The 72089-nt window shown below is 37.9% G+C and overlaps 2 pseudogenes; one reads left to right on the top strand and one right to left on the bottom strand.

The window, feature by feature from the left end:
* The first annotated feature begins 8488 nt into the window (after positions 1 to 8488).
* On the top strand, positions 8489 to 18265 carry LOC122147635 (annotated as a pseudogene).
* A 13984-nt stretch (positions 18266 to 32249) lies between these two features.
* On the bottom strand, positions 32250 to 53951 carry LOC109091184 (annotated as a pseudogene).
* Between the last annotated feature and the right edge of the window lie 18138 nt (positions 53952 to 72089).

Genomic DNA, 72089 nt, shown 5'->3' with positions numbered 1-72089 from the left:
ATACTTTATAAAACTCATCTATTCCTTGTAACACCTTTAGGAAGTATACTGCAGCACACAACAAACAAACCTTAATATATTATAATGCATTTTAACTTTGGTTAAAATTATTTATTGAAAAATGCAATGCATTACAGCATACATTATGAATACATTTCTAATGCATTATACAATACATGGCTTTAAGTAAAGCATTACCAAATTTTGTCACAAAAATGTTTGTTTACTGAGAAGGTCAACTGAATAAAATACGCTAATTTCTGTATAGAAATCAGAGAGGTGAAAAACAACATATTAAAACAAAAATCATATTAAGTGCATTACATTGCTTTAAAAAGCTAACTGATTGCTTTATTAAACAATTATCTTCAAATTTATTTAAAATTTGTTGTCTGTGTATCAGTACTACAACAAAGCAGGCTATTTGGAGGCTTTTATAAGATGTCTAATTATTTTGCGGATAACAGTAAAGTTTAGACCATAAACAACAGGGTTTACAAAGGGTGGTTTGTAAGAATAAACAGTGAAAGGATAACATCCAGCTCTATAGGAAGTCCCCCAACAACTCAAAATTCCAAATCTGAGAATCGCGATTGAGCCAGTGACGTAACAATCAAATTATGGCAATGGAGATAATGAATATCCGAAAACGTTTCATGTTTCCAGTGTAAATATAAGTACGTGGCCTAAGGTGGGAGAGGTAGGACTCGCGCCATTCGAAGGGTTGTGAGTTTCGACTAACGGCAGGAATTTGTGGTTCAGTGGGGGGACAAAGTACAGTTCTCTCTCCACCTTGCAAAACCAAGACATTATGGATGCCCTGAGCCAATTGAGCACCGAACCCCCAAATGCAACCCCGGACGCCGCAGCATAAAATGGGCTTATGCCCACCATGCGCCCGTGGTGTGTGTGTTTCACAGTGTGTGTGTGTGTCAGGCTGCATCTGTGTGTGGGTTGCACTTCGGATGGGTTAAATGCAAGCCCAAAATTTCTGAGTTATGGGTCACCCATACTTGGTCCATGAATGTCAAGTCCACTTCACTTTCACTATAGTGGACAACCTAACTATTTATTAGCTCAGTAACAAGATTAGCAGTTTAAACTAACTTGTAAGCACAAAACACAAAATACTTCTCTTTTCAATATCAAAAAGACTGTATTGTATAAATCTCAGACAATATAAACTAGTCTGACACATAAACAACATGCACTCACACATTCACACAAGTTGCTAAGGAAGAGAGAAAGTGAGGAAAAAATGAGGTTTAAGAGAAGTGAAAATGTGAAATCCCAAGTTTACAGCAAATGTGCAATTGCATAGACCTGGACAGCCATCAATCACTTAATTAACCCTCGAAATTGAAGTAACAAAACTAGATGGTTTTCTTCTCATCGTGGCTAAAAAAATAGCAGCAGGCATTCAGGGCCGAAGCACACTGGAACGTGGCGCGTTCGAACGAATTCAGTGGCAAAAAAAAGCATGGCTAAAAACGATGACTAAACGTATAGCTAAAAAGCTAATAATTAAAAAGCATAATTTAATGGTGTCCCTGAGTATTTAAACCGGCTCTTGGACACATCCCAAATGTTGTCTGACCAATTAGATATTGTCTTTGCTCGTGGGTGTTTGGATGTTTCTCTCCCAATACATAAATCAAGTTATCCTTTCCGAGAGTCACATGGTCCAAATGTTTCCCGCTCTTGCAGAGAAACATTTTGGACATGATTTCTATAACAAGAATGAAACTACATTTGACAAATGTATTGATTGAGGTAGAAACATTTAAAGCATGAATTTTTTTTAAAACTACTACATACTCCAACATGAATAGAATCCTAGTAAACTAGCAAGAGTTATTCAAAATACATAACAGATACTGATTAGAATATGATGTGTCAAATTTGTGGGTTACATACAGAATATGGAGTTATACATAGAAATGAGTAGTTGCTCATTAAGATCATTTTAGCATCATTTAGGTGCATGTAACATTGGAAAGCAGTTTTCTGTGCCATTCTGTGGATGTAAGGACATGCCTTGCAAGGGACAAGAGAGGTTAAAAGCCCCCAAAACTGACAATCTCCTTCCTGGAGTTGCATGATCAATGTGTTCTTTTTGTATTTATGTTGAAAGCTGCTCTGTGAAAGAAGAGTTGGTTGGCTAAGTTTGCTTCCAGACTCATTGGTGCTAGGATCCTGATTTACGAACATCCTGTTGTATTGTACCTTTCTGCGGAATTCTGCTGCTGCAATGAACTTTCAACCATGTTCTTAATATATACAGGTGCATCACAATAAATTAGAATGTCATGGAAAAGTTCATTTATTTCAGTAATTTAACTCAAATTGTGAAACTGCATTAATTGATAAATAAATTAGTGCACAAAGACTGGAAATGGTTTCCGTCTTTTTGTTTCTTTTGAAATTGTAATGTTTTGGCTCCCATTTAACAAAAACCCACTAATTCACTCTCAACACATCAGAATACTTTCAGGAGACAATAAAAATAAAACCATTTTTTAGTGAATTGTTGCCTTCTGAAAAGTATGGTTTCAAGTTTCCTGTACAGTACTCAATACCGTGTTGGGCTCCTTGTGCTTTAATTACTCGCCTCAGGTATCGGGCGTGGCATGGGGTGATCATTTTGTGGCACTGCTGATGTGGTATGGGAAGCCCAGGTTTTCTTTGACAGTGTGCCTTCAGCGCATCTGCTTTTTTTTTGGTCTTTGTTTTCGTAATTTTCCCCGGTTGGCAAATACCACCATAGATTATCTATGGGATTCAGGCCTGGCTTTGCAGTTTGCTGGCCGTCAAGCCCACCAACACCATGGTCATTAAACCACTTTTGGTGCTTTTGGTAGTGTGGGCAGGTGCACAAATCCTCTGGAAAATGAATCAGCATCTTCACTGCAAAAGCTGTCAGACAGAAGGAAGCATGAAGTATTCCAAAATGTTTCTTGGTAACGGGGTGCAGTGACTTCTGGTTTTCAAAAACCACAATGGACCAGCACCAAGGAGAGGACATTTTTGCACCCCAATGCCATCCAAGACTGTGGAAACTTCATCATTGGACTTTCAAGCAACTTGGGCTATATGAGCTTCTCCACCCTCCTCCAAACTCTAGGACCTTTGGTTTTCCAAAAAAATGACAATACAAGAACTTGCTCTCATCTGAAAAGATGACCGTGGGACCAATGGGCACAGACCAGTTCTTCTTCTCCTTAGCCCAGGTAAGACACCTCTGGCGTTGTCTGTGGTTCAGAAGTAGTGCTTAACAAGAGGAAAATGACAACTGGAGCCAATTCCCCTTGGACATTCCTGTGTGTGGTGGATCTTGATACCTTTACCCCCAGCCTCAGTCCATTTCCTTGTGAAGTTCCTCAATTCTTGATATCGAGTTTGCTTGACAATCCTAGTCTAAATTGCGGTTCTCATTGGTTGGTTGTGCATCTTTTTCTTCCACCCACTTTCCTTCCACTCAAGTTTTGCTGCGTTACCATGCTTGAATACAGCAATCTGTGAACAGCCAGCTCTTTGGAATGAATGTGTGTGGCTTGTACTTTTCCTTGTGCAGGGTGTCAATGATTGTTCTTCTGGACAACTGTCCGATTCAAGCAGTCTTTCCCATAATTGTGTAGCCCAGTGAACCAAACTGAGAGACCATGTTGAAGGCTAAGGTAAACCTTTGCAGGTGATTTGGAGTTGATTTACTGATTGGCATGTCACCATATCCTAATTTGTCCTTGAGATATTGAATTGGTGGGTTTTTGTTCAATTTGAGCCAGAAATCATCACAATTCAAAGTACCAAAGACTTTAAACTATCATTCGTAAAGCATTGATCAGAATAAGTCCATCTGCCATCAGTGGTTCAACCATAACGTTTGACCGCGACACGAATAACTTTTTTCTCACGAAGGAACAAAAATAATCAACTTTATTCAGCTCATATTCTCCAAAATGGCACTACAGTGATGCAGAGAGACACAAAGGAGACAAATTATTGAATAAAGTTGTTATTTGTGTTTCCTTCACGTACAAAAAGTATTCTTGCTGCTTCATAACGTGATGATGCTTTTCATACTTTTCTGGACCTTGACAGTGTAATTTACTTGTTGTTATCCTAGGGACAAGTCAAAGAGCCTCCCAGTTTTCATCCAAAAGATCTTACATTTGTGTTCTGAAGACAAACAAGGCTTTGTACGGGTTTGAATGACATGGGCGTAGTTGACATTGACAAATTTTTAATTCTGGGGTGGAGTATCCTTTTACTACAGAGTTCAGTATCTTTCCACCACTGTAACCAGTAATTCCTGTTAGGCTCAAGAGAGGTTTCCCTAATCGCAGAGTTGTTTTATACATAATTGTTTTACTTTGGGAGTTAATGATAAATGTAGCTTCTCAAAGAGACCTACTTTGTGTCAACTAATATTTTTTTGTTGTTGTTGTTTTTGCTTTCAAATGATATGTTGTTGAAGTGTAGAAAGAATTTGTTACACAACATTTACATTCTATAAATTTATCCAAATGGACAGAATAGCTTTGATCAGAGCTAATCCTTCAGGTCTAACGATTGTAACCTCTTAGTTCAGTCTAACTGACTAATGGTGGCTATAACTGTTTAGCCATACCATTCAGTTGAGTATGTAAATTCTGTATGTGTGTTCCGTTAGTGGGGTTTAAGTATTGTGTGTGTGAGTGGTGTTCTGTTTTAACACTCTTGATGTTTAGAGTGTAAAACACCTTCCTTGCTGTCCACTTTCTTCTTTTTACTGCATTGAGTCAATTATTGTTTTTTTGTCACGTAGTTTGCAGTGTTCAGTCACACCAGTCATAGTTGTGTGGGTACACCATTTTTGTGTGTCTGCGCGGTGGTGCGTTTGGTGTTTTGAGTTTGCCCTAGTTGTTTTAGAGTTTCACCCATCCATCGCTGTGCCGAATAATTTTCTGCATTGTGGGGATTTGTAGATTGTACACACACACCACACACCACACACACACCCACACACAACATACACTCACCATATAAATAAAGCAAATAAATAAAAATCTGTATTTTTTTGCCATTTCCCATTCATTTCCTATGGTGTGGTCATTTTTGATCAGAAGACCAATGAGGGTAGCATATAATTTTTATTTTATTGTTTATGACCCACTTCGCTACTTTTGTTTTTTTTCAAATCATGTACCACGTCCTCGAATTTAGTTTATGTTTTTTGTGTTTTCACGATGCTAATAAAAGTCACCAAGTTTCATACCCATTCTGGGTGAAGCTAAGATTTTTAAAATTTTATAATGTTAAAATTCACGGGTCAGAGGTGACCGAAGACCGCACAAGGGGTTTTTAAGGGATGCGTTAAATTCAAAACAAGTGGTTTAATAAAGGATGTTTTGATGTCTTGTGAATTAGCAAATTTTACTATACCAGTATTTTTTAAGTGGCCCGTTAACCGTTTTATGTGGGGAATATTGCACAACAAACTGATCCTTTAAACACTGTACTGGCGCAAAAATGCACATCTTTTAAAATCGATTTTGCAGCATGATTTCTTGACTGTCACAAATCCTGCCTTAGAAATACTCATTTTGTGCCTTTTACTGTACCAACAAACTGTAAAAACCGTTAGAGGACATCAAACGTTTTTTCAGGGCAAAGGACCCCTCAGGCGATAGAGACATAGAGCAGGGATCCCGCATTACAAAAATGTGTCAAAACAGAGCATCTGATATTAATAGAAACCAGTCATATTACCATAGTAATATTATGTTGAGTCAATCTAGATTAGACACTATGTGCTGTACACTGTCTATAAGCAGGGAAGGATAGGCCAACTCCGGTCCTGGAGGGCCACTATCCTGCAGAGCTTTAGCTTCAGCCCCCATAAAAACTCACCTGCCTGTATCTATCTATAATCCCGAAAACACTGATTTGCCTTGTTCAGGTGTGTTTTAATTAGGGTTGGAGCTAAACTCTGCAGAAACAGTGGCCCTCCAGGACCGAAGTTGCCTATCTCCTGGTCTATAGGCTATATTTTCATTGTTAAATGATTTATGCAGCATCAACAAACATGTTGCAATTAAAAATCACAATTTATTAGTTCACCAGTTGTCTTAATCACAATATTTAATAGATTTGCAGTTTCATACATTTAAAATTGTCTTGTCAGGTGGCAATTATACACTTATCTGAACTTCATCTTTAAGTTTAAACAGAACTTCACACATTTTAATTTTACTGTCAGGTGGACAATCATACATTTTACCTGAACTTCAGCTTTAGGTTTTAGACTTTTCTTTAATGAGATGAACTGACACTAGCTGTAATTGCACAAAGGCTGTCTGTTTTCTGGGGGAGATTGAAGGTTGTTAGACCAGAGCATCATGTTCATACTGAGCTGGAGTTTTGCACAGTATTTGCTTTTTCAGGTAATGAGAAGAGAAGCCACTTTCAAAAAGATAGTTGTGGCAAGGGTAAAGGCTTATCACGGTCCTTTGTTGCCAGGTTGTGTGGAATTTCTTTTTGGCAAGAGATCCGAACTGGGTGAGAGGTCTTGTCTTGTATATATGTTTCGGTGTGTAATGTCAGTGCTTAAGTCAATCAGTTGATGCCTGCTCTGTCGCTGTCAAGTTTGATCCATCCGATGCATGGGTTCTTTAAATGGAACTGTATAAGCCAAGGCTCATCTTTTTCTTTAAGTCTATAAGTTCTCTTTGAGAACTGCGCTGATTATTTCCTGCTTTTATAAAAGCCCTCCCTCAGAAATAGGCGATAGGCTCTGATTGCCCTGTTAGCTAGCGCAGTGTGTTGTTATTGGCTAAACCACCACTAGTGCACGTCAAACGTCGTGCCTCACCACCTCATGGGCATGTGCTCCAGTTGTATTGTAAACAACTGAGTCATTAAATATTGTTTATCAGTTTGAGCCTGATTGAGAAACAGAGGATATATTGAAGAGGATCGTTTGCAGAACCTGTGCAAGCACTGCTTTTAATTTAGGCCTATGTTTTTTGTTTGTTGTTGTCTCATACTTTTAGATATGCTGTTATTTGTAAATGATACTGCATATGTTAGCAGTTAAAAAAAAATAATAATAATTAATATATGGTTTTATCCTGATTAAAGCTTTTATACAGTACAGCAACTGCACGTGCATACATGTTTAACGCATCTCATTGCTATGTGAAAATAAGTGTATAATTGGAACAGTTTTCATTGTTGGGAGATGATCTGGATCGAGAGAGAAGAGAGAGAGAGAGAGATGCAGGGGGAGTGTGCAGAGCAGGGGGACGTGAGGAGCAGTATTAAGAAACGCTGCTTTAGAACATTGATTTTGAAACCTTTGAATCCATTAGAATCGTTAGAAGACAGAATTGTGATTCATATATGAATATATTTTTACATGCACATCTAGTTTTCTCTTCCTCTTCTCTCTAAGCAGCGCACCCATGCCCCCCCCAACCCACTTGCTGCCTATGGCCCTAAGGGCGGGTTTTATCTGTCACAAAACCCGGGAAGCAACTTGTTGTAGTCCCTACCAGCCGTTTCGTAGGCATTAAACTGCCAGCAAATTTAAAAGACGATATCTCAGTTTGCATTGAACTTTCAGCTTCGTTAACTTTTCAGAAAATGTTTATGCTCATACAGCAAACATTACACACTAACTTACATTGAAAAAGTTAATTGTCAATCACCCCCACCCCCTTTAAGGACAGTGTCGAAATGCTAAATCAAATCATTCACTTATAATCAGTGTTTAATGGGAGCAGCATCATCACATAGAGGGAAATAAGTAGCTGGATTTCTGATACCTTTTATGTGGACACTCAAGCTTTTTTTTATGTTTGGGGTAACAACGGTGTTCACCTAGGGCATCAAAATGGTTAGAAATGGCCCTGTCTGAGTGAAATCTCCTGAGAACTTATCATTCCACTCTTGAAAACACTTGCGTGAATGCATTTACCTTGATAAATCTTTTTACAGATCACTGACAAAATTTGGTTTTTAGATTGCATGTGCAGCTGAGCAAGGGCAGTTTTTTTTTTTTTTTTGTATGCTGCGGGGTTTATGCACAGCAGCAGGCCTCCTGAGGTACATGTTGGATACTATAAAAACCCACACTGCACTGGTGGGCAGAAAACAAAACGAGACTCATTACCTGCATTTTATTGAAGATGACATGGCGGTCATTTCACTATATATATCAGAGGGTATTTCTTACATTGTTTGCAATCCTTGTAAAGCTGTGTTTCTGAGACTGTTAAATTATTGCAGCTGCTAGCCATTTAATTAATTATTAAAATCCCTAATCCACTGTCTTTCTAAAATCTAAAGACTTTACATTCCTTCACATTGCACTCTACATGTAAAACAATGTGGCTTAACATATTCCAAGGTGATGATCCTTTTTTTGTGTGTGTGTGTGTGAAAATTAAATTATATTGTTTTATCTCTTTTTCAGGTCAGTAAAAGTATCCCTTGTGTAAGGAAAATGGGAAATGGCACATATTTTTATTTCATGTTGTTTGAAAATCTTGGGTGCATAAAATATGTTTTTTTCAGTTTGGGGTTTATTTTTTACTGTGTTGTCATATATTTCAATGTTCTTATTATTCTTGCTATATTTCTGGAAAAGACATTGCACCAACCCATGTACATTTTGATTTCATGTTTGTCCATCAACTCTGTATATGGTACAACTGGTTTTTTCCCAAGGTTACTGACAGAACCTGCTGTATGATACACACAGAATCTCATATGAAGCTTGCCTCATACAGAGGTTTTGGATTTACTCATATGCAGCTTTTGAGCTTGCGATATTAATGCTAAGGGCATTTGATAGGCTTGTTGCAATAAATAAACCTTTTGCATTACAACAACATAATTACCACACGTTTTCTAACTCTTTAATAGTTATAGCATGGACTTATCCAATGATTTTCTATTGTTTTGCTGGTCTTTTGACTGACAGGCTGAAAATGTGTGAATACACAATTTGTTTAGGTATACTGCCACAACTACGAAATTGTCAAACTATCTTGTGTGAACCATAATATTAATAATATTTATGGACTGATTTGTAACATTGACAATATCTTTATCCCTTTGGTTTTATAATTATATTTCCCTTATTGTCAAAATTATTGTAATTTGTCAAAGAAGCTCAAAAGAGTTTAGGAGCAAAGCTATCAAACTTGTATTCCACACATGTGGATATCTTAAATTTATCAGTTGCTCTTTTTTGTGAGCTTACTTTGAGTCGGTTTGTGAATGGGGAAATTCCTATAGAGCTGGCTGTTATCCTTTCACTGGAATTTATTGTTATACCACCCTTTGTAAACCCTGTTGTTTATGGTCTAAACTTTCCTGGTATCCGCAAAAAAATTAGACATCTTATAAAAAGCCTGCCAAATAGCCTGCTTGTTGTAATACTGTAGGTACACAGACAACAAAAGTTTAAATAAATTTGAAGACAATTGTTTAATCACTTCAATCACTCTTTTAAAGCAATGTAATGCCACTAGTATGGTTGTTTTAATATGTTGTTTTTCACCTCCTCTGACTTCTGTACAGAAATTAGCATATTTTATTCAGTTGTCCTTCTCAATAAATAAACATATTTGTGACAAAGTTTGGTAATACTTACTTAAAGCCATGAGATTGTTAATGCATTAATAAAAGTATTACATAATTTATGCTGTAACGGCATTGCATTTTTCATAAATAATTTTAACCAAAGTTAAAATGCATTATAAAATATGAAGGTTTGTTTGTTGTGTGCTGAAGTGTGCTGTTTGCTGAAGTGTGTCTGAATTCCTATAGGTGTTACCAGGAATATATCAGTTTTTTAGAATGTACTGAAACTGTGGTTACAATTATTCATGAGGTCATACAGTACATTAGAAAAAACTTTTATAATACATTCCTATATGAAGGCCTTTAAGTAAAGTGTTTTATTGAATTCCTAGTTACTAGTTAGTAGCAATTATTTTAACTGTATTATATATTCAAATAACTTAAAAAAATAATTGTCTTTTTTTTACTGGTGTAATTGTAATCTTTAGCATGTTCTCTCTCTCCTCTCTCGTTCTCTCTCTCTCTCTCTCTAAGGATTTCAGTTTTTAGAGGCTGCAAAAAGGCTGTCTGTAAACACACTTTATAACAAATAAATGCAAATCCTGATGTTGTGTAGTATAATTTCTTGTCAATTGACAAAAAAAAGTGAGTACTAAATTAATACTAAGAATATTTAGAATACTAAGGTTTATTCTGTTTTGATCAGCTTGCAGACAAAAAAGTAAAAAAAAAAAAAATTACTTCAAGCACTACACATTTTTGTGCTGTGCTGTGTCAAAATAAGAACAGATGGCACTATTGTACCTGTTGATCCTTGTTCTCTTTGTTTGGACAAAAGAAAAACAAATCTTTGCAAGATGTAATGAATGACCACACTTTGCAGTCTTTACACATAATGAAACATTTATCCTCAACATCCTCAAGCTTTTATGGTGGGCTCTTACATGTCCAAGGTAAAGAAAGAGAAAATATCATTGCTATTGATCATCAGTGGATGACCTGAGTGATTCTGCAGTGCTTTCACCTCAAGTGACGCATTTAATTGTTGCGCACTTAGAGGCACTCGATTGGCAATTTAGAAAGTACATTTCTGAAACTGAGTCCTTGTGAAAAGACAAGACATGGCTACAGTTTCCATTTAAAGACAATGCATCAGATGGATCAAATTTGACAGTGACAGAGCAGGATCAACTGATTGATTTAAGCACTGACAGTACATACAAAAACATATACGAGACAAGCCCTCTCGCCCAGTTTTGGATCTCCTGCCAGAAAGACTTTCCTGTGACAGAGCAGAAGGGCCATGATGAGGCCTTCTGCCTTTTGCCACAGCATATCTTTTTAAAAGTGCATTCTCTAAAAGTGCATCTGTGTGTGTGTGTGTGTGTGTGTGTAGTGTGTATTTTAATTATGTATATATAAATGCACACACATACAGTATATATTTATATTTTTTACTGTATATATTGAAAATATTTACATGTATTTACATTTATATATTTATATTCTTATATTTTATATATAAATATATTTAATATATAAACATAACTTATTTTTCTTAAATATATACATGCATGTGTTTGTATATACATTTACATTTAGTCATTTAGCAGACGCGTTTATCCAAAGCGACTTCAAAACTAACAAAAGAGCAATGATATAAGTGCTATAACAAGTCTCAGTTAGCTTAACGCAGAATATGTAGCACTTTTTTTATATATATATATATATAATAAAAAGAAACCGGTAGAATAGAAAAAGAATAGAGCAATAGTGTTAGAGGTCTTTTTGCTTTTGTTAATTGTATAATAAATAAAAAGAAAATAGATAGAATACAAAAAGAACAGAGCAGCTAGTGTTTTTTGTTTATTTATTTTGAGAAAACAAGCAGTTAGTAAATGAATAGAGTGCAAGTCTAAAAGGGGCACTTTTTTTTTTTAGAACAGAATTAGAATAGAGAGTGCTAGAGTTAGATGGTCAAATAAAGATGAAAGAGATGTGTTTTAAGTCGTTTTTGAAGATGGTTAAGGACTCAGCTGTTGGGATTGAGTTGGGCAGGTTATTCCACCAAGAGGGAACAGTTAATTTTAAAGTCAGTGAAAGTGATTTTGTGCCTCTTTGAGATGGCACAATAAAGTGATGTTCACTTCCAGAACAGAAGCTTCTAGAGGCACATAAGTCTAAAGTAATGAATTTAGGTAAAGGGGTACAGAGTCAGTGGTGGTTTTGTAGACAAACATCAATGACTTGTCAAGTCAAGTCAAGTCACCTTTTATGTATATAGCGATTTAAACAAAAAGATTGTGTCAAAAAGCAACTGAACAACATTAATTAGTAGGAAAACAGTGTGTCAATAATGCAAAAAAAAAAAAATGTTATATTAAAAATGTTAAACAAAAATATTTTATGTGAGCAGCTATTGGTAGCCTGTGCAAATTGATGAACATATATACATAATAAATATACACAGTGCACACATATATATTATGTAAAAAACTTTTATTTTGGATGCGATTAATCGTGATTGATCATTTAAAAACACTAATATAGGCCTATACATATATATATACAAACACGATTCCAAAAAAATTGGGACACTGTATTGTGAGTAAAAGAGGAACAGAATAATTTACAAATCTCATAAACTTATATTTTATTCACAACAGAATATAGATAACATATCAAATGTTGAAAGTGAGGCATTTTGAAATGTCATGCCAAATATTGGCTCATTTTGGATTTCATGAGAGATACACATTCCAAAAAAGTTGGGACAGGTAGCAATAAGAGGCAGGAAAAGTTAAATGTACATATAAGGAGCAGCTGGAGGCCCAATTTGCAACTTATTAGGTCAATTGGCAACATGATTGGGTATAAAAAGAGCCTCTCAGAGTGGCAGTGTCTCTCAGAAGTCAAGATGGGCAGAGGATCACCAATTCCCTCAATGCTGTGGCGAAAAATAGTGGCACAATATCAGAAAGGAGTTTCTCAGAGAAAAATTGCAAAGAGTTTGAAGTTATCATCATCTACAGTGCATAATATCATCCAAAGATTCAGAGAATCTGGAACAATCTCTGTGCGTAAGGGTCAAGGCTGGAAAACCATACTGGATGCCCGTGATCTTCAGGCACTACATCACATACAGGAATGCTACTGTAATGGAAATCACAACATGGGCTCAGGAATACTTCCAGAAAACATTGTCGTTGAACACAATCCACCATGCCATTCACCGTTGCCGGCTAAAACCGTATAGGCAAAAAAAGAAGCCATATCTAAACATGATTCAGAAGCGCAGGCATTTTCTGTGGGCCAAGGCTCATTTAAAATGGACTGTGGCAAAGTGGAAAACTGTTCTGTGGTCAGACGAATCAAAAATTTGAAGTTCTTTTTGGAAATACTGGGATGCCATGTCATCCGGACTAAAGAGGACAAGGACAACCCAAGTTGTTATCAGCACTCAGTTCAGAAGCCTGCATCTCTGATGGTATGGGGTTGCATGAGTGCGTGTGGCATGGGCAGCATACACATCTGGAAAGGCACCATCAATGCTGAAAGGTATATCCAAGTTCTAGAACAACATATGCTCCCATCCAGACGTCGTCTCTTTCAGGGAAGACCTTGCATTTTCCAACATGACAACAACACATACCAGACCACATACTGCATCAATTAAAAACATCATGGCTGCGTAGAAGAAGGATCCGGGTACTGAAATGGCCAGACTGCAGTCCAGATCTTTCACACCATAGAAAACATTTGGCGCATTATAAAGAGGAAGATGCAACAAAGAAGACCTAAGACAGTTAAGCAACTAGAAGCCTGTATTAGACAAGAATGGGACAACATTCCTATTCCTAAAATTAAGCAACTTGTCTCCTCAGTCCCCAGACGTTTGCAGACTGGTACAGAAGAGGAGGTGATGCCACACAGTGGTAAACATGGCCTTGTCCCAACTTTTTTGAGATGTGTTGATGCCATGAAATTTAAAATCAACTTTTTTCCATTAAAATGATACATTTTTCTCAGTTTAAACAATTGATATGTCATCTATGTTGTATTCTGAATAAAATATTGAAATGTGAAACTTCCACATCATTGCACTCCATTTTTATTCACAGTTTGTACAGTGTCCCAACTTTTTTGGAATCGGGTTTGTGTATGTATATATATATGTGTATTATATATATATATATATATATATATATATATATATATTATATATATATATACACACACACGTAATGAATGGGTTAATTGTCACTGCATTTAAATTATGTAATATACATAAAATTATAATAGTATACATTGTTTTTGTTGTTATATCTTGTAGGCCATTATTAAATAACATTAATTTATTTGACAAAAAAAAAAACATGTGAATAAATAGATCATTGACTGATTTGTTAATTTATTCATTGTTATTGCTGGTATTGGACATTGTTGTAATAATTTATTCAATATTTCTGAAAGGTGAAAAGTAAAAAATTATATTTAATAATATAATACATTAAATTGAGCATCAGCCACTGAAAAAGAGAACATATATCGTATGAGTCATATATAGATCAGTGGTGTCAGCTCTTTAGCACATGATTAATTCTAGCCAATGAGAGCTGAAACTGCTGGAACTCTGCATCGTTAATGAGCTGTCATTCCGGCTTCAACTGATAACGCTCAGCTCTGCTCAACCGAGTAAGGTCTTTAAATTTCTCAGTTAATTTCTGAATTTTCCATTACAATTTGTAAAATTCATCAAAATAGTTGTGAATAAATTAATTAATAGGAAATAAATTACACATTTTATTTTGACTATTAGTGTTGCTTGTGGCGTTTTTAAATGACCAACAGTTTCAACGGTCGACTAACTTAGCCCCTTCAGATCGTTTTCTGAGGTAATCTCTGGTAATATATCCTTTCAAATTGCACATGAATTCATTCAATTAACAATTTTTATGTCCATTTCGGTGTTAATTAAGTCTATTTTCCTTTGCTGTCTTGTTGTTGTTTTAATTACTCAACAGAGAGCAGTAATGTTAGGCCTAACTTACATAGCCTAACATTAATGGAGCTAAGTCCGTATAATGTCTCTGTTATAAAGTCCTAAATAGCAACATAAATGAGGATTTATATAGCATAATACAATACCTCGGCTACACATGCTTATTAAATCTCGTTATCATTAATGTATGGCTGTTCATAACTGATAGACTTCGGTAAACTCCGCCCTGACAGGTTACGTAACGTTACGACCGATTCGCAAACAATATAACGTTACATTTACTTTAAGATTATTACAAAGATACAGTCATTTTACTGTCATGTTAATGTTACTTAAAAAATAATAGATTATAAATATCTTTGTAGGAAGAGTTGCACATCCCACACACGAGCTGGCGCGAGCACAGAAAGAGAGAGAGTCATTACAATAGCCTACTGTATGTACCCATAAAGATGATCACTGTCAGATGTAATCAGCCATCAATAATTTAACAATCAATTATGAAAATATATTGTGAATGTAAAAATATAGCCCATAAAATATTAAGGTAACTTATTTGTGTAATTATGATTTCTCTTGACTGTATAGTTAATTTACATGTTCATTCATACAAACCTATGTAATATTTGAAGTAATTTTCAGATGCAATACAAAAAAAAAAAAAAAAAAAAAAAAAAACTGGATGGATGAACTGGATACACGAAACTTGTAAATAGTTAACAACAAAGCCTAGATTGGGCCCAGACTCTGTTGCTAAGTATACTATAATGTAAATGTGTTAACCCACAGTAACAAATTTTAATTTTTATTATAATTATAATTTTTTAGTTCCCTTCACTTTACAACAAATAGGCTACTTTAAATTTAACTATCAGAACAGAACAAGATTTAAAAAAATATCTAATGGATAAATATCATTCCTGTATATAATAATATAGGCTTAGCTATAAAAAATAGTAATAATTTAAAGTGAAACATAAGGTAAGGTTGGACTTTCCTCTCTCGGGACAAGTCCAAATGTTTTCATATTCGTGATGTTGCCCATTTGAAGCTTAATTATTATTCATTAGGTAAAATAGGCTTTGTAGTTCACATGTGTTTCAGTATTGACGGAAAAAAATCATAATGAGCAAAAATATGCCAGTGGACTGTTTCTCACGCCGAATGGCACGGTGAACGGCTGCACTTTTTCCAGTGAATATGTGCATGTGAGGCACCAGCGTGATCAAACAGCTGAAACAGAAAATACTAAATTTTTGGTCACACAGTAAAGGCATAATTTGAAAAATCAAGAATAATAGCGGAGTTAATAAGAATTATTTCTAAATTTGCAGTCTGTTTAATAACAATAGCATGCAGTAAGAGCCTTAGTGTAAAGGTCTTACTATAAATTTTTGATGCATAGACTGTAGCCTAAGACTATCCCATGTTTTGAAATTAACTCACTGTAAATTTTCTAATGGTTTTTAAGAATGTTACAACGTTATATTATAATGTTATTGTTGTTTTACTTTGTCCTTTAATCTCCGTTTACAAACCAGCATTTTACAAATACAGTCATTTTGGAATCCATCCCTGGCGGTAGTTTCGCGAATGATTTTAACACGTGACTGACTTGCAGTTAACGCTGCGGCCCTGCGGTGGCGGTACATGCAGTGGTATTAACTGGGTAATGGCTAATGGTATTACCCATTCTGGTTGTCCACCTACTGTATAACAGCGGTCGACTTGTAAAAAAAATTCAGGGGGGGATGTTGTGGTCAATTTCTTTTTTTTTTTTTGGGGGGGGGGGGGGGTGGGGGGTCATTGTCCTGTTTTCCTGTAGCTAATTTTACACAATGATTACAAAATTTGTATAAAAAGGTTTTTATTTAATGAAAAATTAACTACTATTTTTAAGCCTTATTTTCCTTCTGGGGTCTGAAATTGAGGAATTTGGTTCAATACTGCTAATTAAACAATGTTTTGCATATTTGAATTTTATTTGTTTTTTTTTTGCTTTTTTTTGCTTGTTTAGGTTAGTTAAAGATGACAATAAAATTGATTTATTAAATCATTCAAATCAAATGATTAATTCAAAATGGCTGAAACAAGTGAATGGACCGTTGAATCACTGGCTCAAATGATTAATTCAAAAACAGATTAATTCAAGGAATGAAACACCGTGTTGCTATACACTGTTGTATAAAATTATTAACATATTTATGTGCTGATATTCAGAAAACTACATTGCTTGTGCAATGAATATAAAAACATAAAAACTCATGGGTATTTTTTTTTCTTTCATTGCTTGAATTATAAGGGCATTCTAACTGCATTCTAATGGGCTTCATCACGCAGTGAATGCTTCTGGATCTCAAGATGTGTTTTTGTTTGTTTACTCGTCACACTTTTTTTTTGTTGACATACTCGTCAGTTCTCCTATCCTCTCTCAGTCCCTCACAGTCACACATACAGCACAATGACATTATGTCAGGGGAATGTCTTAAAAAATTCTAATCACGGAAAAATCATACCTTCTGTTGTCTTCTTTTTAAAGAACTTAAAATGTTGAGCTTGAACTATTTTGCATGAAAATGATGGAAGCTTGCTTCAGCTTACTGCAGCTTATTACAATACCGAGTTCTGATTGGCTATTCACCGTTATTTAGTCCGTGATTTATCATAAGGAGAGAATTTTAACATTTAATTTGCACAATAAATTTTACATAACACACAGCATTAATCTAAAGGGGATAGTTGGGGGGATGGTGGTTTCACAGGGGGGATGCTTTTTGTCATTTTTTTTCCAACAGCGAAACCATCCCCCGCACCCCACCCCTCAATTCGAGCCCTGTATATACAAGACATTTATATTATTCCACAAAAAATACTGATGTGGTGTACAATTGTGCTTATAGATTAATTTCCAAGCCAGCAATTTAATTGGGACTTTATCAACAGAAAAAATTCCATTTTAAAAGAAAATGAATGCCACCAAAAGAATTGGGAAATATATGTCACACAGTATCTTTATTTTTAATGTACTCAATTATCCATTTTATCTTAAAGAATTAAAAAGAGAGACTTCCGGTTATGGAGCACAACTGTTAGGTCATGCTGATTTGAGCTGACGCTAACTTTATTAAAAATAATCCTACAAAGGGACCAAAACGTACCCGAAGTGGTGAAAACTAAAAGAAATAACTCTGCAAGTGACCATGCCACCAAAAAACATAAAGCCGTGGGGAACAACCGAAATCTCAGCCACAAACTGGCTCTGACAACGTGGAACAAGGGAGCAAGCCGACAGCTAGCGAGCAGAGCAATGCTAACGGGAACGACTCCACAAACTCAATTCTCTCGGCCATCCAGTCATTAAGGAATGATATGACCAAGCAATCCTCCGATATGCTTGAAGCTATCAATGTTTTTAAAACAGAGCTGATGTCACATTCCAAAAGAATCGGCGAGGACAGGATATCGCAAACGGAGGAGGCTGTTACTACACTCCGGCAGAAGGCTAAGAAACTGGAACAGATGGTCGAGACACTAACCAACAAGATTCTAGACCTGGTGAGATCCATGGACATCAGGTACGGAATGCTCTATCCAGCTCACTTGATAGTGACCCATGCAGACAAAAGGCACATCTTCAAGACCATCTCAGAAGCGGAGGACTTCATTCGGGGGCTAAAAATCATCATGTAAATGAAACTAATTTGATAAATGTTCGAACTAATGTGCTGGTTCCCTTTTTGCTTCATATTCAAAAGGACAACTTCTGATATTACTAGTTTTGGCTCCCCTTCATTGAAGACTAAACCTGGCTGTTATAAATTTCAGATACTGTACAGGTACAGATTTGGAAATTTTAGATTTCTTTATGTCCTTTTTCCTTAGTAAGGGTAAAGCTTTTGGTTAATTCGTACTATTTTTAGCATTTAGCTACAGTTTGATTACAAATTTATATAGGGTTGCTTCACATATTGTTGATCTATTGTTTTCCATAACCAAAGTTTGTAATGGATGTTCTATTTGTGCAGTTTGTTCAGGGAAATGCACAGTTTAAATGGTTGTTTTTTTTTAATTTTCTTTCTGTGTGTGGGGGTGTTTATACGCTTTCCTTTCTCAAACAGACAGTCATATCATTGGATGGAGAGATTCCTTATTCTACTCAATTTGATCCCTCTTTCTATCTAAACCTTTTTTATACAATATCAACATATCCGCGACAGTATGTAATTGGAGGGGATTTTAATTGCATATTGGATATACAACTTGATCGTTCTACAGGCATAGACAACACACATCAGAAATCCAGAAAAGTAATTAAAAAATTTATAAAAGGTTAAAATTTAACAGAGGTCTGGAGACATTTGAATTCTAATAAAAGAGAATACTCATGTTTTTTAAATACCCATAAAACTTACTCAAGGATTGATTACTTTCTTGTCTCTAGCTCTCTGCTGTCTAAAATAGAATATGGTATGATAGTATTTTACTGTCTGACCATGCTTCAAATTCACTCACATTACAGTTTAGTAGTTTAAAACCTACTCCATATAGATTTAGATCCCAAACAAATTGGCTCCAAAGTTTTAAATTTGTAGACTTCATGGATAAAAGAATAGAGGAATATTTTAGTGTTAATACAGATCAGACAAGTGCTTCAACAAAGTGGGAAGCCTTTAAGGCTATCTATAAGAGAAAATAATGAGCTACACAAGAAGCAAATACAAAGAATATTATAAAAAATTGGGAGATCTTGATCAACAAATTAAAGAATTGGAAATACAATTTTTTTTTTAAATTATGACCCCGAAAAAAAGCTTCTTTCATTAAAAGCACAATACAAGGAGCTGACTAGTAATAAAATAGCCACAAACTTGATGTGGTTAAAACAGTCCTACTATGATCTAGGTGAAAAACCTGGAAAGCTTGGAGAATAAAAAAGATACAAACAAGTAGGGCTATAAATTCTATTTTACTAGATGATGGACAAACATTGATGGATCCATTGGAAATCAACGATGCTTTTAAATCATATTACGAAAATTTATATAATTCTGAATGTTCAGATACATTACTTGAACAAAATATTTTTTTTTTGATGAACTTGAATTTCCCCAGTTGGCAGAAGATGCAAAATTAGATTTGGAAAACAATTTAAGTATCGAAGAACTGGTGGATGCAGTACAAAGTATGAGTAGTGGAAAGGCACTGGGGCCTGATGGCTTGTCAGTTGAGATCTATAAAACTTTTTCTAAAAGATTGATGCCCCACATTCTGGAAATGTATACTGAATCGTATGAAACAGGAATACTGCCCCCCTCACTAAGGTCAGCACTAAATACTCTTGTGTTAAAACCAGGCAAATCCCCAACAGATAGAGCATCTTATAGGCCTATCTCACTCATGTCCTGCGATACAAAAATATTATGTAAAGCCTTAGCTAAAAGGATAGAAATTATATACCAAAAATAATAATGGATGATCAAAATGGATTTGTTCTTGGTAGGCAGGCCTTTAATAATACTCATAGATTCCAGAACGTACTATATAAAAAAAACATGCTAAAGATCATGCAATTCTGTCTGAATTTCAGCAATTTCTGCTGAAAAAGCATTTGACAGAATTGAGTGTATTTATCTGTTTGAGATGCTTAGTGTAATGAGGAGTCAGGGGCATTCGGATCAATTTGCAATGTTTATTTAGAAACGTAGAATTACTAGGCAGAGGTCTAACAACAGTGTCAAGGATATCACAGATCAACAGAATCAAGGTCGGTTAACAGGCTTGGATCAGGGCAGGAGGCAGGCAGTAGACAGTTCAGAGACAAAGCAGAGGGTCAGTAGGCAGGCGTCAGAGATTCAATAGAATAGGAGCAGTCCAAGGTAATACACAGGTAAACAGTCCGGAATAAATGCTCAGAAATGCAAGACACACTAAACAAGACTTCGCGTTGAATGAGAGTCTGGAACCAGTTTAAATAGGGAGTGGAATTAGGAACACCTGGTGGTGATTAGTCCGAGGAACGGGGCATATGGGTAATATAGTCCAGCACAGCATCAGTACTCAGGTGCAGGTGCCCTCCGGTGGCCGTTGGAGAGAGCCACAGAGGCCTGGGTCTTGACAGAGCCCCCTCCCTGGGTGTGGCTCCCGAAGCGAGAATGATCTGAATGCCAAGGTCTTCCACGGGGTCTAGGAGCTGGTCGGTCAGGGTGGTCTCTGTGAATCTCAGTGGTAAGATTGGGATCCAGGATGTCCTGAGAATTTACCCAGGATTGTTCCTCCGGACCATACCCCTCCCAGTCAATAAGATACTGGAGAACCCTGCCTCGGTGTCGGGAGTTTAGCATTGCTCGCACCTGATAGGCTTCCTCGCCATCGATGATCATGGGAGGGGTGCTCTCCTCGGCGGCCTCCTCCTGGTCCCTCTCTCCTACAGGACCACCGGCGGCCTTCAGCAGGGAGATATGAAAGGTGGGTTAGATACTATAGTTGGCGGGCAATGCTAAACGATGTGAGACTGGTGTTATCTATCTGATTATTTTGAAAGGACCCACGTACCTCGGATTGAGCTTCTTGCAGGGACGTTGAAGGTGGAGGTCTCTGGTTGACAGCCAAACCCATTGACCAGGAGTGAAGCTAGGACCAGCTCTGCGGTGTCGATCAGCCTGTTCCTTCACTCTGCGAACCGCTCGTTGAAGGTGTACATGGGCAGTGTTCCAAGTCTCCTCACTCCTTCTTAGCCAGTCATCTACAGCAGGGAGATCCAAGGGTTCTCCAGACCAAGGAAACAGGGGTGGCAGGAAGCCAAGAACACATTGGAAAGGGGTGAGTTTTCTGAGGGAGTTCTGGGCATACTCCGGCTCCAGTCGGTCTGGTTGTTGTGACAATAGGTGCGGAGGAAACGTGTAAGTTGTTGATTCAATCGTTCTACTTGGCCGTTGGATTCGGGGTGATATCCTGAGGTAAGGCTGACATTGATGTTAAGTTGTTGACAGAAAGCCCTCCATACTCGGGAAGTGAACTGCGGATCCCGGTCCGAGACGATGTCCTCAGGAAGACTATAGAACTTGAATACATTCTGTAGGAGAGCTTCGGCCATCTCGAAGGCTGTGGGCAGCTTGGGGAGAGGAACTAGGCAACAAGCCTTGGAGAAGCGGTCAATGATGGTGAGTATGGTGGTGAAATGATTGGAGCTAGGTAAGTCTGTTACGAAGTCAATGGCAATATGAGACCATCGTCATTGGGGAATGGGGAGAGGTTGGAGTAGACCTGCCGGTCATTGATGTGAAGATTTGGAGATGTTGCAAGTGTCACAACCTTGGACGAATTGTGTAACATCGGACTGAAGAGAGGACCACCAGAAGCGATAGGCCACAAGTTCAATGGTGGCATTGATGCCCGGATGACCAGCGCTGGGAGATTTGTGAATCCACTGTATTACTCGTGGGCGGAGACCGACAGGAACATAGGTGCGGTAGGGAGGACACCCGGGACAGAGCGTCCACTTTGCCGTTCTTAGCTCCAGGTTGATAGGTTACCTTGAAGTCAAAGCGAGAGAAGAACAGGGACGATCTTGCCTGTCTGGGGTTGAGACGCTTAGCGGATCTGATGTACTCCAGATTGTAATGGTCGGTTAGTACGAGGAATGGTAGTCTCGCCCCCTCCAGCCAGTGCCGCCACTCTTCAAACGCAGCCTTCATGGCTAACAATTCCCTATCTCCCACATCATAGTGTCTCTCTGCCGGGTTGAGTTTGCGAGAGAAATAGGCACATGGAAATAGTTTGGGTGGAATACCGTGACGTTGTGAAAGGATTGCGCTGATGCCCGTATTCGATGCATCCACCTCTACCCTAAACTCCGAGTCAGGGTTGGGATAATGTAAGACGGGGGCTGACGTGAATTGCTGTTTGAGCTGCTGGAAAGCCTGTTCGCTGGCGGGTGTCCAATTCAGACACTTTCTCTTCCCCTGTAACAATTGAAGTGAGAGGGGCTGCTACTACACTGAAATTCCTTATAAAACGTAGATAGAAATATGCAAATCCTAGGAAACACTGCAGTTCTTTGGTTGAGGATGGTTTCGGCCAATTTCTTCTCATCCATGGTGACCCCCTCTGCACTAATTACGTACCACAAGAAGGAGATCTGTGTTTGGTGGAACTCACACTTCTGTATCTTAGTGTAGAGCTAATGCTTGATGAGTCGTTGAAGGACTGCTCTGACCTGCTTGACATGGGTTTCAAGGGATCAAGATGTCGTCAATGTAGACGATGACACCTTGGTTCAACATATCCCGGAAGACGTCATTAATGAGGGCCTGGAACACTGACGGACTGTTGGCAAGTCCGAACGGCATAACCCGATATTCATAGTGCCTGGATGTTGTTGAGAAGGCCGTCTTCCATTCGTCCCCTTTGCGAATGTGAACCAGGTTGTAGGCACTGCGTAGATCCAGTTTCGTGAAGTATTTAGCGCTGCGGAGCTGCTCTAGGGCCGAAGAAACCAGGGGCAATGGGTAGCGGAACTTTATGCTTATCTCATTGAGTGCCCGATAGTCAATGCAGGGCCGAAGACCCCCGTCCTTCTTCTTAACAAAGAAAAATCCCACTGAAGCTGGTGATTTGGATGGTATGATAAAGCCCTTGGCTAGTTCCTCTTCAATATACTTCCTCATGGTTTCAGATTCGGGTTGTGAGAGGGGGAAAATTCTGCCCCTGGGAGGAGTAGAGCCTGGGATGAGGTCGATGGCACAGTTGCTGGGTCACTGAGGAGGGAGTTTGGAAGCTTTGGCTTTGCTGAAGGCCTCAGATAGATCTTGATATTCAGTGGGCTGTCCTGAGAGGTCGTTCTTTGAGGGGGTTTGATCTCCCCCTCCTGGGGATGAGTGGAAGGTTGTTGTGAGACGAGACAATGGCATTGACAGGATCTTGACCACTGAATGATCTCTTGTGTTGACCATGAGATGCATTGGTTGTGTTTCTCTAGCCAGGGAAGTCCAAGAATGACAGGGTTTTGGGGTGATTCAATGGCAAACAGTCTTATGGATTCAGTGTGGAGAGCACCGGTTAGAAGTTGTATCTTTGGGGTTATGAATTTGATTCTCCCCGAGCTTAGTGGTCAACCATCTAGCGCTGCCACTGCCACCTGGGATTCACATGAAATGAGAGAAATATTATGAGTTTCAGCAAAAGAGATATCAATAAAATTCCCTGCAGCACCAGAGTCAATCATAGCTATGGTCTCAACCCTCCTCCCTCCGGTGCTAAGAGCAACCGGAATGCCAAATGAATGATTATTTGAACCCACAGCACTCATTGTGTTGGATTTACGATGAGGGGGGCGAGTGGGACAGGAAGCCCTCAGGTGACCAGCCTGACCGCAGTATAGGCACAGATATTGACGAATGCGTCTCTCACGCTCCTCCGCTCCTCCTCAGTGACCCAGCAACTGTGCCATCGACCTCATCCCAGGCTCTACTCCTCCCAGGGGCAGAATTTTCCCCCTCTCACAACCCAAATCTGAAACCATGAGGAAGTATATTGAAGAGGAACTAGCCAAGGGCTTTATCGTACCATCCAAATCACCAGCTTCAGCGGGATTTTTCTTCGTTAAGAAGAAGGACGGGGGTCTTCGGCCCTGTATTGACTATCGGGCACTCAATGAGATAAGCATAAAGTTCCGCTACCCATTGCCCCTGGTTTCTTCGGCCCTAGAGCAGCTCCGCAGCGCTAAATACTTCGGCTTCACCGGATCTACGCAGTGCCTACAACCTGGTTCACATTCGCAAAGGGGACGAATGGAAGACGGCCTTCTCAACATCCAGGCACTATGAATATAGTATAGGCACAGATATTGACGAATGCGTCTCTCACGCTCCTCCGCTGATAGTTGGGTGGCGCCGATCTGCATGAGTTCCTGGCTCTGTGAACTTCTGAGCAACCGACCGTGTGGGAGAACTCCGGCGGGTGCGTCGTGAGAGTATTAAGTCATCGAGACGGATGGTTAAATCCATGAATTGTTCGAGGGTCTTTCCTTCCTCCCTGCAGGCTATTTCCGACTGTAGATTATTGTTGAGTCCCTTTCGGTAGAACAGCCGGAGAGGTTCATTATCCCAGCCCGTTTGAGCAGCGAGTGTTCGGAAAGCAAGAGTGCATTCGGCAGCGGTGCTGTTTCCCTGATACAGAGCGATTAACTCCTCTCCCGCCTCCTTTCCGCTGGCGGAGTGTTTGAACACATCCCGGAATTGGCAAATGAAACAGTTGTAAGTGGGAAATGCGATTACCCTGCCACATCGCTGTAGCCCACTCCAAAGCTTTACCGGTAAGCAGAGAGCAGACGAATGCTACACGGCTCTCATCAGTCGGGTAAGTGAGGGGTTGATACAGATGTAGCATTGCATCAGGAAGCCCTTACACTTGTTTGGTGGGGTGTTGTAATTTTTTTGAAGGAAGTGAAATCGAACACCATGTGGTGCGGGAGTTGATGTGGGAGTGGTGAGCGCGGCAGCTGGCGCTGATGTTGGTGTGGGATTCCCTGGTGGGGGGGGGTCACGTGGAGCGCTTGTAGTGTTTTCACAAGTTCCTCTGTGAGGGAGGTGAGTCTCTGGAGCTGATGTTGATGTGTGGCAGCACAGAAGCTTGAGCTGATACCTCGGAAGAGAGCTGGTAGAATATCGCTGGATCCTGAGTTGGCGAAGTCTTCTGTAATGAGGAGTCAGGGGCATTTGGTCCAAAGCGTCTGATGCTGTGAAAGTATGTCAGTAAATGCAAGTAAAAAGAAGTTAATAGATTTCAGTTTAATACAAGCTAAACGTGTTATTGCTTTAGTATGGAAAAACATCCAAAAGACCTGTTCTTTCACAATGGCTTAAAGAAATGTCTGATAACCTTGCTCTTGAAAAATTTACATATACAGTAAGAGGTAAAGCAGAGGTTTTTAAAAAGGTGTGGTCCCCTTTTAGGCAATTTGTAAATGGATAGATAAAGTGGAATGTTATATAATGATTACTGTAATTTGAAACTTCTATTTTTATATAAATTTTTATTTCATTTATACAATTTTTTACATTGGTGAATGTTATTTTATTATCTTTATATATTATTTTTTCTGCTTGATAAATGTAGGGGTGGGAAAGTATACTCTGTAATGTTATATAATTGATATTCTGTAGTGTTCATGGGGGTTTTCTAATAAAATTAATAAAAAAAAAACAGTTGAAAGAATTAAAAAGAAAAAAAATGTAATTTATAAACTTTAGTGATGATGCAACACTGCCTCAATAGTGCATGTGACAACTCCTCTGTCGACTTAATTAATTAAATTCTTAATTAAAGTTCTTTATGAACCACAGGATTGCTTGTAATGAAGATTTAAATGCAAAAGGAAAGGCAGTAGAGGCTGACTGTTTCTGTCAATGGTAAGTTTTAATTTAGAATGTTTGTGATAACATAAGAAAGGTAGTTTAAATGTTTTGCTTTAGCAACTTAAAAGGATACTCCATCCCAAAATGAAAAAAAAATAAATTTTGTCATTATTCACTTACCCCCATGTCATTCCAAACCCGTAAAAGCTCTGTTCATCTTCAGAACACAATTTAAGATATTTTGGATGAAAACAGGGAGGCTTGAGACTGTCCCATAGACTGCATGTCAAATAACAGTGTCAAGGTCCAGGAAAGTATGAAAAGCATCGTCAGAATAGTCCATCTGCCATCAGTGATTCAACCATAATGTTATGAAAGTCGTGAAGCACCGAGAATACTTTTTGTAGATGAAGAAAACAAAAATAATGACTTTATTCAACAATTCCTCTCTTCTGTGTCTCCTCAAATCAGCATAGCGCCATTTTGGCAATTCTGAGCAGTACGCAGATTGATCAATTGAAGTAAAAGGTATGGATATGCTAATTAGACTAACTAGCTAGCTACCTGGCTAACATGTACAAATAAATTACAAAATGTAGCCTTTATTTTGTTGCCTTTGTTGTCTGTAAGACTATTTTAGGCATTTCATATTGCTCATATTTCCCTTTAGTTGTTATACGTACTTTGTCACTGTAGGCATAGTTGTGGGAGTAGCTCATGTCTGGTCTCTTCAATAAGCTATTTTAACAGATTCACTTATAAAATAAAGGCACTTCAACATCTCCATTTAATTATTATCACAATTTATTTACTGCTTATGTAAATACTTATCAGTATTTATGTAAGGTTATAGTATAGTAAAGAAAAATCAGTATTTTCAGATTTATTTATATATTGTTTTTTTTTGAGGGGGGTGGGGGGGGGCACCAACATGATCCACATGATGGTACGTATATGCTGATTTTGTCTCAGACCTAAAGGTTGCAACACACACCAGTCAAATGTTCCGTGCTGATTTATACAATTGAATCCTCTCATTTTAACATACCGAGTGTATACGAAATGTAATTGATTGCACACTGTAGAGAGATTCACTGGTCATAACAGAGATTGCGATAAACAAAGAGTGACAGCTTTTTAGTGATTATAAAGGGAGCGCTCTTTGCAAGTTTTCTAGGCTATAATCCATTCAAAATTCGGTCGCACACACTTTGCAAAGTTTCGGGAAAGGCATCCACATATTTATGTGGGATTCACTCTCGAAATAGCAGTGATTGACGTTCACGTTACGCTCTCGACATTTTGTCAGTAAGATAACACTATAGAAACTAAAATTAGGTAAGTATAGAAGAGAAGAAAGCTGCCTTAGGTAGCCACCTGTACTGCCCATGCCATGATCCTCCACTGCAAGATACACTTAGAAATTTAATAAAAACGAGCCAATCACAAGACATCTGGTAAGGGCACCTGGGGTGGTGGGCTGTGCCACCCCTGGCCACCATGTAGGCACGCACCTGAATATAGGGCACCCTTGCCTTATCCCACAGCCCATATTAAATCTTAGACAAGTACCATGAGATAATTGGACTGAGCTATTACAACTATTAAAGAGTTTTAATTGCTTTTTGGAAAATCTACCAAAGCCAAAGAAATCAATAATTTTGAGCATAAAAAATGTATTTTGGCAAATATCACTGAATACATTTTGTTGCAATTGTTTAACAAACTAATTGGTCTCCATTTTCCCAAATATAATTTATCTTTGTTAGGTTTTAGTATAAGTGAAATTTCTCCTTGTTTAGTGATGCAGGAAGTTATCCAAAATCAATTGATTCTTTGAAGACAGCAAGAAAAATGTGTGCAAGAACACTGCAAAAAGTTTTATAAAACTCCATTGTCAATCCATCACTTCCAGGAAACTTATTGTATTTAAGACTGTTTATGCAATCTATAACTTCTTGAATATTTAATTCATCACATGAATTTCTGAAATCTCTGTTTATCTTATTAATATTGTCTGATAAGTTACTAAGAAAAAAAATCTGTTTTAGTTGGTTGATAAGAGGACTATACAATTTACTATAAAATTGAAATACAAAGTTAGATATATCCTTAGGATTCTCATTAGTAGAATAATTTATTATTAAATTTTTTTTACGGAGGTTATTTCCCGATTTCTTTTTTTCTAAACTTAAAAAACAAATAATATTTGTTATTTTTTCCCCCTGCTTCCATCCATTTTCGTCTTGACCTAACAAATGCACCTCTAGCTTTCTGTGCATAAATATTGTCTATATCATTCTGCAATGTTGCGAGTTTTAATAAATCATTGCTTGACATATTTTTATTTTTCTGCATGTAATGGAAATAATTTTATTTCTGTCATGACAACTCTCGGAGGGATTGGCATGTTAATGTACATGAAAATGTTAATGTATTTGGTCTTGGCCGAATAGATCTGCTGCGGCAGAGCAAGTACCGAGACATCCAATACATCCACAACATGCTGCTGTGAGCATGTAAGAATATTGCTGCTGCAAATATAACATACATGAAATTACCCTATAGCATACATGAATCACCTCGTAGTAGATCTATACAGGTGGAGCTGGGGAAGGTAGAGGGTTTCTGACACAAGCTGCACTGCTACGGCCAGCTCTAGTAATATATTTGAATGCTGAGCAGCGAGCTCATGGGCTACGAATACAGGAGAGAACCAATCAGCTGTGCCATGTGATAATGATGTCTGCACCATCAGAGTTTCATGCCAGAACTCTGTATTAATTATCTTTCTCATTATCTTTTTTTTTTTCTTTTTTATATTATATTTTACATACTGTAGGATACTGCCAATTTTCTTATTTCAAATTTGGTTTGTTGCCAGTATTTTCCATAAATCTGGGTCATAGATGCCTGTTGCCAATATTTACAAATTAAGATCTTGATTTGAGCACAAAAAATAAATAATAATAATAATAGTAATAAAAAAATCATTATGTTTCAATAAACTATTGTTTAATTTCCAACATCCTCTCTTAACCCTATTTGACTCAATACCTGAAATGTTAAGTTTATTGATATGCCTTTGTGATCAGTTAAAACAGATGGTTCAATAGTCTTAAATTCAACTCTATCTTTTATATGCTCTGAAACACTTTTTTTTCATTCTTATGAATGCAATGACCAAACAGAGGTGTTTAGATGAGTCATCGCTAAAATGCTGGTGTTTTCTAAATTTGCTTGCTGACTGAATACCTCTTTCAGGCGAATTCTCTCGTCAGAAACAACAAAGTGCAAATGTGTGGTCGAATCTGTGAGATATTAATTTCATTGTGTAAACAGCTTCAGTGATTTTAATGGGAGTTTTAAAGAGTGCTTAAACTAGACTGTCAGTGAAAATTTTCTTTGATAATGTAAATGTTCTTTGCTCTCTTTCTGTACAATGAAAGTGTTATGATTAGTAGCCTAACTTGCAATGTATTTATTCATATTAACTTTCAATGTTAAATTCACATTAAGTATAAACTCATATTAAAAAATAAGTTATAGCATGACACCCATATCTGTTAATTAAGTAAACAGACAGGTTTTTGTGCATAGTTAATATAGAATACATTATTAAGTTACTTTGACCATCGTCCACTATAGATCAACATAATCTATAAAGGTGAGAATCAAAATATTTCATAATAATTCAGTTAATGCGTTTGGGAATGTTCCAAAAAAAAAGGGAAAATAAAATAAAATAAAATAAATAAAACAAAAATGCTGTTGTGGCTGCTGTGTGTCACATGACGAACCCAACTCGTGGCCCCTCAAAAGTAATAAGCATATGACGCCCCTGCCTGGCATTAACAGAAAATATTGTTATTGACATAAATTTGAACAAGAAAGAAAAATCCTTAATGGAACAATAAGTTGAACAGTAAGCAAATTAAAGTTGGAAGTGTTGAGAGAGTATAAAGGTTAATCTTACGCCCATCGTTTCAAAAATCAGTCACAGTTCAGTAGCTAGTCTGAGATTCTGTTTGCTTCAATAAAATGACAACCTCTTAGGCTTAATATCACATTAGAAATGGATAGCCTAAAATAAATAAATAAATAATTTCACGTCTTAAGAGAATTAACCTAGTAAAGCAAACATACTTTTTGTGTTACAGGAATTTAAGATTCAAAACCCATTTTAAAGAGAGCAGTGGTTTTAAATGTTTTTTTTTTTTTTACTAACATCTATTGCCTTGATTCCAACAAAGAAGGCCTGTTTGCCTTTTTTCTGTGCTTTGTCAATCAATGGCCAAAGGAGATTGCGCATAGCACTCTCTTTGATCATGAGGTCTTCTTTGAGGTACATCTTGTTCTTCTTACGAAAGTAATTTCCTTTTGGTCCATTCCATGTGATGTCCCGTGCCGTCCTGGATGTGAATCTTATTATCACTGGCCTTGGTTTCTTTCCCTTACAGCTCTCTGCATTGTGTCTTCCAACTCGATGAGCAATGTCTAGATTGCTTGCCACAAAATTCTTCTTTGACAACCAACACTTTGCAGATTTCCATTACCCGAGTCTTGTCATTATCTTCTGCACACTCGGTCAGCCCCTCCAATAGAAGATTCCATCTCCAACAGTACCAATCCTGATCATTTATTCTGTCCTCCAGTTCAGAGATGCGCTTCAGGTTTGCTTCATTTTTCTTTTTCACATCTTCTTTCTCCTTCCGAATGTCAAATATCTCTGAATGCACAACTTCCAGCGCTTATTTCAACAGGTTGATGCTGTTCGAATGTTCTTTTACCATGTCTTTTATTTCTTTGGATGACTGTCTGATTATTTGAATGATGCTTTGCTGTTCCTGGCTTAACGTCATCCGTTGCATCACCTTTTCCATGCTTTATCGGCGGAGGTGCTTTGGATGGTGTATTTGGAGTTGAATCACTTTCTCCTTCCTTTTTGCAATGACATCTGTAGGAGTTGGTTTCACTAAAAAGCTTTTTTTTTCCGTCATTTTTTGGAGTTCAATATCAGTATCTCTTCAGGGGCTGACAAATCCATGATAACTTTCAGACTTTTCTATTCAAGTAAGAAACCTCAGACCTATAGAATTAATTAACTGTAGTAATTTCAAAGAAATCTCAATAACACCTAACAAGTGTGACTTATTCCTTACATCAACGTTGGTAAGATATACCCAAAGTTATTTTAAGCACCAGAACGTGTGTCTAATCAAGCCACCTTCTTGGTCCGACTCCTCTCGGTGACAAGACATTAAGAAATGACTAGTTCATCTCCCGAGTATTTGGTTCCGAGTCCTTACAAACACATGCATACAGTAGTTATTTTTAACTCTTACAGGTACATGATGGGTTTCTGATCTCAAGGTGATCTCAGGTGGACTATTCTGACAATGTCTTTCATATTTTCTGGACCTTAACAGTGTAATTTACTTAGCAGTCAATGGGACAGTCACAAGCCTCCCGGTTTTCATCCAAAATATCTTAAATTGTGTTCCGAGGACGAACAAAGATTTTACGTGTTTGGAACGACATGGGGGTAAGTGATTAATGACAAAATTGGCATTTTGGGAAGGAGAAACCCTTTAAAGAGAAAAACAAAACAAAACAAAACTAAATCTATTGTCATTTTCGTCAACGAATAAAAACAAGACGAAAATGTTAGGGAGAGACGATTTGGGATAAGATTCATTCAGAATGAATCTGCTGCGTGGTTCGGAGGTTAGATGCGTAAATATGAACCAGGGATAGCAGCCTTAGTTTATATTGTCCATGTCATTTATGTTAATCAAGCAACAAAAGATAGAAAGACTAAAAAAATAAACTTTAGTAGCCCTAAAGATTAAGCTAAATTTATTTATATGAAAAGTATATAAATCTGTCTGCTTGAAAGAATAAAGAATATGGTAAGCAAGTTGCTATAAAAACTGCCTATATAACCATTGGTATTTCATTAAAAAGAAGACCATGTTCTTGTTCTTTATGAAAAATGATTTTTTATTTTTTTTGTATTTTAACATTAAGGCATGTTGTGTGTCACAGCAGTTAAATCAGTGTCTATCATGATAAAAGCCTTAAAGGGATACTCCATCCCATAATGAAAATTTTGTCATTAATAACTTATCCCTATGTCGTTCCAAACCCGTAAAAGCTTTGTTCGTCTTCGGAACACAATTTAACATATTTTGGAAGAAAACCGTGAGGCTTGTGACTTAGTCTTGCAAATAAAACACAAATAAAGACTTTATTCTCCAAAATGGCGCTACACTGATGTGGAGAGCCACAGAGGAGACAAATTATTGAATTAAGTTTTTTTCGTGTTCAAAAAGTATTCTCGTCACTTCACAACATTATAGTTGAACCACTGATGGCAGATGGACTATTCTGATGATACTTTTCATACTTTTTCTGGACCTTTACAGTGTAACTTACTTGGCAATATATAGGACAGTCACTAGCCTCCCGGTTTTCTTCCAAAATATGTTAAATTGTGTTCCGAAGACGAACATAGCTTTTATGGGTTTGGAACGACATGGGGGTAAGTGATTAATGACAAAATTTTCATTTTGGGGTGGAGTATCCCTTTAATATGAAACCTAAATAATGAGATTGGACATTTTAGAGAAATGCTTAATAAATGAACTAAACCCATTAGGTTTTAGTTTTAGACTAAAACCTTATGATATTTAGTCAACTAAAACTAAAAACAATTCAGATGACAAAAATATGACTAAAACTAAATGAAATTTTAGTCAAAAGATTATGACTGAAACTAAATCTAAATTTGCTGTCAAAATTAACTGGTTTGAAGAGAAAAAATCTGTGGACTGCACAATTTTCTGTGAAATCCATCAATTTAAATCTGCAGACTGGCGGCAAATAGTTTGCTACAGACTGTAGGCTAAATCGGACCAAAAGTTGAGTAGTGTATTCCAGCCTCAAGCTGAGCTGGTGCATCAGCAGCATCAAACAGCATCACATAGTAGATGAAGACACAGTGGTTAGTTTTGAATTAGTGCAATTAATGTAAATGAAACAATGATTAACACAGGTAACATTAATCTTTCTTTTGTTATTTCCCCCTTGTTTTGTTTTGCCCTTTCGCTACATTCAAACCTTCAATCTTAAAATATAAAAATTTATTATACATTTTTACTATATGTCTGCATTTGGCACACTTGACAGACTTACACTGAATACAAGGTATACATTTTATCAGTTCATGTATTATACCTAAGCATTGAACCAGGGGTGGTCTACTACTTGATCTACAGGATACAGGAGTGTTTACAGAGAAAAAATAAAATAAAAATCCTGCAAAGCATGTGTATACATTGAATAATTGTTAACAAAAAAAAAAAAAAAAACTGACAGGATATCATACTTTTCATGGTGTTTTATATTATGCTTTGTCTGCTTTATTTAATGAAATGATTGATAGAATTTCTAAATTGAGATCAGTTATAGTATATCCAGTGGCCAATTTCTATAGCCCTGATGCTTAATTTAGGCATATCCCCGATTTTATTATAAAGATGTGTCAGCGTCTGTTGTTTATTAATTCTTGAGCTTGCGTGAGGCGTTCCAGCCGCTTCTTTAGGTCAGCTCTCCTGCGCCCTTGCTCTGAGTCTTCTTTCAGCAGTTTGGCCACATCTGCCCCGTTCCTCATTTCCAGCATTTGATGTCGCAATGTCTTAGCTGCATTCTTTAGCATGAAGAGGATTAGCAGCATGGGCACATAGTCTGTCAGGCGTTGATAGATGATCTATAAGGAGACAGGACATTAATTAAAATAACATTCACTTAAAAAATAAAGTTATTTGAGCCACCTTTTGGTTGCCCCTTTGGTGAACCTCTAGTGCCAATGCACTGGCAACATGCGGCCTGTCTGATCTTTCTTCACTACAAAGGACCTTTGTAAAATGAAAAGGTTTCATGGATGTTAAAGGTTCTTGAACATGATACCAACAACAACATTTAATTAACTATAAGTAAGCGATTTGTACGTGCATTCCCCTAAATCACTGACTCTGTTTATCTGAGCATCCCAACCAGCCTATACAGCAACACTGACCAACCATCATTTTGGGGCAGGACTATCTTGTGGTTGACCAATGCCAGATGGATTGTTTGCAATTTTATTAGGTGACACTAGTGGCATGGAAATACCCACTTTACCTTTAAATTCCCTTTAGATATTACAGTGTGTACGTAACAGTATTGTAAGATAAATTATGCATGCAAATTAACATTTTTTATAGTATGTAAATGAATGATTATGACTGTCACTATCAATAAATAAATACATTTCATAGCACGAGCTGTCACCCACCTCATAATAAAGAGCCAGTTTTTCTGGTACTAGATTTCTAGTATCCAACAATGCACAGCCTTTGGAATTTAAAACCATGTCATCTTCATGGAGGTTCTCATAGCGCTCTAGCCCAGTCATCTGATGGATGTCAGATTCCTCAAGTTTCTTTTGCAATACCTTGTCCTGGGTGAAAACCAGATGCTCCATAGCAATAAACTCCTTGATTCTTTTCTCCACTTTAGCCTGTTGTTTTAACTGAATCTCTTCAATCTTTTTCTGAGGAGTACAACATAATATATCAAAGATAATAATAATAATTTTAATAATGATAATAATAATGTAAAAGTTTTACTTACAGAGACATTTAATTGCAGTAATGGGTACTGAACAAAACATAAATTACATACTTCCCTGAACTTATTTTGAACAATCTCTGAAAATGGGAAGACAGAAAAAAGGACAAGTAACGAATATATATTTATCTGATCATTTACAATTAGAAAATGACAAATGGTTGTCTTTAGAAATTATAAAAAAGACCTCATTGTTTTATGTGTGCTGTAGACTGTTTTGAACTGTAAAACAATCTGCACCATACAAAAGAGTGGGCCTACAGTATTTTTGAGTTACTCTGAAGTGTTTAAAAAATCTTTATTTCCAAACATTTTTAACTGTACATTTAGAAAAATATACACTGTACCTTGTACATCTTTCAGTCTTTGCATAGCTGGCTCTTGAAGGGCTACCACATGGTCTTGGATGACATATTCAAATTTGCTGAACTCACTAAATGTTAGCAATTCTCTGCCACGATGCATCTCATTATACTTTTCTATCATTTCTGTCATTTTTGCATTGACTAAATGTGTGATAAAGATAAGAGAAAGTCAGGGTTCAGTTCTAAAAAGGAACCTATGGTTTTAACATATCTCGACTTACATGATACTTCTGTGTCTTTCAAGTGGCTGTCCCATTTCTTGAACACGGGACGTAGAAGTGCATGAATATTTCTGTCTTTTGAATGTCCTGTTCTACTCAGCTCATCGATTTGATCGTTGAACTTTATTATTATCTATATAAGAAATCAATCACAATTAATCAGCCAATCAATTAACATTGAATAAAAATATATAAATAAAATGCAATAAAATTATTTAAGGATAGATAGTTATAATTTGCTTTATTCTCAGAGCTCTTACCTCACTGAGAAAAGGTCCCATCTTTTCTTCTTCCAGAGGTGGACCCTGATCATACTTTTTAAGCTCTTCTCGCACACCAAGTATTCTAGCGTTAATCTGCTCAGTTAAGTGTGGTAGTGATTTCTGTGTCAATAAGAAAATATATTTGGATGAATCAGCTGGCTAATTGCACCATATATATCCATAATACATCACACACTCCAATGAGTAACAACAGAGTGACACTTGGTTGATGCTAAAGACGTAGATCGAAGACTTACATTTTTAGTAGTATTTATAGATTTGTTTATTTACTTAAAAAAAAATAGAAGTCAAAATTTAGTGCTTGCCTTGATATGATCAACCAGTTCTTTGGTCAATTTCTTTGTCAGGCATAGAGTAGATGCTTTATTTTCATTCAGTAAAGAGCTGTCAAAAAAGATAAACACTAAAAATATATATTTACTTATTTGAAACAAACTATTAATCATTATGAAAAGTAATTTAAGTCATTAATTAATTACCTGAAATATCGGTGGTTTCTAAAGAATTCCATTTCCATGTCTATGGCTTCACCAAGAGGAATTTTGTTATTGATGTCACTCTGACCACGACATCGGACAATAATGTATCCCTTACTGAGAGGAACAACTCTGCCCTGGACAATGTTCAAAACATCAATCTCAGCTCCTTTGTCAATGAGATCTGGTTTTGTGAGAATTGCTAACCCATGCATAAAAAAAAAATAAAAATGGTTAGAATAGCAAGAATCATAAAGGGACAACATTTTTTTTTATAGAAATACAGTAAGTTTTCAAACCAAGAGTTCTGTATCCATCAGGGTCTGCATGTTGTGCCATTCTTAGTGCTTCTGTTGTTGTTATGTCAACATTGCAGGGCACAACAACTAAAATGATGGTTTCACTTTTGGAAATGTATTTCTGTATCAAGTTTTTGATCTAAAAAAGATGACATATTTACTGATTAGGAGGAGAGAATCTTCAGGTCAATATGAAAAAACACTGAACCAATTGTACTTCCATAATATCCACAATAAAATGTTGTGCAGGAAAAATAATGGGGACAAGTAGGTATTATATCAGTATGGGGCCAGATGACCCAGAATTAAGACACTAAATAAATATACTCAATTCTGTGTTTATGTTGACTTTAAATTACACCAGTCAGCTACAAATAGACTACCTTAAATATTAAAAACAAGTGTTCATCTCAGATCTTCTTTGATTTGAAATTGAATGTGATGTATCAAAAAGGAAATATGTCAAAATATGTATTTTTTCAAAGCTGCAGTTTAACACATAATAGTCGGACTAGGGCTGTCACAATATCAGATTTTTCACTTCATGATTATTGTGGCCACAAAAATTCACGATAATGATATATCATGAAATATATATCTTAAAAAAAATAAATAAAATACATACAAAAATAAACCATGCTATCAGTGAAATTCATCTTGATTTATTTTTTTCCTCCTTTTGACCAATGAAACATGCCATTGCATAAAAATAACAATTACACAAAACAGAAGAGACTAAAATGCTAAAAAAAAGAGTTACTTATTGTAGTGATTCTCAGAGCCTCATTTGTTTCACTGACTGACACACCATGACAGATGATCGGACCAAACTAAAAGTAAGCGGCGCCCCTTCTCCACGTTTTTGTTTGCTGTGGTCTGAAAGCCTTTTTTTTTTTCGTTTTCCCTCCATGGCTATGGAAACCGCTGCACGTTTCGCAGCCCTAGCCCACAGAGATCTCCCATTTGTGGAGAATGCTTGGGAGTTCTGCAGGCTCGCAGTGTGTAGGCCGTTGGATAATGCGATGCTGAAATTGCTGTTCTGGATAGGGGCCAACTACCATCACCCCGTGGACTTCCCAGACACCACTGGACTGAGCTGGACGGAAGGGATCCTCTGGTATCTTGAAAGCATCCTTCCCAGATCCAGAACCAGCAAGTCCGCCAGCCGTTCCTTAGTCAAGTGGGGGTTGTGGGGGCTGGGGTCGCGGCCTCGGAGGCTGCTCTGCCATGGCCCCCTGATTTCCCTACTCCGCCATGGCCTCCTGGACAACCTGCTCTGCCATGGCTCCCCAAGCTGCCTATTCCGCCATGGCCTCCTAGTCTGCCTGATCCGCCAAGGGTTCCGGAACGGGTACCACCCTGGAGGCCTGCCGTCTCGAGTAGGCCTGTCCTGGTGTTTCTCGTCATACCCTCGCTTGTCTTGTATTTAAGCCCCAGTCTGTTCAGTATTTGGTTGTCCAGTCACAGTTATCTTTTGTGTGTGTAGTCTCCATGTATCCTCATTTTTTTATTAAAAGTTCCTTATTGCAATGATTCTCAGAGCCTCCTGCGTTTCCCTGCTGACACACCGTGACAGCAAAAGCACTGACAGAACCCATCTAACGGTGTTGTTGAGTCCTCCAAATGCAAATTTTGCATGCAACAATCAGGCAGCAATTCACAGCATTTTGATCCAAAGGCATACAGGCACCGTCAGATTGACAGTACTGTAGACCAGTGATTTTGGGGGATCCACTGGGGGCAGCAATCACGTGTGCTCATTGGCACCCCCTCCTGCTGGTGGCGCCCTAGGCGACCACCTAGCTTACCTATGCCTAGAAACAGGCCTGGAGTCGCGAGACATAAAGGGGTGGTTCTTTACGATTTCACTTTTTTAATGTTAGTTAGTGTGTGATGTTGCTGTTTGAGCATAAACAATATCTGCAAAGTTACAAAGCATCTCGGTTACGTATGTAACCACGGTTCCCTGAATAGGGAACGAGATGCTGCGGTGATGTCACCGTATGGGAACACCTTTCGGTGTGATGAATGTCTGAAGCCCTATACCATCCCGCCAATTTTATTGGCCAAATAGCGCTTGGCACCGCCTTACGCATGCGTACGCATCATATACCCGGGTGCCGCGCGCTATTTCGCTCAGATTTCATGAACTGAAGAAATGCTATCAAGGTACGGAACGGCCGGGACCGCAGCATCTCGTTCCCTATTCAGGGAACCGTGGTTACATACGTAACCGAGATGTTCCCTTTCATAGGTCACTTCGATGCTGCGGTGACGTCACCGTATGGGAACCCTATACCATAACGCCTGATGTACCTGATAGTTGGGATCCAAGGAAAGTATCTGCTCAAGCGGATAGAACCCGGGAGCCAGGAGCCATCCTCACATCCAGACTGTAAAACTTGACAAAAGTGCTCGGAGAGGACCATCCTGCCACAGCACAGACATCATATATAGAAGATCCACTGAGAAATGATTTCAATGAAACCACTGCTCTCGTGGAATGAGCTCCAATTTCTAAGGGTGAAGCGAGTCCGCGCGCCTCATAGGCTAAAGATATAGTCTCCACCAACCAATGGGACATGCGCTGCTTTGTGACAGCACAGCCTCTATTTTGTGTCCTAACAGACAACTGCTGGTCGGACTCACGCCATGGAGCTGTTCGATCAACATAAGTCTTCAGCACTCTGACAGGGAAAAGACTCAGATCTCCTAGCCCCGCCTCAGCAGGGAGTAAAGCCTCCAAGACCACTTGTAAAAGTGAAAGGGGTTCGAGGCGACCTTAGGGACATAATTAGGTCTCGGTTGCAGCAGTACTTCCACAAACCCTGGTGAAAATTCCATGCACGTGGGCCAAACAGAAGAGCCTGCAAATCCCCAACTCTCATGAGGGAGGATAAAGCCACAAGAAGAACTGTCTTTTAAAGTAGGATTATTTATTTATTTATTTTTCAAGGGCTCAAACGGATGTTCTGATAGACCTTGCAACACAATGAATAAATTCCATGAAGGAACTCATGCAGGGTGGGAAAGGCCTTAGCCGTCACAAACCCTGTATAAGCAACAGACCAGCGGATGATGGCCGACTGAAGTACCATCTAAATATACGTGGTTAGCTGAAATGGCTGCCACGTAAACTTCAAGAGGGGCTGGTGTTATTTCATCAGAAAAACAGTCTTGAAGAAACTCCAGTACTGAAGCCACGGGGCAGTAAACTGGATCTAAATTATGAATTCCACATCAGGCAGTAAACAGTTTCCATTTGAAAGCATAAAGCGTCTCGTAGAAACTGCCCTAGAATTTATTATAGTCTTGGTGGTTCCAACTGAAAAACCGTGACATATTAACTCACTCCGCTCAGAGCCCACGCCAACAGCTTCCATAGATCTGGCCTTGGGTGCCAAGTCATCCCTCGTGCTTGCGATAGTAAGTCCTGTCTGAGGGGAATCTCCACGGAGAGCCCGCTACAGATTGACCTGTTCCGCAAACCACGGGTGTGTGGCTCCACACTGTCCATTTGGGGGTGCAACCTCCATTCCCCTTGCTCCAGGCTCTGTCCGGAGAACAAATCCGTTCCGAAGTTCAAGTGCCCGGGGACATGAACCACTCGGATCGACAGAAATCTGTTCTGAGACCAAAGAAGAATTATCCTCGCCACCCTGCACAGGGGGTGAGAGCGTAATCCTCCTTGCTGATTTAGATACGACACAACCGCCATGTTGTCTGACCTGAGTAGTACATGACGGCCGATCAGCAGATTTAAGAAAATACTGGAGAGCTATAAAAACTGCCAGCAATTCCAACCTGTTTATATGCCAGTTGCGTTGTGTCGCCGTCCATGCTCCGTGAGCTGGGCGTCCTTGACAAACAGTTCCCCAACTGGTCAAAGACACGTCCGTCGTGCCAGTCTTGCGGGAAGCACGAATCCCCAGCTGAACTCCAGTTTGAAGGAATTTAGCTGACATCCATGTTTTTATCGACATAACACACCTCCGTGTCACCGAAAACCGTACAATGCAAAAAAAAACAACGGGGTGAAATGTTTTGGCTTTTCATCCACCACTGAAAATGGGCGCATGTGAAGCAAGCCTAGACGGATTACAGAGGATGCTGCTATCATAGACCCAAAGTCTGAGGCACAAACTCACCGTCACTGCGCGACCTGCTATGAAATGGCGCAGGCATGACGTGAGAGACTGAACTGGGTTAGAGGGAATAAAACACACTTCTGGAAATTTGTGCATAAGCCAGGCTGTTTAGATGATTCAGCACAAGATCCCAATGGGAGTGTGCTTGAGTCTGCGATTGTGCTAACACCAGCCAATCATCCAGGTAATTCAATACACGAATGCCCTGGAGCCACAATAGGGCCAGAACTGCGTCCATGCATTTCAAAAATACTCGATGAGCCAAGGCTAAGCCGAAGGGAAGAACACGGTATTGATACGCTTTGCCCTCTAAAGCGAATCTGAGGAACTTCCTGTGTCTCCTGATGATCTGAATATGAAAATATGCATCCTTCAGATCGATCGTGACAAACCAACTCTTTGGTTGAATCTGAGACAGAATAGACTTTACCGTTAACATCTTGATTTCTTTGCTCATCCTGAGTGCAAGATTCAAACAGCGTAAATTGCCATTTTATTTTATTTATTTTTTTTTTACACAAAAATAGCGGCTGTAAAACCTGACTCCATCTGAGAGGGGTGTACTTTATAGCCCCTATTCCCCAGACAGAGACGCTCCTGCCGCAGCACCACGATTTTCTTTGGTCGCTGCATTTCGTTGTGTATAATCCTGAAGCGTATCCACGGCAGGATTAAATCCAACAAAATTAACATCAGGCCACGCCGCTAGCATGCTTACGGCAGCTGTGTGGGCCGTCATAAACGGGCCGTCTTGATCAGCCTCTTGTGCCGTCCCTCAAACTCTGAAGGCTAGATGTGTGCAGAGCGTCTGAGGGGGCGCTCAAGTGATAGCTCGATCCAATGATGCTCGAGGTGCCTTTGCTGCGAGACAGTCAATGTTAGAGCGTGGGGTCTGTAGTGAGAGGGTTGGATGTGCATTAGCAGTCCAACAGCGCTCTCCAGTGGAGGGCACAGTCCCTGACGAACAGGAATGGAAGCGCATGCGTCAAGTCGCTGCGTTTCGTTGTGTATAATCCTGAAGCGTATCCACGGCAGGATTTAATCCAACAAGATAAACATTGGGCCCCGCTGCTAGCGAGAACGCGGCAGCTGTGTGAGCCGTCATAAACAGGCTGTCTTTGCCAGCCTCTTGTGCCATCCCTCAAACTCTGAAGGCTGGATTGTGCAGAGTGTCTGAGGGGGGCGCTCAAGTGATAGCTCAATCCAATGATGCTCGAGGTGCCTTTGCTGTGAGACAGTCAATGTTAGAGCATGGGGACTGCAGTGAGAGGGTTGGATGTGCATTAGCAGTCCAACAGCGCTCTCTGGTGGAGGGCACAGTCCCTGACGAACAGGCTAAGGGAAGCGCATGCGTCAAAGTCGCTGTGTTTTGTTGTGTATAATCCTGAAGCGTATCTACGGCAGGATTTAATCCAACAAGATAAACATTGGGCCCCGCTGCTAGCGAGAACGCGGCAGCTGTGTCAGCCGTCATAAACAGGCTGTCTTTGTCAGCCTCTTGTGCCATCCCTCAAACTCTGAAGGCTGGATTGTGCAGAGTGTCTGAGGGGGCGCTCAAGTGATAGCTCAATCCAATGATGCTCGAGGTGCCTTTGCTGCGAGACAGTCAATGTTAGAGCGTGGGGACTGCAGTGAGAGGGTTGGATGTGCATTAGCATTCCAACAGCGCTCTCTAGAGGAGGGAACAGTCCCTGATGAACAGCAGAAGTATCAGGAACTGCTGTAAGGGGATTGAGGACGAGAGGCTTTTGCCGTCCAACTCAGGGTTTTCTGTAATGTCGGCGAGATTAGCCAAGGTGGCGCTCGACCGTTAACATCCCCATCATAGAACGGTTCACTGCTCGGGCAGTATGTTTGGTAGCACTAAGCGCCAAATCTGTTGCCCCCCGCAGCTTTTTCACAGCCTCGGTTGTGATATCTTTCTCGTTAGAACCGCCATCAAGTGGAGTAAATTTGCCGAGATTAGACGCGACTCGACACGCCTTCGAGAGGGGGCGAGACTTTAGGCCGCGGCCGAGTTCGGCGCGATACGTTCGGCAAGAGAGTTCGTCCACCGGCGGCATCGCTGTATAACCACGGTCCGCCATGTCAGCAATGATGGCGAAACCCGCTGTGTTCGTTTTGGTGGCTGGTGCTGATTAAGGCTGCTTTCAGGACCTCGTATTGTTTTGGTTGAGTTAAGTGGGGTAGGGTATCGGGTGGGGGGGGTGGTTTATCCACCACGCGGGTAACCACATTCAACAGCTCACTGAGAAAGGGGATGCGCGTTTCTCCTGTCCGCTCGGATGGAGAGAACCGCATGTGCCGGCCAGAGCGTACTCTGAGTCCGAAGCCGCGGTGGACAAACATAGTTTGTAAAGCAAATCTGCTGATTTAACACACTCGAGTGGGGGAGAGCGAGCGAAGTGGAAAACTCCAGCGCATCACTGTCCTCATAATCCAAGCCGCACACATCACCCCAAACCACCGCCTCGTGCGGCGCCTCGGCGACCGCAGAAGCGTAACGGCAGGGGTTAGACGCGGGGCGACCTAGAGAAAATACACTTCCGAGCGCAGAACTGTAGCCGCAGGCTATCACAGAGAGAACATGTAGAGAGGCTGCTAAACGAACCTCTCGTGAGTGCCTCCCCGTGATAAACCCGGTATACGGCTCTTACCTTACGTTGACTCATCGCGTCCGCGAAGAGGAGTTGAACACTGCTCGAAGAAAAAAAACCCGCTGAGAACGCGAGATGGTTTCCTTAGGGCACAGATGATTCTCTTTCCTGAAGGAAATGAAATCTGAGCGAAATAGCGCGCGGCACCCGGGTATACGATGCGTACGCATGCGTAAGGCGGTGCCAAGTGCTATTTGGCCAATAAAATTGGCGGAATGGTATAGGGCTTCAGACATTCATCACACCGAAAGGTGTTCCCATACGGTGACGTCACCGCAGCATCGAAGTGACCTATGAAAGGGAACTGAAAGTTCAATGCAAACGGAGATATCGACTTTTAAAATTCTGTCAGTTTAATGCCTACAAAAACAGTTGGTAGGGATGGCAACCAGTTACTTCCCGGGTTTGTGATGTAACAAACCCTGATAAACCGTGCCCTTGGGAAAAGGCAGCAAAGGAGCCAATGCCATGCTGCGCTGCTTAAGAGAAGAGGGAGAGAAAACTAGATGTGCAAGTAAAATTCTATTCACATATGAATGCGATTCTGTCTTCTAACGATTCTAATGTATTCACAAGTTTCAAAATCAATGTTCTAAATGTTCTAAAGCAGTGGTTCTCAATCCTGTCCCTCTCTTCCCCCGCTCTTCACATGCTCTGGATCTCTCTCTCTCTCGCATTCATCTCATCTCCAGCAATGAACTGTTATAATTATACACTTATTTTCACATGAGAAGCGTTAAACATGGATGTGCGTGCAGTTGTCATACTGTATTAAAGCTTTAATTTAGGATAAAACCATGTATTAAAAGCTAACATAAGTAGTAGAATTTACAAATAACAGTGTATCTAAAAGTATGAGACAACAACAAACAAAAAAACATAGGCCTACCATTAAAAGCTATGCTAGCACAGGTTCTGCACGATCCTCTTCAATAATATCCTCTGCTTCTCAATCGGGCTCAAGCTGATAAGCGATATTAACGACACCATTGCTTACAATACAACCGGAGCACATGCCGCTGAGGTGAGGGGCAGGACATTTAGACACGCACTAGGGGCGGTTTAGCCAATCACAACACACTGGGCTAGCTAACCTATCAGAGCCCATCACCTATTTCTGAGGGAGGGGCTTCATAAAAGAAGGAGATGATCAGCCCGTTTCTCAGAGAAGGGACAGAGCGGTTTGGAATATAGGTAAATTATGTGAAAAATAATGCGTTTTTTAAAAAAAACAAAAAAAAACAAAGCATTAACACGTTAGACTGCACCCCATAAACACAATAAAGCCTAGGAAAAAAACACTGAACAACCCCTTTAAAAAAATGGGTCGCCAGAGTGATTTAAGGAAAATGTAGAGACCTATGTATGTAACAAAGTTCAAGACGCACAGGAGGAGACGGGAACCGGTAAACTTAATTTTAATAACAAAATAAACAAACAACAAGACGAAAGTAAGTGGCAGCTGCCTCATGGTAGATTCCAGTGCATATTTGTGTTCGCTCTCTTGAGAGCTTTGTTTCTATTTACAACATGTTTTTGCAGTGTTGAGCAGTGTAGCCAATCACAGACCGATCTGCAAACTCACGATTCCACTCAATATAACAAATAAAGGGTAGACACAATGTAAATATAAGATTCATTGTGTTGTTTGTGGAGCTTCATTGATTATAACAGAACTTTGTGAGAATGCGATCAACTAAAATTAGTTTTTTAGTGATTAAAGGGTGCACTATTTGCGTGCTTTCTTCTATATCTATATATTGTATTTAAAATCTGAATAAAAGTTGTTTTTCATGACGCAGCGTTTCGGGAGTGAAATCCATATATAAATGGGGATTCTCTCTCAAAATCACAGTGATTGACAGTGATAATCAAGTAACACTTTACAATAAGGTTCATTAGTTAACAGTAGTTACCTGTATTAGTTAACATGAACTAAGCATGATACTTCTAAAGCATTTATTGATCTTAGTTAATTTTAATTTCAACATTTACTAATACATTATTAAATTAATAAATTTATTAATGCACTGTGAACTAATATGAACAAACAATGAATAACTGTATTTTCATTAACTAAGGTTAACAAAGATTAATTAATACTGTAACAAATGTATTGTTCATTGTTAGTTCATGTTAGTTAATACATTAACTAATGTTAACAAATTACACATTGTAAAGTGTTACAGATAATCATAAAAATTGAAGGGACAATACATATAAGGGGTTGGCAATTAAAAAAAAGAGAGGGGGGGGTGGTTGATCTTAAAAAAGTTTGAAATGCTAGGTACATATATATTTCTGAAATAAACACCTAATATTTTCCATAGAGAATCTATGTTTACACAGATGTAAGCCTTGTCTATACGTAGTCACTGCCCCAGTCCGGTTTGTGTAAAGTCATTTTTTAGTCTGGTTGTTTGATGAGAGAGAGATGAAATGTAGTTAAAATAAACACTTTAACTATAGCAGCAAAGGATTATTATTCTGTTGAATGGAACTAAAGAAAACATGATAATGGCACCATTTGATCTTTGCTTGACCAATCAGCGGAACAGGGCGTTTCATTACCACCCACACGTGGAAACCGAATATTTAAGTTGTTTATCCATTTTCTGCCCCTGAACATATATATATATATATATATATATATATATATATATATATAAAAAAATGAAAAAGGTGCCATTTTCTCATGTTTCTGTTGTGGTTTTAGTGGTTGGTGGTTTTGTCTCGAGATCTCGAGATAAAAAAATAAACCTCGAGATAAAAAATAAATAATAATGTGGTAAAATCTGGAACAGAAGACTTATGTACAGATTTGTGCATTATTTACTGTACAGTTGTATAAATAAAAATATGCATATGTATTTACATAATACTTGAAAGACAGGCAATTGCTGAAAATGGAAAAATGAGTTACAGAAAACAGGTAATAATTTCTGTGTTAGCTGTTTAAGATGGAGATGGCATGGGGGGAAATGTTTATGCTGAGATGTTCTAGTGGGCAGAGATCTGTAGCATCTGCCTGAGGGGAGAACTGCAAACAGGTTGTGGCCTGGGTGAGAAGGGTCTGTGATGATGTTACCTGCCCGTTTCTGTACTCTGGAATTGTACAAGTCCTGAAGGTTGGGCAGGTGCACACCAATTATCCCTTCAGCTGTCCTGACACTATGTTGCAGTCTTCTTATATCTGATTTGCTGGCTGACCCAAACCAGACAGTTATAGAAGAGCACAGAACCGACTCAGTAACAGCTGAGTAAAACTGTATCATTTGTGCCTGTGGCAGATTGAACTTTTTGAGTGGGGGGATGCAGTCCACTATCACCTCCAGGTCCACTATCACCTCCAGGTCCACTATCACCTCCAGGCTCCAGTTTGTTATGACTGCACCAGACCGCCAGATGCACAACTTCTTGTCTGTAAGCAGACTCGTCACCATCCTGGATGAGGCAGATGACTTTAATGTTGTCCGCAAACTTCAGGAGTTTGACAACAGTGTCTTTAGAGGTGCAGTCATTTGTGTAAAGGGAGGAGAGCAGTGGGGAGAGCACACATCCCCAGAGGAGCTCCAGTGCTGATGGTGCGGGTGCTGGATGTGAGTTTTCCCAGCCTCACTAGCTGCTGCCTGTCTGTCAGGGAGATGATGATCCACTGACAGATGGAGGTGAGTACAGAGAGCTGTGTCAATTTATTCAGAAGTGCAAACTGCAGGGGGTCCAGCAAGGGTCCAGTGATATCCTTCAAGTAGGCCAACACCAGTCTCTCATATAACTTCATGACCACAGATGTTAAAGCAACAGGTCTGTAGTCATTTAGCCCTGTTTGTCTTTCCTTATCTTCTGGTTCCTGAAGACTTTGCATACATCACCTTCACAGATGTTAAGTACAGGCTGAGAAGCAGTAGGGGGGAGGGAGGTTGTCAATGGCTGTGTTGTGAGACGGTCAGAGCGGGTGTGGGGTGTGAGACCAGACATTTCAAACCTGCAGTAGAATTTGTTATGGTCTTCAGCCAGATGTTGATTGGCCTCAGTGCTGGAGGATGGTGTCTTGTAGCTGGTGATGGCTTTCAGGCTCTTCCACGCTAATGCAGGGTTTTTTTTTCAGATTTTCAGAGTAGCTTCTCTTAGATACTATTATCTACCTATTCAGTGTGTATTTAGCTTGTTTGTACAAGGCTATGTTCCCACTCCTGCAGATGCCCTCTTTGGCCTGGTGAAGCTGTTTGAGTTTACATTTACATTTAATCATTTAGCAAAGCGACTTACAAGTGAGAACAATAGAAGCAATCAGACCAGCGAGAGAAGAGACTTAAGTGTGAGAACAATAGAAGCAATCAGACCAGCGCTAGCACAGAACACGTAGCAAGGTTTTGTTTTTTTTCAAGAATAGAATAGAATAGAAAAGAAAAGGTAAGTGCTAGTATTAGTTGGTCAAGTGCTGGAGAAAAAGATGTGTCTTTAGATGTTTTTTGAAGATGAGTAAAGACTCAGCTGTTCGAATTGAGATTGGGACACAGTCCAGGAAAAGGTCTGTGAGAGTGATTCTGAACCTCTTTGGGATGGCGCCACAAGGCGCCGTTCACTTGCAGAACGCAAGCTTCTGGAGGGCACATAAGTTTAAACTAGTGAGTTTAGGTATATTGGTGCCACGCCAGTGCCGCATCAGTATCTTGAATTTGATGCGAGCAGCTACTGGTGGCCAGTGTAACCTGATGAGGATTAAGGAGTAATGTGAGCTTTTTTTGGCTCATTGAAGACAACTCTCGCTGCTGCATTCTGGATCGGTTTTTGCAGAGTCTTGATAGAACATGCACGTTTTAGTTTTGCACTGAACCAAGGTTTGTCGTTGTTAAATGTTAAATAAGTCCTGGGGCCAGTTTCAATAAGGAGGTTCAACCAACTCTGAGTTAAAACTTGAACTCTGAGTTGACTTACTCTGAGATAGGAAACTCAGAATTTTCGGTTTCAGAACAGCTGAATTGAGTTTAGCGTATGTACAACGACTATGAAAAGCCATGATCAATGGAGCTCCAATATTAAGATTCACCATGGCAACAGCTCCCCCAAAAAGACGTCTGCATACTTCAGTCAATATAAGTTTAATTCTTATCACTGTTATAATATCACAGGTGAAAACTGGCAGAACGGCAGGTTATTGAACTAATAGGCTATTCATTTTCATGGTTTCCCATAGGCAAAAATAAATAAATAAATAAAACAATAGGCCTAATAATAATAATTTAACTGCATTTTTCTTATTTTACAAATAATCTGCCAATAGGGTAAGAAAAATACGATAGATTTACTTTCTGTAAAAAGTCACTACTTTCTTAGTGATCCTAGGCTAAATGCAAATAGATGCTATTTACACAGTGAAAATAGTGATGTATTCTATTTACCATGTAAAAGCAGTTCTTTTCAATAAGAGTAAATAATAATTAGATGCTATTTATACTTTATTATGGCGGACACATACTATTTGCACCTCAGTATTGTTGTACATTAAAAGGATGCAATAACAGAGTGTAAATAATTATATTTATTAAAATTATAAAAAAAAAATTATCATAATTAATCATTGGTTAGGAACTTTACTTCCACTTTTAGAACATTTTCTTCATTTTTGTTGAAAAAAAATTCCAATGTGATATGTGATGGGAAACGTGAGAACGTGGTCAATCGCATCACAAGCTAGTTCTCTGCGCCCAACGTGTTACTGCCTACACCACTGAAACTGTGACACTGGAAGGCGGAGCTACTGTAAATTTGCACTTAATAGACACTCCGAATAATCTTGTTTTCCATTTGCATTAAGATTTTTATTACCACACTGGCAGCTAATTTTACTTAAGTAAAATGCACTTTACTTAGATCCCCAGGAACAAGACTAAATATCTTATATCATTTTCTTATATAGAAAATCCATGTTGATTTGCAAATTTTTAGATATTTGTACTTGGAAAAAAATAAATAAAAATTCTTAGTAAGAAAAGCATCTTTGCAGCGTGCATGAATGAATGAAGTATTTAAACATCGCTTGCAATTTAAAAAGGGGGAGGAGACCGAAAGAAACTCTGGTTTTACCAAGTTTATTAAATTCACCAAGAATGAAAATTAAAGAGTCCGGATAATGCTGCTCTGTGTGTGTGATCTGATCAGCCAGCTGTTCTAGCGCCACGCTCACACACGCGTCAGAAGGAATGTACGCACTCACCAGAATAAATGAGGAAAACCGCTGCTGTGAATAAAAAGGCTTACAGTTAATAAAGAGAGCTTCCAAATTTGTGCAGCACGTCTCCTTTAAAAAACCATCACATCTGTACACTAGACTTCATTGATATGAAAACATAATCCACCACCTCTCGTTTTCCCTGACGTCAATATTAAATCAAATATTTGTAATATAATATGTCAATATAAAAAAAAAAGAAAAAAAAGGAATGAACGCAACTGAACACGGACCATGTTTCATCATATAAAACATTTATTTCTGCATTTTACTCGGAATTTACTAGGAATTTACTGGAACGTCATTAGTTTTATTACTCTTATGAGTCTTGCTTGTGGACTTTCTGTGCAAAGCAACCCTCCGGTGTTGAGTATGAATGAAACTTATTACATGTGAGAGATTAGTGCTCAATAATGGTACTGGTGCTGGATTATTATGCATCTTATAGTCCTTTGTGTACTGTTCATTTTTAAATATCGCCAATACTTGTATATTGCGGCATCCCTAATTAATATGATAAGGATTTTTCATTATTTAAATAGCATAATTATATCACATATCGAATAACATCGAAATATCGCATATCGCTAATTGGGACTTAAGGAGATAGCTACAGATCACGCAGAGAAGACTTTTTACAAAAGTTGCTTTGAGGAAACACCACATACACTCACCTGATCTCCAATATCATCAGGCTGATCTTGCACAGGTACACGGGTTATGCCAGGTAGATCGATCAGAGTGAGGTCACAAACATCAGGAGATGAAATTTCCAAAGTAACAAGTTCATCACTGATTCCAACCGTATTTCCAGCAAGATCATTTTGAGCTGTTGGATGCACATACAAGTTTTCAACAGACATACACGGGAGTATAGTTTTAATATCATTTAAATACTAAATTGTTGAATTTATTTTAATTTAATTTTTTGTTTTTACTGACCTTTTCTAACTAGGTTATCCACCATTAATGGGTCATAAAAGGTCTCTTTGTGACCACAGTAAGAAATAGTCCCTGACCATGGTCCTTTTTTGACCTTCCGCAGTTTCAGCTCAAGAGGACAGCGAGTGACGATACCTAGAAAAACATGACAGTATGAGGTTTTTCTCTGTACAAATGTGGCGTATTACACACAACTTACACAGAGAATGATACTTTTACTAGAACAACACAAAAACAAAGACCCCTTAAAATAAATGTATTGTACAGTAGTGTAATAATCAAAATATGTTTTACAAGTGGGAAAAAACAAACAGGATGGGTTCCATCATCTATGATCTATTGAATATGATTAGACTAGGTGGTGTTTCTTCTCATCGTGGCTAAGTAGCAGCAGGCATGCAGGCCGAAGCACACTGGAACCGCGCTCAAAGAACACTAAAAGTGATGACTAAAAACATGACTAAAAGCAAAAGCTAAAAAGCATAAGCTAAAAGCCAAATTTAATGGTGTCCTGAGTATTTAAACTGGCCTTTCGGCCACACCTCAAATGTTGTCTTGACCAATTAGATATCGTCTTTGCTCGGGGTGTTGCGATGTTTGTCCTACCCATTCATAAATCATATGCTATCTTATCAATCAGGTGGTCCGAATTTTCCCACTCTTGCAGGGTATAATTTTGGACATGATTCTGATAAGAATATGATACAAGTGGCAAATAACCGATGGTCAGAAATGTTTTAAGCAAGAAGATTCGAACACACACATACTAAACATGAATATGAATTCTTAAGCTATTCAATAGTTATTAAAAAGACATACACAATAAGTGATTAGAAACATGACAGTCAAATGTGTGTTTCATATTTATGATATGGAGTTAAGCAATGGACTGATATTCCTTTATAAGTCTTTTTATGAGTTCATTTTGGTGCATCTACATCTGTAAAAGACAGTTTTTGTGCCATTCTCTGACATAAGGACGTTCTGGGTAGACCAGGGGTTAAAAGGTCCCCTTAAAGGAATTTCAGTCTGGTTCTTGTCTTGTAGGTGGGGGAAGTAAATCCATGTGATCATGATTTCCATCTTGGGTTTATATGTCATGGTTAGGCTGTGCATCTCTTTGACCATCAATCTGGATTACTTGCCCCAAATTTGACAATCTCTTCTCCGACCTGAAATTGTCAATAATTGTTCTAATGGTGTTAATTTTGAAAGTTGTTCTGTGAAAGAATTGGTTGGTTATCTTGCTTCAGACTGTGGTGCTAGGAGTTGATTTACAACATCCTGTTGCCTTTCTGTGGAATTCGACTCATGTTTCAACCATGCTCCCGATTGAATCTTTAATTTGTCTGGTTCGGGTCTGATACGCTACAGGGGGGCGAGGAGGCTGAAACCTTTGCACCCTCACCTGGTACCCTCTTGGGATCTCCCCTCTTGTGAATATGTAAATGGAATATAATTTAGATAAATTTTACTCATAATAAATTCAAGGGTTGTCAATAATTGTGGTCAATGTGTACTTAAGAAAAAACATATATTTCCTAATCATAAATAACTGCTGCTGCTTTTCTGTGAAATTTTTAAAGTTCTTAAAAAAAAAAAAAAAAAAAGTATCTGCTAAATAAACAAATGTAAATGTTTATTTTTCATTTTTCAGTATTACTAAATGTCAGCTTTTGGCAACAATATTAATAAATGATCAGATAACGGTTATGGGGTCATTGTATATAAGCAATATCACACTTGTACCTGTGTGATCAATCTAAATCAGCATGGCTGTGAGTCAGCCATAGGGTTATGGTTAATGCCGTAGGTAATCATAGCTATGCGATAATAATAATAATAAAGCGATGGGTAAGAGTGTGATATTGCATTTATACAACAATTCAACAGTTTGTAATTAAATAAACTCCTGAGTGAAAAGAAAAAAAAAAACATTCTGTCTGCAGAAATACTTTCTTCTGCCACAGATTTAAATCTCAATTTGGTAGTTTAATAGATAAGCCCAAACCTCCGTTACTAATCAGAAAATGCTGTTTTAGAACTAGTAATGAAGGAACATTGAGTTGCTTCATTGAAAGCTTATTGTATGTACTGTATTAAAAGCTTACTGTATTAGAGTATAATGAGAGAGAAGGACTGTGTGAATGTGATTACCTGCATCTGATACAGCATTCATTCTTCATCTCAATCTCTCATATTCACAATAAAACATTAGTTGGAATGTCTGCTGATGAAAGTTATATCTTTGTCGTACTGTCCTTTCATCTGTTAAGGGTGATTTCCAATGACAGCGCTGTTTTAGTTGGCTGTGTTTTACAAGGGCTCTGTACGCAAAAGCTTAGGCTGCTGAATTGTAAAAGTTTCTAAGCAATTCAGTCAAAAGTGCAAAGGTAGCAGTCTGATACAACATTAAAGTTATATAAAAATATGAAGTTATGAAACTTTTCCCTCAGCCAAAACTGTTTGCTCTGGAACAAATATTATAGTAATGAGACAAAAAAATATGAATTTATGAAACTTTTCCCTCAGCCAAAACTGTTTGCTCTGGAACAAATATTATAGTAATGATCCCAAATAACTGGCCAAGGTGAGGCTGCCCTCAGGGGATCAAGAGGACTGAATGGACACCCTGGAGCTCACATCTAAAATATTGAGGCAAATTTTCAAAATAAGTCTAAAAAACTAAATTCTTGCCTAAAGAAACCTCTTAAAACTAAATACTGTGACACAAAACAGTATTATTTATAAAATTATAGAGGATTTGGGCATCCGCCATTACACTCGCTGTGAAGCTGCAAGTGGAGTGATACAAATATTGGGTGAATATCTGATGGGTGGAAAGACCTCTCAAATCAATCAGATTCGAGGACCGGAAAGAAATGTTGTGCACATATTTCTCTCGCTCTCTCTCTGTCTCTCTCTCTCTTTCAAATAGGGGACCAAAAATGTTGCACCATGGCAATAAATAGCTTTTGTAACTCTCATTTTGTCACAAGGTGCTAAAATAAGATAACATGTTCAAAGGGTTTACCACTTCCTCGAGGTAAAGCCACCCCAGAGAGTGCCTCCAAAACAGAGCTCTTTCCAGAACTCTGATCTCTCTACCACTGCAATGGAAGGTAGGATCCATATCCTTTTCAATGCCGATCAACCTCAGAGAGTCAATCAACTCAATCAAAGGCTGAACAGACTCAGTCAAATGATTGTGGAATGCTCCATGAGTTTGTGACTCTGAAAATGATCTAATAATTAAATTATCAAAAGAGAGAAACAAACAGAGACATTTTTAGATTTAGATTATTAATTACTGTAGATTTAGATACATATTCAACAGTGAATGTACAAGAATCACAAGAGAATTGTCATATTTTTTCTGAGCTGTCATGTTACAAACCAACAAATTTCACCACCACAGTACTTTTTTTTTTTTTTTAATCGTGCTAATTTCAAAGCTGGTATTTTATTTATCACAAATACACTCACTTAATTTGCCAAAACACACACACATGCACAAAAACATGACTGAATACTGTACCTCTCTTCATCCTGACTATACATTGTTGGCCTGAAAATGAATTAAGAAATTCTAAACTGAGATTACTTGGAATTTACTTTGTTAAATGAATTAATTAGGAGGAATTGTTGCAATAAGCTGTGTTAAAGCAACAATTTTAATGCTGCACTCTCACTTACCTCGATTAGTAATATTTAATGAAAAGAAAAGAAACTGCGGTCTCCTTATTTTATGCTTGAGTTATGTGAAGAAACTTCAACATTTTAAAGGTATTTATAGTGTAGGGTGTGTTTCATAATATGTTAATGGTTGCACTCCAATAAAACTTAAGTTCCTTGTTTGTAAAGAACATGAGAAGACTCATCCTGATGGACTCGACATGGAGACGAGGTAGAATCCAAATGTGGGAGGTTTGTTATCTCTCAGCAAGCAAATACAATATATTAGGCATAGACATAGTTGATAAGGTAGGCAGGGTAAAGAGAGATAAGTAATCAGCCCAACCAGGCCACAAGAGCAAAAACAGTAATCCAAAAGACAGCAATCAAATAAGGCAAACACAATTATCATAACAAGAAAACAATAAACAGGCAATGAAAAAAAAAAGAAAAAAAAAACACTCAAAGCAGTAAAAGACTGGCAATTCTTTGCAAAGTAGCAGTGGAAATGTATGGCTATAAATACTGATGCAAGGCAAGAAGTAACAAACAAAGCAACAGTTCATGTTAGCATTCAGGCGAGGGCTTCCTCTGGCTGCTCGATGAATGGATACCAGCCTCATTCATCACACTCATATAATTTGACTGAATTATCATTTATCTGGAGACAGGTTTAATCAGAACTGATTCATAGATAGATAAAATTATTGGTTTACTTTGTTTCACCTGACATGACCCTTATCAAGGCAATTATGCATGTCAGTAAACCAATAAAGATAAATAGAATTTAGTTTTTAATTTGCTTTCATTTTAATTCCTTATAATTAATAATAACAATAATAATAATAATAATTTTGCACTTACACTTATGGCATTTTAACCCCTCCAAACCCCCCACCCCCATGTCTAACATCTCTACCTTAGATAACTGTAAAACTCCTTGGACATCATTATCATATAATAATAAGCCATTATGTAACCCTTTGAAATATTTTATCTAGGGTTATAGCTCAAAAAGGAAATTTATTATAATAGCATCATAAATTATTGCTGTAGCATCAATTAGCTGATGGCTTATATTTGTTCAGTGTGCAAAAATCTCTCATTAATTACTCAATAATCTATCCTTATAATGAAATATTTGTGTTGACTATACATACATTTCCTAAATTATGATTTATATATTCAAAAACTATTCGAACATGCACTTATGATTACAAAACAAGCTGTGAAAACTTAGGACAACATCCCATGGTTTCTCAAAAGCACCCTGTTACATATTCAGTTCATTCCATTTCTTTGTAAACACTCAAAAAATATTGATACGGAGGAGTTATTTGACAGTTTATATTTTATACAATGAATGTCTCATCTACCCCAAATGCCTTTGTAGTCTTTCAAAAAATCTTTTTTACTCTTACTGTAGGTCAAACAGTAGAAACTGATGACTGTTGAAAATGTTGAAAGCAGTGTTGTTTTGGATAAAAGCATCTGTCAAATGCATAAATGTTCCTGGACTCAGCCAAGTATATCACAAAATCATATATTTCACCATGTTTCATTTCTCTTGTAAAAGCAATACGTTTTGGAGCTGGTCTTCCCAAGTCTACCTGAAGTGTTTAAATCTCTTTAACTTTAAATAGAAAATCTCATGTTTTACAAAGTGTACTTTCCATTATATAATTTGTTTTATTTTTAAATAAATTAACAACATTGTTTTTCAATAATTTAATTAGGGAAGAAAGCACAAGGAACAACCAAACAAGGAATTGACAAAAGGGTAATGGGAAACAAAAAAGGGGGAAAAGGGAGCACAATGAAGGCTTATTGTTTATTCAAAATAAAGACCTGTGTCACCTTATCAACCTTATCTGGCCTGTATGTTAGCTGAACTGACGAAAACCATGTTAAGGACGTCAATGAAATTCCCCTTTCTAACTACTAGTCTAGACATTCTAATTTGTCCTTTATTATTATCAGACATCTGCTTATGGTACACTCAAAGTTTGGATCAGTTTATTAAAAATGTTTATGCTTCATTTACATAGCCTTCCTTATATGGTATAAGCCCATATATGGGTTCATTTGAAAGCTTGGAGTATCTTCTTTACAAAGAATACCATAAATTTGGGTCTTAGGATTCATAAAGCAGTAAAATTTCCACCTAACAATTGCAAATAATTTTTCCGAAGAATGTGTATTTATATATTTTTCAAAAAACAGTCAAGTCATATATCACCAAAAAGCTCTCATTCTCAGGAATTATTTCATTGTGTGACAATCACAGATTGAATAATCGTCAATAGAATCGCGTTGTGAAATTTCTCACCTCTGAGCTAATTTTTATTCATACTTGTAGCACTGCTTCAGTCATCCGCAAACAGTCACAAATATCTGTATACTCTATATTATCTTTTAGATTAGGATCTCTTCTTTCAAACAAGACCATTTTCAAGTTTCTGCGTACTTCCATCGGTGAAATATATAGAGTTTTGTCCAGATGCGCACTGGAAAAAATAGACGCACTTTCTGGGAGTTTGGGAGTTGTATTTTTGGACTGTTTTACAGGCTAGGATCGCTCGTGGAAAGGCTACCACATCTGCGGCTCGGAGAATATCAATCTATAATAATCATATAACAAGTTATTGATGATGAAGAACGTTCAGCGGCGTCGTGGAGAGGAATGAACGCACGTCTGGTGAAGCTCTATGAGCGTGTTTGCTACGTTTTTTATCTTTGAATTTTTATTTTGAAATGTGAAAGCACAGCTAACAATCTGATAAACTGTTTATTGACAGAAAAGTACAATACATGATGCATTTCAGTAAATATACAGTAAATACACTGTAAATATACATGGATTTTTACAGTGCTGTATGGATGAACATATATTTGTTTGTTTCACGCTCTGAAGGGCATATAGCAGCTGCGGCTAGCGGATTAGCCCATGGATATGGTCCAGGGAGGCAAAGATGTACAGGGATGCTGGGCTCAGGTGAGATGCTCTGAATCAGTATACCAATACAGAATGCACATAAATGGAATGATATAAAGCTGGAGGATGTGGATTCTATTTTAGATTGTGATAGACCAGATATATTTTATAATGAATGCAGTCTTTTGTATCCTGAAAGAATAAAACTGACTGTAGAAAACACAACATGTGAAATTTGGTCCAATTTGTTGGATGTACAGGGAGCCCAGCATCCCTGTACATCTTTGCCTCCCTGGACCTTATCCATGGGCTAATCCGCTATAGCCGCAGTTGCTATATGGCCTTCAAAGCATGAAACAAACAAATATATGTTCATCCACACAGCACTGTAAAAATCCATGTATATTTACAGTGTATTTACTGTATATTTACTAAAATGCATCATGTACTGTACTTTTCTGTCAATAAACAGTTTATCAGATTGTTAGCTGTGCTTTCTCATTTCAAAATAAAAATTCAAAGATAAAAAACATAGCAAACACGCTCATAAAGCTTCACCAGACGCATGTTCATTCCTCTCCACAATGCCGCTGAACGTTCTTCATCATCCATAACTTGTTATATGATTATTATAGATTGATATTCTCGAGCCGCAGATGTGGTAGCCTTTCCGCAAGCGATCCTCACCTGTAAAACAGTCCAAAACTACAACTCCCAGAAAGTGCATCTATTTTTTCTGGTGCGCATTTGGACAAAAGTCTATATATTTTACCAATGGAAGTACGCAGAATCAAGAAAATGGTCTTGTTTGAAAGAAGAGATCCTAATCTAAAAGATAATATATAGATATTTGTGACTGTTTGCACACGACTGAAGCAGTGCAACAAGTATGAATAAAAATTAGCTCAGAGGTGAGAAATTTCACATCGCGATTCTATTGACGATCATTCGATCTGTGATTGTCACACAATGAAATAATTCCTTAGAATGAGAGCTTTTTTTGTATATGGTAATATATGACTTGACTGTTTTGTGAAAAATATATAAAGTACACATTCTTCAGAAAGATTATTTGCAATTGTTAGGTGGAAATTCATGTGTGGGACAAATACATTTCTAAGCTTAATTTTACTCTTTATCCTAAAAATGTATGGTATTCTTTGTAAAAAAGACACTCCAAGCTTTCAAATGAACCAATATATGGGCTGATACCATATAAGGAAGGCTATGTAAATGAAGCATAAACATTTGATCCAAACCTTGAGTGTACCATAAGCAGATGTCTGATAATAATAAAGGACAAATTAGAATGTCTAGACTAGTAGTTAGAAAGGGGAATTTCATTGACGTCCTTAACATGGGTTTCGTCAGTTCAGCTAACATACAGGCCAGATAAGGTTGATAAGGTGACACAGGTCTTTATTTTGAATAAACAATAAGCCTTCATTGTGTTCCCTCTTCCTGCTTTTTTTGTTTCCCATTACCCTTTTGTCAATTTCTTGTTTGTTTGTTCCTTGTGCTTTCTTCCCTAATTAAATTATTGAAAAACAATGTTGTTAATTCATTTAAAAATAAAACAAATTATATAATGGAAAGCACACTTTGTAAAACATGAGATTTTCTATTTAAAGTTAAAGAGATTTAAACACTTCAGGTAGACTTGGGAAGACCAGCTCCAAAACGTATTGCTTTTACAAGGGAAAATAAACATGGTGAAATATATGATTTTGTGATATACTTGGCTGAGTCCAGGAACATTTATGCATTTTACAGATGCTTTTATCCAAAACAACACTGCTTTCAACATTTTCAACAGTCATCAGTTCTACTGTTTGAACTACAATTAGACTAAAAAGGATTTTTTGAAAGACTACAAAGGCATTTGGGGTAGATGAGACATTCATTGTATAAAATATAAACTGTCAAATAAACTCCTCCGTATCAATATTTTTTGGGTGTTTTACAAAACAAATGGAATGAACTGAATATGTAACAGGGTGCCTTTGAGAAACCATGGGTTGTTGTCCTAAGTTTTCACAGCTTGTTTTGTAATCATTAGTGCTTGTTCGAATAGTTTTTGAATATCTAGATAAGAATTTAGGAAATGTATTAGTCAACAAAGATATTCCCTTTCATTATAAGGATAGATTATTGAGTAATTAATGAGAAATTTTAGCACACTGAACAAATATAAGCCATCAGCTAATTGATACTACAGCAATAAATTATGATGCTATTATAATTTATTTCCTTTTTGAGCTATAACCCTAGATAAAATATTTAAAAGGGTTACATAATGGCTCATTATTGTATGATAATGATGTCCAAGGAGTTTTACAGTTATCTAAGGTAGAGATGTTAGACATGGGGGTGGGGGGTGCCAAAAAAAATGCCAAAAGTGTATGTGCAAAATTATTATTATTATTATTATTATTATTATTATTAAATACAAAGAATTAAAATGAAAGCAAATTAAAACTAAGTTTATCTTTATTAGTTTACTGACATGCATAACTGCCTTGATAAGGGTCATGTCAGGTGAAACAAAGTAAACCAATAATTTATCTATGAATCAGTTCTGATTAAACCTGTCTCCAGATAAATGATAATTCAGTCAAATTATATGAGTGTGATGAATGAGGCTGGTATCCATTCATAGAGCAGCCAGAGGAAGCCCTCGCCTGAATGCTAACATGAACTGTTGCTTTGTTTGTTACTTCTTGCCTTGCATCAGTATTTATAGCCATACATTTCCACTGCTACTTTGCAAAGAATTGCCAGTCTTTTACTGCTTTGAGTGTTTTTTTTCATTGCCTGTTTATTGTTTTCTTGTTATGATAATTGTGTTTGCCTTATTTGATTGCTGTCTTTTGGATTACTGTTTTTGCTCTTGTGGCCTGGTTGGGCTGATTACTTATCTCTGTTTACCCTGCCTACCTTATCAACTATGTCTATGCCTAATATATTGTATTTGTTTGCTGAGAGATAACAAACCTCCCACATTTGGATTCTACCTCGTCTCCATGTCGAGTCCATCAGGATGAGTCATCTCATGTTCCTTACAAACAAGGAACTTAAGTTTTATTGGAGTGCAACCATTAACATATTATGAAACACACCCTACACCAGGGGTCGGCAACCTACGGCACGTGTGCCAACAGTGGAACGCAGAGGGGTAATCACTGGCACGCGAGCAAAAGGGAAAATTGCATACTGACGTACATTTTGAGGTAATAACTTCTCATAGTCACACAGCCTGTTAGGAGCTATAAAAAAGGAGTTCACATCTAAAATATTGAGGCAAATTTTCAAAATAAGTCTAAAAAACTACATTCTTGCCTAAAAAACCTCTTAAAACTACACACTGTGACACAGCAACCGCTGCACATACTAGGCACTTCAGATCAAAGCCTCTGCGGTCTAACAGCGCTCGTCAATGTCAAAATGAATGAGATGGCCAATCAAATCAAAGTAGGCGGGGTCAACTGTTGGCAGAAGCAGAGCGCGAAGCATCAGTTTTAACGTTTTTAAAGAGAGCGAGGTAAGATGAAGCTGCAAATCATTTAATATAACCCAGCAAAACATTGGTCCGACGGCGACGTCGTGTCCCTGGCCAAAAATAGTCGCGGGTAGGACGGCATAGTTCGGTAAAAAATATGTAACACAGAACATTTCCTAAAAATGCATTTAGATATGTTTGTACATGTCTATAGTTCTATGGGGTTGCATGTATAATTGTTACTTTGACTTTTAGCTACGTGTAGCTCAATATATACCCTGTTTGTTTCTCTCTTTTGATAATTTAATTATAAGATCATTTTCAGAGTCACAAACTCATGGAGCTTTCCACAATCATTTGACTGAGTCTGTTCAGCCTTTGATTGAGTTGATTGACTCTCTGAGGTTGATCGGCATTGAAAAGGATATAGATCTACCATCCATTGCAGTGGTAGGAGATCAGAGTTCTGGAAAGTGCTCTGTTTTGGAGGCACTCTCTGGGGTGGCTTTACCTCGAGGAAGTGGTAAACCTTTGAACATGTTATCTTATTTTAGCACCTTGTGACAAAATGAGAATTACAAAAGCTATTTATTTCCATAGTGCAACATTTTTGGTCCCCTATTTTAGAGAGAGAGAGAGAGAGAGAGAGAGAGAGAGAGATGCACAACATTTCTTTCTGGTTCTCGAATCTGATTGAGAGGTCTTTCCACCCATGGGATATTCACCCAATTTTTCTATCACTCCACTTGCAGCTTCACAGCCAGTGTAATGGCGAATGGCCAAATCCTCTATAATTTTATAAATAATACTGTTCTGTGTCACAGTGTGTAGTTTTAAGAGGTTTTTTAGGCAAGAATGTAGTTTTTTAGACTTATTTTGAAAATTTGCCTCAATATTTTAGATGTGAGCTCCAGGGTGTCAGCGACCATTCAGTGTTCATGAACCCCTGAGGGCAGCCTCACCTCGGCCAGTTATTTGGGAATTTGGCACTGACTCTGATGTCTCTGTCATAAGCTATAGTTTGCTTTGGGTAAATCTATTAAATATTTTATTTTTATTAATATATCTTTAGTATTTATATGAAAATGCAGATTGAAGCTAGTTTACATTATATTATAAATCTAGGAAATCGCTAAAGTTGAGTAGTGAGGTGAAAGGTTAGTCCCGCCCCCCTGGAAAAAATTTAGGCCACAAGCAGTCAGAACGAGAGTGAACTTGAATGAGAGAAGACGCAGTTGTGAATGAGAAATGTTATGAGAATCATTTGAGTAATCAAACATAGATGATTAACAAGTTTGAAATTTAAATTGATGATATATAACTTTTAGAAGCTCACAGTTTGAAAATAGTAGTTTGAACTTAAGTTAGAATGGGATGTGATGAGACGAACGCAAGCTGCCAAGATGGCGACGGCCTGCTCTGCACACTTTGAGCTTCAAAAACGCTCTTCAGCAGTCTATGGGTGATGTCACGGACACTTCTTCCATGTTTTTTACAGTCTATGGTGTTAACCCATAGGGGCCCATGATGGGTCCATAGTGGGCTCCAAGTGGGGTCCATGTGGGTGTTCATTAGAGGGACCCACATGGGTCCCAAATGGGCTCTAATAACTGGGGCCAAGGTGGGCCACATACAAAACCTTTATGGGGCCAAAATGGGTGATTACACTGGACCCACAAATGGCCCCTATATGGGTTTTTTCGTGGGCCCACAGTGGGTGATAACTGGGCCCCATTTATATTTCTTTATTGATTCCTGTAGATTAATTTAATGCGCTACTATGCAAAATAAAATTTTAAACCTTGTCAACCTTGTTGCAATATTTTAGTAAACCTGTACCTGACCTAATATATTTTTAAGTTACATGACAAAATATTTCTACTGTCAATAAAAATGACTTTCAACTCAGAATATGCAATTCATCTTTTTATTGATTATACAAAGACATTTTAAAAATTAAGCAGGATAAAAGAAAAAAAAAATCTGTGGATGAAGATCACTCCTGGGTTTGGGCAGACCCCTCGGTTTCACTCCTAAAGAACAGTAATGAAAAAAAAAAGACAGAAAAGACAATTACTTTAAAATACTATTAAAACAATAACAGATATATTATCTTAAAAAGCATGCATGATTATGATTAAGCCATGCCAGTTCTATAAATTTTGAAATTTCTCTCCAAATAACAAAACTCTCACTTAAAGCAATATCTGCTACTATAGGGAATACTATACTATAGCACAAGTTAAAAGTGGTGCTGTTCAGTTGTTACAGGAAAAATTGTTATATACAGGTATATACAGGTTAAGTCTGGTTAGGAAACGTTTAACTGCTCCATAACTAAGGAATAATTGACGATGGGCTGTTGGATTATTAGAAAATAATCCGCTTTGTGTTGTGGCATCAAGTCTGTGATGATTTGGGGTGCAATGTCATCTGCTGGTGTTGGTCCATTGTGTTTTTTGAAAACCAAAGTCACTGCACCCGTTTACCAAGAAATTTTGGAGCACTTCATGCTTCCTTTTGCTGACCAGCTTTTTGATGATACTGATTTCATTTTCAGTGTGGGCAGAATTTGGCACCTGCCCACACTGCCAAAAGCACCAAAAGTTGGTTAAATGACCATGGTGTTGGTGTGCTTGACTGGCAAGCAAACTCACCAGACCTGAATCCCAGAGAGAATCTATGGGGTATTGTCAAGAGGAAAATGAGAAACAAGAGACCAAAAAATGCAGATGAGCTGAAGGCCACTGTTAAAGAAACCTGGGCTTCCATACCACCTCAGTAGTGCCACAAACTGATCACCTTCATGCCACGCCGAATTGAGGCAGTAATTAAAGCAAAAGGAGCCCCTGCCAAGTATTGAGTACATGTACAGTAAATGAACATACTTTCCAGAAGGCCAACAATTCACTATTTCTTTTTATTATTATTTTTTTATTATTGGTCTTATGAAGTATTCTAATTTGTTGAATTGATGAATTGTGAATTGGTGGGTTTTTGTTAAATGTGAGCCAAAATCATCACAATTAAAAGAACCAAAGACTTAAACTACTTCAGTCTGTGTGCACTGAATTTATTTAATACACACGTTTCACAATTTGAGTTGAATTAGTGAAAAAAATGAACTTTTCCATGACATTCTAATTTATTGAGATGCACCTGTATGTTCGCCGTGCATTTCCCTGAAAATAATTCCACATCTTAGAACGTTCGTCAGCCAATCAGATTCAAGCATTCTACGCCCCCATAGTATAAAGTTCGATAAACAACTGTCAAGTCAACTAGCAACCAACTAAGATTGAGCAGCTGCTGAGATAACCTGAAATTAAAATGGAGAAACAGCAGTGTGGTTTAACTTGCAGAAACACAAATTTAACAGAAACTGACTGTACTGACCTCTGTTCAAGGTCTCGCTGGGCTCGCAAGGCACGGTTGCCATCCCTGGCGTTGACGAACCATTTGCCAAGGGCTGTCTCAACTTCTTTTTTGTTAACATGTTTTAGCAGAGAGTTTTGCTTCAGGCTACCTGTGAAACAAATCAATCAGTTTTAAATAGAGAATGCTACTGCATTCATGAGAGCACGACCCATAATCAATAGGCATGCACCAATTTTTTTCATGCCGATATTTATTGCCTGAAAATGCCATTTTCAGTTTTAGGCTGATATATAATGGAAAATATGCGCCGGAAATATATGGCGCACTGCACCACCCAGCAGCATTCAGCCCACAGTTTTCACTCTCCTTCTAGAAACTGTCACTGCGCCAATGTGACACTCTTCTCAATATTTCGCTCTATGAATGTGCATTCCACTGAGTTTAACACATGCAAACGCTCCACTCATGTACTGCTCATGCTCAACTGAAGAGCAAAATCCACTCAAATAATGCACAGACAAGAACATTCTAAGTAGTATACTTGTTTCAGTTTACAAAAGCACATGGCTACTGTGCTGCAAAGTGGTGAAGTACAGCTGTACTGGGCAATGCTGGTGAAATGACACTACCCTTTTATGACGTTATCCTCTGCTCACATGCTCTGATAACAGTTGTTAAAAAATAATTTTAAAATATTCATGGTAATCTGATTGTGTAGAACTAAAATAAATAATATTATTACTTAATATTAACATATTTTCTGTGTAAATCCGATGAATTTTTTTTTTTATTCCATGAAAATGTGATTATTTTATTAAGTAAGTTAAATTAAAAAGTCTTACAGAATTATTTGACATTATTTAATAAAAGAATAAATAATTATTAAACAGCACTTTCAGTTTCTGGCAAAATGTATCCAGCGTGGTTTTTTTTTTTTTTTTTTTTTTTTTTTTTTTGGTGCATCCCTAATAATCAATATCCATTTAATAAGCAAGTTACATTGGCATAAGACAATCAGAAAAATAGACCAACTAAGATTCACAAGGTTGTAAGCACATTCTTATCTACCATTTCCCAAAACTTTAATTGACGTTGTAAATGTTGAAATGTCTTTACCATGCACAATATAAAAAAGACGTAGGCTACTGAATGAGCATTTGCCATGGCGCCCTTTAAGGTTGAAGTGACGGGCAAGGTCATTCACCATCACAAATGCCATAATTCTTCGGACACACTCGTCAAGGCTCCTCCCTCCGATGTCCCCAGGGACTGAGACCTAAAGTTGAGATGTTTAATGACACACAACATGACATATAGCAAGTGCATAAAGGTTAGAGTGGCTTCAATTAATCCAGTGGGTAATTCTACAAATCCACACTGTTTGCTTTGAGAATACTTACAATGTTTTTCTGAAAGTCAGACTCACAGTGCTTTAACTCCATATCATCAACTTCAGTAAAGTTCTTCAATGGAAAGGCAACCCCCTTGGGCAAGACAGGAACCCCACTGTCATGTTCTTTTTGTAGAAGAGACTAACATGATTCCCTGTACCTTCTGATAATCCTTTATTTCTTCTAGTACTGTCAGTATACGGACAAACATTCCATCCCTCACTGCCAATCCACTGGGCTGAACTGGTCTGCAGGGAGTTTTTGCTGAAGCTCCTGTCTGTGCTGGGATGCAGCAAGATGGCATATGTTCTTCCTGTACAGTATGAGGTGGTGGTCTATTTGGAATATGTGGGGTAGCAATTGGCTTGGTCCCAAGCCCCTTTAACAGAAGCTGTCTTGGGGGTTGTGGAGCATCCATTTGTGGACACGTATCACTGGAGTCAGTGTCAATAACTTTACGCCTGAAATGGAGTAAAAAACATGTTAGAAACACAAATTATTTATATTTCCAATAAATGCTATTCTTCAAAGTTTGTTCCAAAAAAAAAAAAAAGTTTTTTGTTTGCCCACAAATACTTTCATTATAACCAACAATGTGTAAGTAAAGGATTCCTTGAACAATGAGAGTATGTCAGTCGCAGAACGTTTTTAAGACAACATCAGACGGGAGACGTTTCAGACGCGCGCTCCACTTCACTTTAGTGCCAGGCGCAAGTCACACAGTGCAGAAACAGTATTGCACTTGGAGCGCACACACAAAGGCATCAGCGCTGTAGCCTACTGCTATCCTTTCATATCAAAGCATGAAATAAACTACGTGCATGCAATGTCGTGGTCAGTTAAGTCATGACGTTACAAGAAAGGCAATTAAAGCTGCCTTAAAACTGTGCATGCATGTAATATATTTTATATGAGTCATATTTAAGAACATGTTTCTGAAATGGTTTTCAAAACTGTCATGGAGCAGCCCAGCCCAGCACTAGTGGTTAGAGAGTTTGACTCCTTACCCGAAGGTTGTTGGTTCAAGTCTCGGGCCTGCAATACCATGACTGAGGTGCCCTTGAGCAAGGCACCGAACCCCCAACTGCTCCCCGGGCGCCGCAGCATAAATGAGACCCACTGCCCCGGGTGTGTGTGTTCACTGCTGTGTGTGTGCACTTTGGATGAGTTAAATACAGAGCACGAATTCAGAGTATGGGTCACCATACTTGGTTGTATGTAACGTCACTTTCACTTTTCACTTTCACTTAACACACCCGATTTAACTCATCAGCTCATTATTGAGACTTTAAGACCTGAAGTGGGTCAGAAAAGGTAAAAAGAGTTGAGAGAAAATATGATGCGTTTCAGATCCTCGTCACATTCTGCAGCTGTTGCTCTTAAAGAAATAACAGCCAAAATAACCAAATAACAAGCTGCTGTGATGTCTATTAATCAAAGAAAAAAGAAAAAAAAAGAGGAAAAAAAAAAACTTTTATAGCTTTAAGGATTCATTTAGAATTTAATTCAATTCAATTCAATTGAAGTTTATTTGTATAGCGCTTTTTACGATACAAATCATTACAAAGCAACTTTACAGAAAGTTAAGTTTCTACAATATTTAGTAGTAGCTTATCAGTGATGACTGTCAGTTTATGTGCATATGGCAGAAATGTTCAGAAAAATCAATAAAAGACGTAAACAAACAGACGATTAACACTATTAACAGCAATTATGCAATCAAACTTATAGCAAAATGTGGTAGTTCTGTATGTTGTCTCTGGGTTAGCATCATCTGAGGTCCTCTGAGGGGTTAGCATTATCTCTTCTCAGGTGTTCTGGATCCAGACTGGAGCTTGTGTAAATCCTAGTTACCACGGGATGTAAATCCCGTGGCAAAGCAGAGAAACAAATAGAGACATAATTAGCGTAGCTGCTGTTCCAGCCAAGTAAAATTAATTAGATTAACCCAAGCTAAAGAATAATAATGCACATTTGATCAGATATAACTGCAGTCCAAAATTATGAGATGCATTATTTGAATGCTTGGCCAAAGAGGTGTGTTTTTAATCTAGATTCAAACAGAGAAAGTATGTCTGAACCCCGAACATTATCAGGAAGGCTATTCCAGAGTTTGGGAGCCAAATGCGAAAAAAGCTCTATCTCCTTTAGTGGACTTTGCTATCCTAGGTACTATCAAAAGTCCGTTTTGTGACCTTAGGGAGCTTGATGGGTTGTAGCTTGGTAGAAGACTAGTTAGGTACGCAGGAGCTAAACCATTAAGGGCCTTATAAGTAAGTAATAATATTTTGTAACTGATACGGAACTTAATAGGTAGCCAGTGCAGAGACTGTAGTAGAATTTAGTGTTTGATAACTCAATTTCTGTATATTTCTGCTAAAGGGCTCAGGTAAATATGACATTTATTGTAAAGCGTTTATGTGAAGATTGTTTTAAGATTGTTTTAAATTTAAGCACTGTGTAAATGATTATACTTCAACAACAAATATAGTAGTTAATAATTCATACAGTGAAGACTGTGTGTTTTATACTTAAAAATTTGATTACTCAGTTTCTTTATTATCTCTTAATTGAATGCTACTTTTAAATAGACCTATTTTATCTAAAAACACTGTTTATTTAATGTATGTCTTTGTTTTATTGTATTTGTCATTTTGTTTGTTACTTGCATATATGTTATTATTAATAATAATAATAATAAAGATATAATTACAAAAATAAAATGTCTCCTTTTGTGAAATAAGATTTTGGTAATATTTCCCACCCCTAGCTCTAGTTATCAAAAATTCTGCTGGTATTGGTAGTGGCTACTGAAATTTTGAAATGGCAGTGCTTATCAAATTGGTAGTGGCACCAGTGCAACCTCTAACAAACTTAATTTGCACTGGCAGGAAAGGTTGCACAATGCATACATATAGACACAGTCTAGAGCCCTTTAGTATTCATAAAAAAAAGTACCCAGATACAATGGACATTTTGATTATGATAATATAAAATTATTTGCCTTACTTTTGCGCTTGGCCCCCTCTGGTTCTGGATCTATCTGTAGATCTGAGGACACTTCAGCTTTGCGGAGCTTTGTCCTGGCAGTGGGACAGCCAGCTAGAGAAATGTGATTGAGATGTAGGCATACATTAAGATTTTTCATTCATTGAAAACATTTTTCCACACTTTACACATTCCAACAATTAGCATGGGTAACACTAAATACCTTTGTAGTTATTCAATTAAGCAAAATAACATCAAAATTTGACATCGTAATAAGAATGAACAATTCCATTCAGTGTTTCCCACAGCCTTACACTCTATTTGTGGCGGCACTCCCCCGCCCCCATATATACATATATATGCAAATTCATTTTCTGCCAGCAGGAGGCGCTTTAAGAGCGGGAGAGATACAGGATTCTCCGGTAACGGCTGTAAAGCAGCGCTGAGCTCACAAACACTGCCTTATCAAGCATTACATGCAAAATGAAATGAAAATGAAATCGAAAATTTTCTAAAAACAGTCGGTTTCCTTCTGAAATACAGTAATATAAAAAACACCCGCATCGGTTTTTGATTTTGAAACGTGCAGTGCTCATGTTTATTCAATGAATTCAGAGCCTTTTGGAAAATCTATTTGTGGCGGTAAGTTTTGATATTGTGGCGGCCCGCCACAAATAAATCAATGTGTGGGAACCCCTGCCATTATTAAATTTTTACACTTACCAGCTTTTCCCAAAACCCACACTTGGAATTTTAACCAGTCTTCTTGTGGGCTTCTTCCCTCTCTAACGAATCGGTCAGTGTTGGCTGTGGAGGAAGGTGGCCAGTAACACTCCTCTTCCTCTGAAACAGTAAACCAGTTTCTTAATGGCGACAGTACAGGAATCCAGAAATTCCACAACAGCAAAGGGCAGCATTTTGCTAGACAAATTAATTCCATAATGTCAGCAGTCATGTAGCAGATGCAGAGCTACAAAAGCTCCATTATATGGTAACAAGAGCATTTTCTTTGTGAATTCAGTCAGAGGTATAACTTGCAATTGTCCATGTAATCCATGTACAAGTCTGATTCCCACAGCTGAAGAGTCAATAGGATAATCATAAAATGTTTCTGTGTGTAAAAAAAAAAAAAAAAAAAAAAAAAAAATCACACATCAAATATGTGTCCCCAGATGAACTGTGCAATATATTATTTACAAGACCAACTTGTCCATTCAAGTCAAAACAATTGTCACCAGTTCCACAAGATATAAACACATTTTTTCCATAGTACTGTTTGTATTGTTTACATCCTTCAAATCCATGAGGTACAGGTCCAGAGAAATGGAGTTTTTTATGATGATTCAGTAAATTATCCTCCTGTTTATTTGCCTTGACTTTCTGTTTCTCATGTACATGCTTTAGAACTTGCTGAACAGGATGTTGTGGCCTTCGTACCATCTTTTTAGTTTACCTAAAAAGGTTTCGAATGGAAAACATGAAATTTTATCAAGAGGTCCATATTTCCTAGCATCCTGTGCCAGGTGTATTAAGCTATGTACATTAAACACAATAAACTCGGGACCATATATTTTAGCAAAGTTTTCAACAAAAAGTTTTAGTAATTGATCTGCATATTCACAAAATTGGAAACATAAATCTGGGCTGAGAAGAATTCTCATCGCTACAGACAACAGCATAAAGTGTCTGTATAAATTATGCGGTAAATTATTTCGCAACACAACAGGTCCAGTATACAATAAAAATAATCTGAATTCTGTGGCTTTCCACATGGCAACTTCAAACAGCGATCTGGGTTTCCTGGAGAAGGTCTTAGTATGTTCAGTCTTAATGAGGCTGAATTCTGTGGCTTTCGTATACACCTGTTTGGTTGAGTGAGTTTTAAGGAATTTTTGGGTGAGTGATAGTTGGTGCATTTTAGGTAAGCGCCTCTGGCACTGCAACTTTAATGTTTGGCAATGTTTGGCATTAAAATGTAATCCTTCTTGAATGACAACTTTCAAATCATCAACAAATTCCTTTCACTCATGCACTGAAGATGGTTTGGCAGAACCTGAATACAATCCAATTAAAAATACATTTGAATTCTCAAATTCGTTAATCTGACCAAGAATTGGCCAAAGATTCACAGCAGAGCTTTTGAAAAGAGGCAACCCGTCTATATTTACAAGCGTAAGAGTGTCAATCAGTTCATTCAGGTCACATTAAAGCATCTGCGACACCAAAAATGTGAATAGCAACCACCTGCAATCTGTTTTACTTGACATACATTATCCGTGGATAGCAGAGTTCTTGGATCCATTGGAATGTTAAGACCTTTTGTTCCTCAGTATTTTTTGTAAAGCTGCTAATGCAGAATGAGAAATATTAAATCGTGTTGCCCAATCATGCCAGTGGTATAGTCAGCTAGAGAGAGAGAAAAAAAAATGATTAGTTCAGATGGACAACAGATGCTACAATTTAGAGCTGTCTCAATTCAAACACCCATGCAATCCCATTTGTAAATGACAACAATTTGCCCGTATTATTTAAAAAAACTGTTATTAAAAAACTGAAAAAATTGAAAAACTCATATTGGAACAGTCAAATCTGTTTTTGCAAAGTATTTATGAGTGAGTCATTGAATCATTCCACTTTCAAATTTTTATACTACAAAATTGGTGTATTAAATAGATTTAAAATACACATTAAAATGTTTAAAGGAGCTATGTGGAGGTTTTTACTTAAAAAAATCTTTAAGATAGAGTTTTCATTTATACATATGAGCCAACCATGATGTAAAAAAAGAATGACACCTCGACTGTTCACCACGGTTGCCTCTATCAGCCTGTATGCTCAATTGTGTGTGGAGGAGTCGGGCCCGAATTGGCGCGAAAATTCACAAAATGTGACGTCATGCACGTTCTCGTCTGCTTGGGCTTACAACCGTACGGCACGCCAGCCATTATAGTAAGCAGTGGCAATAGTGTTTTCAGATGGACTCTGTGGATGGAAAGGAAGCGACCAGCCTCCGGCAGTACAATTCAGACACCCACGGACACTCCTCGTAAGTAAAAAAAAAAAAAAAGAGAAAAAAAAATTATCTAGTGTGGCAAAAAAAAAGAGCGTGCGCACTGAGAACGAGCATGAGACTGGCTGCAGTTCCTCTAACGGCCACTGGTGTCAGTAACGGTTAGAAATTTCAGAACCTACGCAATGCTCCTTTAACTTTTTAAAAGTTTATTTAAAGACGCTAAAAAGGAAGAAATAATGATACTTATCTGAGCTGCATCCTAAACAAACAATTTTTAGTGAATTAATTATATCTGTTGGTGAGTTGTTGATCTTGTTACTGTATCTGCTGATTAGTATAGGAGTCTGCCATTACATAGCAAAATTGTTTAACAACTGATATTAATGATATATTAATGTATGCTGTTTATAATAAAATTTTATTGTATAAAACACTGGAGTAGTGAGTACAAAATGCCTGTTCTGACACCATTTTGAGCTGTTTTGAATTGTGGTTTACGTTTTTGTGTAGCGCTATACTTTAATTATTTGTATTGATGGAGTAATATGTTCTGTTGTCCAGGTCAGGTTTTATTTTCCAGTTAAAAAGTTTGACATGGGGCAACAATTCTCCCGTGATATGTGTGTGTACATGGAGAAGATGCGCATGACAAGAGAATAATATGGCCAGCCTTTGTTAGCGAGAGAACCTGTTGCGTTGCCTGGTAACCAATTGACCATATGCACGGAGCGCTCTTTATAACTTCCGCATAAATATAAGCCAGCTCGTAAACTTCCGGTAAAGCTGATTTAATGTTGTGGTTTATAGGTACAGAAACCTCTCCTGCCTAGTTCTTGTCAGAAATTGAAAAAAAATAAAAAAATAAAATTGCAACATGATACATAATGATAGCATAACAATAATGATCGATGATGGCATTATGTTTTGTTATTTAACAACAAATATTTGTTGTTGGTAATCCCAGGTGTTACCTAGACATGTAAT

The sequence above is a fragment of the Cyprinus carpio genome, chromosome A15, assembly GCF_018340385.1.
Source record: "Cyprinus carpio isolate SPL01 chromosome A15, ASM1834038v1, whole genome shotgun sequence".
In the NCBI taxonomy this organism is placed as follows: Eukaryota; Metazoa; Chordata; class Actinopteri; order Cypriniformes; family Cyprinidae; genus Cyprinus; species Cyprinus carpio.
The sequence above is the reverse complement of the archived record's forward strand: the minus strand, read 5'-3'. Positions and strand labels throughout refer to the sequence as shown.